The sequence below is a fragment of the Symphalangus syndactylus genome, chromosome 11 (genome assembly GCF_028878055.3).
Source record: "Symphalangus syndactylus isolate Jambi chromosome 11, NHGRI_mSymSyn1-v2.1_pri, whole genome shotgun sequence".
Classification (NCBI taxonomy): Eukaryota; Metazoa; Chordata; class Mammalia; order Primates; family Hylobatidae; genus Symphalangus; species Symphalangus syndactylus.
Window position 1 is genome coordinate 56,951,942 of NC_072433.2, and position 72,089 is coordinate 57,024,030.

Sequence of the window (72,089 nt, forward strand, 5' to 3'; positions counted from 1 at the left end):
TTCCCATTGCTCCAAATTCATCGCCTGAATTTGGTGTTGTCAGTGTTCAGAATTCTGACCATTCTAATGGGTGTGTAGTGGTATTTCATTGTTTTAATTTGCAATTCCCTAATGGCATATGATATGTGGCATCTTTTAATCTAGTTACTTGCCACCTATATATCTTCTTTGGTGAGGTGGCTAATATGATTTAAACAATTCATGAGGCCTAGCATGGTGTCTCATAACTGTAGTTCCAGCCCTTTGGGAGTCTATGGTGGGTGGAGCCATTGAGTTCATGAGTTCCAGACCAGATGGCAACCCCATCTCTACAAAAAATACAAAAATTAGCTAGGTGTGGTGGTGCACACCTGTGGGACGATCACCTGAGCCTAGGGTCAATGCTGCAGTGAGCCATGATTGTGCCACTGCACTCCAGCCTGGGTGACAGAGCGAGGCCTTCTCTCAAAAAAAGAAACTTTACTTTACTTTCTGTGATGTAATAATGAGATTGGCGATTTTTATTATAACACCCTTCCTCTGCTTTTTTTCCCTCTTGCAGTTACAAAGTTCTTTTTGTTTTCTTTCAGATGAAAAAGCTGAGTTGTCACAAATGTGAGGACCCTTGCCCTGGGTCGGCCAGGTAGGAAGTGGCAGAGTCAGAATTTGAACCGTGCTGTCTGAGACAAAGCCCCTGCCTCTGAGCCCTTCTGGGCCACTGCCCTACCTGGTGGGGGAGGACTTGGGATAGCCCAGGCTTGTTTCTGGAGGCCACATGGACTCCTGGAAGTCTCATATAATTCCAAGTCAACACAGATCAAGCCCACTGGCTCTTCATTCCTGGGCTGGGCATCTCTGAGCAAATCAAAATATCTCTGAACCTCAGTTTCTTGAATCTGTAAAATGAGAGGGCAATGGTTCCTACCTGGAAGAGGACAAAATACAATAATGTACCTAAAGAGCCTGAGATATGTAAGTTTTTTGGGAAGACCCATCTGATCCTTCCTCCTCCACCCTCACTGTGGAAAGGACAGGAGGAAGAGGAGGAGGAAGAGTACAGGGCAAGACCTAGTCCTCCCACCCACCAAGTCAAGGCTGCAGAGGTTTGGATCCCCTCCCTCAAAGCTCTGTAGAGTGAGGGCGGGCAGAAAGCCCTTGGCTGATTTGTCCTGGGATTGCTAGGAAAGCAACGTTTCAATCCTACTAGCAAAGCATGGTGAACATGATGGACAGGATTTAGGAAGGGAAGAAGGAAACCTCTATTTCTCAGATAAGACTGAAACTCAGACCTGAGGTGAGGTTTCTTCCCCAGTTCTCAGCATGAGTCAGGCCTTAAATCTTCAGTCTCCCATCTCAAACTTTGATTTCAGGGCCTGTGAGTGCAGGAGGAGGCTTCCAACAAGGCTTTTGTTCTCTGTTTTGAGAGCATGCACAGAGCTAGGAACTCATCATTTCCTCTGCCCCAGGTGTGTATGTGCCTGTAAAAATCACCCATGGAGCCTTTACAGTATACCTGATGATGCTCCCTGCCTGGGCCTTGCCATGACAGTTGAATCAGTGTCTGGGGGCGAAGCTTGGGAACCAATATCTCTAAAAAGCTCTCCATGTGTTCCCTGCATGCAGCCATCAAAGGGGCCAAATCTTGACTACAAAACTGGGGTGTGAGTGATGAAGACAAGAGGTCTCTGTGGGCCAAGGCTTCCATGATTTCCATGTTTTCCTGTTTTCCTTCCTTCCTTCCTTCCTTCCTTCCTTCCTCTCTCCTTTCATTCTCCCTCCCATCCTTCCTTCCTCCCTCCCTCCCTTCCTTCTCCCTCCCTTCCTTCTTTCTTCCTTTCTCCCTCCCTCCTTCTTTCCTCCTTCCTTTCTTCCTTTCTCCTTCTTTCCTTCCTTCCTTCCTTTCTTCCCTCCTCCTTTCTTCCTTTCCCCTCCCTCTTTCCTTCTTCCTTCCTTCCTTCTTCCTTTCTCCCTCCCTCCCTTCCTCTTTTCTTCCTTCCTGCCTCCTTCCTTTCTTTTTCCTTTCTCCCTTCCTTCCTCCTTCCTTCTTCCTTCTTTTCTTCCTTCCTTCTTTCCTTCTTCCTTTCTTCCTCTCTCCCTTCTTCCTTCCTCTTTCCTTCCTCCTTTTCTTCCTTTCTTCCTTCCTTCTTCCTTTTATCCCTTTGTATTAGTTCAAAAAATTTATTGATCATATACTATAATGTTTGACATTGTGAAAGGTGCTAAGAACACAGCTATGAATAAGAAAGGCAAAGCTCCCACCTCATTGAGCTTACAGTTTGGAAGGGGAGGGAAACTAGAAGAAATCACATTATCACACCATAAGTACGTTATTAAGAACTGTTATAAGCCACGAAGTCCTGGGAGCTTCGGGGAGCCTGGCAGGAAGTCCTGACCAACGGAGGGGGTGGGGTAGGGCTTCCCCAAGGAAATAATGCTGATCTGGGGTCCAGGGCAGGAGAGAGCATCATGCAGGTGCTTTATGGCTCTGCTACAATGGGGCTTCCACCCTGTGGCTAGCGCCTCTAGGCAAGCTCATTTCCTATGGTAAGTTTCTAAAAAACCAGAAACCATTGGATGTCAAGACTGAAAAAAAAAATCCACTTTGTCATTTATCTTCCTTTACTTCTTGTAGCTATAATGCTAGCTACTATCTGTGTGTGTGTGTGTGTGTGTGTGTGTGTGAGAGAGAGAATGTGTGTGTGTGCAGGTGTGTGTGTGCGTGTGTTAGAAAACGGTCAGTAGTCATGAGGGTTGTTTTGGGAAAAATAATGGAGATGGCTGTCCTTGAGCTTTGGCTAGAAGAGCTAGTTTAGGAGTGAGGGTTTGGGGAGGGGACGCCTCATCTTGCTTTGTTAGGGAAGAGACCTGGAGATTTACGGTGACTTCCAGTCTCATGCTTTCTTTCCTCAGTTGGATGTTGATGGACAGGTTTTTCTTTATTTACAGAGACATTTCTATATCCACACATCAGAAAAGCAAGCAAACATAATTCTGAAACAGAAATGAGCTGTCACTAAAAAGACCTTTAGCCACTGAATAATTCTCTTTTTCCACTGCAGATATTCAAGCCTTTTCTTAAAAATAAGTGGAGGTTTTAGTTTACCTGATTTAGCATACCGTCAGAACTTACTAACCTCATATAACACGTGAACACCATTACACGGTGGTCTTAAAAGAGTGTCAGGCAATATTTGGAGGATTTTTCCAAGACCCTCTTAGGAGATTAAGTGAAGGGAGAACAGTGGGAGAGTATGCCCAGTGGAAAAAACAGCATGTGCAAAGGCCCTGGGGCAGGAGGAAGCAAGGCAAGTTTAAGAGCAGAAAGGAAGCCAGAGCGGCTGGAGCTCATGAAGCAACAGTGAGATTATGCAGCCTGAGTTTGCAGAGGGAAGCAGAAGCTGGGCCATCCATGACCATGGTAATTGAGTTGGTTTTATCCTTGAAGTTGTTGAGCAGAGAGTGGCGCAATCAGCTCCGGTCACTTACAAAGCTCACCCAGGCTATCGGAGGGAGAGTGCACTGATGGGCAGTCAGAATGCAGGAGCACAGCTCATTCACAGCTGCTGTACACTACGCTTTGTGTGCAGGCACGATCCCACCTGGCCATGGGCAGTCCCTCTCCCTGTTCCTTCCCACCTTCTCAGGGGTGCCTCACTCCCTCCTCCTTTCTCTCTTCTGCATCATTAATATCTCTTTTCTTCCATCCTTTCTCTCCTAGGTCCCAGTTCATGGCCTATATGCATTAGCAAATCACTTGGACAAACAAAAAGAATGGCTGGATATATTATGGGGTGTCCACATTATGGACTATTATGTAGCCATTAGGAAGACGAAGAACCACATCAGGTGACTAGGAGGGATTTCCACGAGGCATGGCTGAGTGTCAAACAGCAAAAGGCAGAGACATGTATAATATGACCCCATGTTTATGTGTCCCCCCCAGCCGCATATATATACATATACACACACATGTATTCATGTGCAGGGACACACACTGCAGTCATACTATTGAGCAACCATGACCATCTGATGCCCCAGGATGGGTTGGTGGGGAGGGAGAATCTAATAGATCCAAGAAATTAGCTACTCACCAACTGATATAGACACATTGCAATATTTTCATGACCAGCAAAAGCCTTACTGTGGTTTCTGCAGAACACTGACCCTATTCCACATCTGGATTGGATTTTATGAACACGGAGAAAAATAGGCAAAGAAACATGGTAGGTTGTTAACATGAGTTGTCTAGTGTTGGGAGTGTAATGTGAGGGAAGGAAAGAGGCTATAAATAAAATAAATAAAAGTATGCATATAATTACATTTACTCACTTATGTAATATTATGTGAAATGGATTTATGCAAAAAGGGAATGAACACAAAGACTTAAAAGACACAGAGTAAGGCTGGGTGTGGTGGCTCACGCCTATACTCCCGGCACACTGGTAGTTTGAGACCAACCTGGCCAACATGGTGAAACCTATCTCTACTAAAACCACAAAAATTAGCTGGGCATGGTGACACACACCTGTAATCCCAGCTACCTGGGAAGCTGAGGCAGGAGAATCACTTGAATCCGGGAGGTGGACATTACAGTAAGTCAAGATTGGGTCACTGTACTCCAGCCTGGAGTGCAGCTAAATGAGCAAGACTCTGTCAAGGCAGGTGGATCACAAGGTCAGGAGTTTGAAACCAGCCTGGCCGACATAGTGAAACCCCGTCTCTATTAAAAACACACACAAAAAAATAGCTGGGCGTGGTGGCATTTGCCTGTAATCCCAGCTACTTGGGAGGCTGAGGCAGGAGAATCGCTTGAACCTGGGAGGCGGAGGTTGCAGCAAGCCGAGATCGCACCACTGCACACCAGCCCAGGTGACAGTGTGAGACTCCATCTCAAATAAATAAATAAATAAATAAATAAATAAAATAAAAATAAAAAACCCACAGAGAACACATTCTTTGGCCCTGCCCATCCTCCAGCAACTCCTATTTCGCTTGGTCCTTGAAAGAAAGGCCATTCTTAATTGTCTTCACTTCTTTTTCTTTCCCTCACTCCTCAAAGACTTCTGTTCCCACATTCCATGGACACTTCAATTGCTGTCACCCATTTCCTCTCCCTGACAATGGCCAAATCCAATAGGTGCTGCTACGTCCTTACACTGGTTGACAGCAAGGCCAGCATTTGACGTTGCTAATCCTCCTTGCATCTTGTCAGCCTCCAGGTTCTCTCTGCAGTTGTTATGAAATCACCAAACTAGGACTCTCCAGGCTGGTCCCGTTTTCTCAGCACAGTGACGGTGCTGGATCACATACTCTCCCTGATTTCCAAGCCAGGATATGTTTTCTGGGTCACTCTCCGTTTTTTTCTTTTGAGACGGAAGTCTTGCTCTATCACCCAGGCTGGAGTGCAGTGGCATGATCTCAGCTCACTGCAGCCTCCACTTCCCAGGCTCAAGAGATTCTCATGTCTCAGCCTCCTCAGTAGCTGGGATTACAGGCATGGGCTACCATGCCCAGCTAAGTTTTGCATTTTCAGTAGAGACTGCATTTCGCCATATTTGCCAGGCTGGTCCTGGCAAACCTCAAGGTCTGCCAGGCAGACCTCAAGTGATCTGCCCATCTCAGCCTCCCAACATGCTGGGATTGCAGGCATGAGCCACCGTGCCTGGCCCACACTCCTTCATCTGGTTATTCCTTCCCAGTGCGTTGCTGGGTCTCCTTCTCCTACTGATCTGCAACAGTTGGCCTTTTCCATGGTTGCAATCACCAGTTTCTCTTCTTTTGGCTCTGCATGTTTTTACTTTGTAATATTCTGGCTCTAACTTCCACTGGTCCCTTCATAGGTCCCACACATCTCCCTTCAGCCATGAAAAGTCTTCATAAACACCTATTTCTTAGGGGGTTTCTTCCTATCTGAGGTTGCACGTATATTGTTACCTTCAACTCATCCACAAGTAAATTCACTGTCTCGTCAACTCCACAGTGTGGTCTTCCTCCTGCATCACTCTCTCAGCGATGGCAGCCCCCATCACTCACCCAGGGACTAGATAGGGTGCCAGGGTAGGTCCTTCCCTCTATCAATGGATTGCTGGGCTGTAAGTTCGAATCCTTCGTCTTTGCTCAGGTGCTGCCCCAGCCTCCTTCCAGGTCCCCCTGCCTCTGGTATTATTTCCTTCTAATGCACTTTCCTCATTGCTGCTAGAAAGAGCTTTTCAAAACACAAATCTGACCATGTCCCTCCTCTCTCTACAATCTCCACTGGCTCCCCATTGCCCTTCCCTCAAAGTCCTTTCATTATCTGGTCATGCCTACCTGTCCAGTGTCCCTCTTGTTGTTCTGCTGTGAACATGACACCCTGGCTGCATAAACCATCAGCAGTTTCCAGAGTGTGGGCTACTCTTTCTTCCTGTTACGTCTCTGCTGACACTGTCCTGCACCTCAGCTTCTCCTCCCTGCCCAATCATTCCCCACTCAGACACTTACTCATCTTTCAAGACTCAGCGACAGCGTTTCCTCCTCCAGGAAGCCTTCCTTGACTCCTGCTTCCCTTCCCCTGTGTGCCTCCATTGGCCTTTGCCTCGAAGCCTCCCCAGTGCATTTACTCCAACTAGCCAAGAGAGCTTGGGGAAGTGGGAGAACTCTGATTTTGCCTAATCTTCCCCTGCTTCTCAGGACATAGGGTCCCTGAGAACATGTGGGCATGGGGCCAGAATCAGATGGCTGCTTTTCCAAATCACAGGCCTGTGGACCCGAGTTCCAGGACAAACCTGGAGAAAGACAGCACAGGAATCTAGTTGGTGTCCTGTCTCTAAGAAAAGAGACCCAGCCCCACCACTGGTTTGCTGTGTGACCTTGGCCCAGTTACTTAACTTCTGTAGCTCAACTCTACAGGGAGGCAGGTGGACAGCAGGCTCTCAGAGGTTCCTTCTGCATTTCAGGCTTTACACTTTAGGGAAGTGGCAGCAGGCTCCCTTAGGGGTTAGTTGCTTGGCCTGTAGATGAATAGGATTCGAATCCTATCTCTGTATGGTGGACACCGGGAAGTACCGCTCAGATCTCCCTTCAGGAAAGGACCCTCTGTGCAGCTGTGAGGAATGTGGCTAGCTATTACCTCCTTCAGGATCTGTGTCAACTTCTGATGGGAGGTCCTGTTCTTTTTGGAACAGGCTCTAGTCCTAAGCAAGGCGGTGGTAGCAGGGTCTGGCAATTTCCACTCAACCCAGGACTCTGATGGGCATCCTTTGCTTTGCAGCTCCTGCATCCAACCTTGCGAAGCCTGCAGAGCTGTCTGAGGCTCCAGCCTCCTGCCTCTGCCTCTTTCCTTTCTTAGGCATTGTCTCCTCTCAGCTCCTTGTCTTCCTACTCTGTCTCAGCACCTGCTTCTTGGAGAGCCCAAATGGCCTCACTCTGCTATGTCTCAGCTCCTTGACTGCACCATCTCCTGCCTCAGTGTGCTCATCTCTAAACTGAGCTAATAACACCTAACTCATAAGATGTCCTGAGGATTAAATGAGTCAATGCATATAGGTTGACCATCTATCTACATGCATTGACTTGTTTGTAGATTGGGCGTAGTCTCTGGCATGTGGAAAACACAATGCGTGTGGTCTTTGTAAAACTGTATTCACCATTTTATCAAAATAGTAGTTTAAGTGCACCTCAAGGAACCAGAGAAGCATGTGTTGGAAACCCTTGCTAAGTCATCTCTCCTGCTGCGATTTCTTTCACGGAATTTCCTCTGCCTGAGGTCTTTCTTTGGGTCTAGTGTTCGGGGGTCTGAGCCTCCCTAGGCTGACTCCAGCTCAAGACAGAGCCCCCAGAGCCTGGTGGCCTGGAGTGGAGACATGAGGAAGCCGAGATGGCAAGGGACAGCTTTTGGCGGCTGGGCTGACAAGCGTGTGCAGGCTGATCTATGAGGCCGTTCCCAGGAAGGATAGCTTCAGTTCCGCCCTGGAAGTGTGGCCCAAGCCGTATTGCCAATCCATCTCCTGAGCTGTCAAAACCCTGCCTGGATTGGGAGATAGTTTATAAGCTGTGTTTCTCCCTCCCAATCCTGCTGCTCCATTGCTCTGGCATTTTGAGTTGTACCTACTTGAGGACCTGCCCCGTGTCTGTGTGTTTCAGTGGGGGTCAGGATGGGAGGTGAGGAAGGAGGGCGAGCAAGAAGAAAGGGATGAAAGAGAGCCTGTAAAAATGCCACGTCGTAGAAACAGCACTCTACCCCTGAGATTTTCAGTCCTGGAGTTTGCTGCATGACATCAGTCTTCCTTGGGAGTGTGTATATATATAAAGAATAAAGGTAGGCCAGGTGCAGTGGCTCACACCTCTAATCCCAGCACTTTGGGAGGCCGAGGTGGGCAGATCACTTGAGGCCAGGAGTTCGAGACCAGACTGGACAACATGGTGAAACCCTGTCTCTACTAAAAGTACAAAAATTAGTGGGGCGTGGTGACAGGCACCTGTAATCCCAGCTACTCGGGAGGCTCAGGCAGGAGAATCACTTGAACCCAGGAGGTGGAGGTTGCAGTGAGCTGAGATCGCACCACTGCACTCCACCCTGGGCAACAGAGAGACTCCACCTCAAAAAAAAAAAAAAAAAAAAAAAAAAAGAATAAAATCAGACAAGGCTTAGGGCTCTTAAAGTCAGTGGATGTCAAGGTCAATTTGAGGGCCTCATGAAGGCGGTGACCCCAGTTTCGAGAAAAATGCATCCATACCCAGACTCCTTCCTGCTGCAGAACCTTCCTCCTGCTGCCCTGCTGGCCAGAAGGCTCCACGTCCACTCTGCCTTTCTCACTTCTTGTCACATCCTAGGTGTTGGCTCACCTATTGCCTCAGTAAGGCTGCCCTGAGTTATTCTCTTGCATAGCATCCTCCCTTCTCTTTTAAAGCATTGACCACCATTTATAACAATATATTCACTTGGTTGTTTACATATTCTCTGTTTCCCTTCTACTTGCATACTCTAGTTAAGTAGGGGCTGCATCTGTTTCCTTCAGCAATATATCCCCTGGGTCTAGCATAAAGTAGAAACCCAGTGTGTATTTGTTGAATGATGGATGGATGAATGGATGGATGGGTGGATGATCAAATAGCTGTCTCTGAATATGTCTCAGGGCAAGAATATGAGAATGAACTCATCACCTTAAACAAAGCATAGATCGCTCCTCCAACCTCACAGTACAGTCCTGGCCTTTGACACAGCTCATGCTGGCCCCACGGTCTGTGGTGCTGGTCCTCCAAACTTTTGTGGGAATGTTCCCCTTCTTTTGTCTCCTCTTCCCCACATGCACAGACCTGGGCATCAGCATCCATCTAAAGGACTTACTCCTTTTATTTCCTAAGACCCTCCAGGAAACTGTTCAAACTGTGGGAGGAGAGCTTCAATAATACTGAGATTGAATTTCCCTCCAGCCTGGGGAAACGGGGGGATTAGAGTCAGATTTAATTTGATTTTAGACAAATAAAGTACTGCGACATTTATTGCACACCTGAATTGCTGGAAAAAAATTCTGGCCATGATGGGAGGTTCACAGGGCTGCCAAGCAACAGTTGTGCAGGGCTGTGTCTTGTTTAAGGGACACAGCATGGGGCATCTTGCTTGCAGTCAGAGTGGGGTCAATTTTGCAGGTTCATCCAATATCAGCATATGTCAGTCTACCAAGTCCTGTGCCTGTGGGGCTACAAACCCCTAGGGGGTATCCTTTTCTAATTCAGAAAATGCTGTCTGTTCTGGCACCAGCCTTGGGTGGGGAGAAGCGTGGAGGAAGCAGGCAAGGACAGGTGATGATGCATCCATGAAGTTGTGGTATAGTCCAGCCTTGAGCTGCAGGTAGCCTGGGCCAGTGGAGGGAGGGTCTGGGACTGCAGGTAGATGGGGTAGCCTCAGAAGGATTCAGAGCATGGAGAACAAAGTGAGATTATATCTTGCTTCTCATGGTACTTTAGTCCTTTGGCTTCAAAAGCACTCATGTACTTTCATATTTTACCTTTCTAGACAAAGCAGATGTACAACATTGTGAGCAAGTCTGCTCGAGTGTCCTCCCTCCCAGGAGAGGACACACCATCCATTTGTTCATTTGTTCATTCATTTCTTTAAAAATACTTCTTAAAGTCCTGGCTCTATGCCAGTTTCTGTCTTAGGAGCTAGAGACGCAGCAATGAACACATCAGACAAAAATGCCAGCTCTTGTGGAACTTAATGTCCAGAGGGGGAAATAAACAGTAGATACAAGACATCAGAAAAGTATTTAAGGTGATTAAAAAGTGATAAATGCCATGGAGGAAAAAAAAAGAATTGGGTAAAGAGATGTAGGAGAGTTGCAGAGAAGGGACAGTGGCAATTTAGATGAGGTGATGACAATGAGCTGCATTGACGTGATGCTTGCACAAAAACGTGGAGATGAGAGAGTGAGCCATGGAGGCATCTGGGGGTAAGATCCTTCCAGGCAGACGAAGAGCCAGTGCAAATGTCCCAACACAGGACAGTGTCTGGTACAGGACTTACTACATTCATTATCATTTTCTATTTTATGTCTACTTCTCAAAGTGGGGTACCTATAACTCCTGGGGTTCACCTCCATTTGTCAGGAGAACACAGGAGGTTTCAGGATAAACAAGGCTCCCTTTGCTGAAATCTCAATTGTATAAAACTTCTTTTTATTTATTCATTTATTTTCTTATTTATTTATTTGAGACAGTCTTGCTCTGTTGCCCAAGCTGGAGTGCAATGGTGTGGTCTCGGCTCACTGCGACCTCCACCTCCCAGGTTCAAACGATTCTCCTGCGTCAGCCTCCTGAGTAGCTAGGGTTACAGATGCCTGCCACCATGCCCAGCTAATTTTTTCTTTTTTTGTGTTTTTAGCAGAGATGGGGTTTCACCATCCTGCTCAGGCTAGTCTTAAATGCCTGGGCTCAGGCAATCCACCTGCCTCAGCCTCCAAAATTGTTGGGATTACAGGTGTGAGCCACCACACCCAGTCTTTTTAAAATTGTTTATTTTTTGAGTAAAACTTTTTTTTAATGTGAAGAGGTTGAATATAAAAGTTTTATGCCTATTTTCATGCGAAAACATGAGGCTTGCAAGAAATATGTTCACATTCATAGCACATTTCCAACTCCTCTCCAGAACTTTCATCTCAGTGGCATGAGATGGTTGTACTCTGCCATGTTGGGCACTTCGGTGGTGTCTTAGTCCATTTGTGTTGCTAGAAAGGGATGACTGAGGCTGGGCAATTTATAAAAAAAGAGGTTTATTTGGCTCATGGCTCTTCAGGCTGTACAAGAAACATGGTGACCACATCTGCCTGGGCTTCTGGAGAGGGCCTCAGGCCGCTTCCACTCATGGCGGAAGGTGACAAGGAGCTGCTGTGTGCAGAGATCACACGTGAGAGAAGAAGCAGAAGAGGGAGGGAGGTACTGGGCTCCCTTTAGTAACCAGCTCTTGCAGGAACTAATAGAGCAAGAATTCACTGATTACCATGAGGACACACCAAGCCATTCATGAGGGATCCACCCCAATATCCAAAACCCCTCCCATTAGGCCCCACCTTCAACACTGGGGATCACACTTCAACATGAGATTTGGAGGATCAAAGGAACCACACTATAGCCATGAGAAAGAGAGAGATGCTAGGATTTGCACATCTGTCTCCCTCACCAGGCTGTGAGCAGAGCCCGTCTTTTTCAGATCATTACTGCCTGTTCTGGATATCTTGCCTGGAACATATAGCATCCTTGACAAAGAGAAGTCCTTCCCCTGTCTTATTCCTTCCAGGTGAACTGCCCCTACTCCTTGGAGGCCTGGGCTCAGCTCTCTCACTGTAAAGGCCTCATGGACTCACCTTTGTGAAGGTGCCAGGTGGGCAAAAAAAGTGCATGACATGGGCTGGGATGGGATATGACAGGGGATGGGGAGGACTGTGGCAAACTGGAGAGCACCTGGTCAGTGTAAGGGGAGCAGCTGCTCCTTACCTCCGTGAAGACAACTGGGACCAAATTTCCCAGTTCTTTTGATTTTAAGAAAAGTTAAACATCTGATTTTTAAAATTGTTAAATATAGACAATGATATTAAAATGTCTGTAGGGGCCGGGCATGGTGGCTCACACCTGTAATCTCAGCACTTTGGGAGGCTGAGGCAGGGGCAGATTGCTTGAGCCCAGGAGCTTGAGACCAGCCTGGATAACATGGCGAAACCCTGTTTCTATAAAAAATACAAAAATTAGCCAGGCGTGGTAGTGCATGTAATCCCAGCTACTCAGGAGGTTGAGACGGGAGGATGGCTTGATCCCAGGATGTGGAGGTTGTAGTGAGCCAAGATCACGCCAATGCACTATAGCTTGGGTGACAGAATGAAACACCATCTCAAAAGAAAAAAATGTCCGTAGGTAAAATTTGAGGAAATGGGACTTGCCAATACACCCCCCAGAGACCCAGAGCAGTGGGAAGAGCCCTCCAGGGATCCCAAGTGAGAAGCTGAACTCTGGGCAAGGCCCAGAAACACATGGCCAGAGCCAGCCTGAGCAGACAAGACACCTTTGATGCTTGGCCACCTTCGAGAGTGAGTCTCCTGGGGAGTGGGGAGAGTGGCAGAGCTTCCAGCTAAAAAATTCTAGTTCTCTATTCAAGAATTGAGTCTAGGGGTACATGTTAGAAGCATGTTTATACCAATTTCTACTTGTAGGAGTTTAATATATTTAATTTTAAAAGGGGAACTCATTGTCTCACTAAAATAAAACATTTAGGAGGCTATGGGTTCAGGTATGGAGGGTCTAGGTGTTCAAAAATGTCCTCAGGAATCTTCCTCTACCCTCTGGTTCTGCTTCCCTCTGTGTTGACTTTAGTATCAGGGAGAATTTCACTGCAGAGTGCCTAGTTGGTTGTCTGCAGTGTCATGTTTATATCCTACCAACTTAGCAACCTTAGTAAAAACATTAACTTCTTATGGCTCTAACAAAAGTTCCTGGTTTGATTTTGCTGGGGCTGGCTTGAGTCACTTGCCCACATGTAGAGCCTGGTGATGGGTCAATCTCCTTAGAACTACATGGACTGAGAGTGAGGGAGGGAGCCCCCAAAGGAAAGTCAAAATGGTATTTCCAGAAGAGGTGAAGGGATGAAGTTTGAGCAGGCAAAACTACAGGGTTCTTGCTGCGCTCCTTAGACATGGGGCAAGAATTCTCAACTTTCCATCCAGCATGTGACACTCTTTCTTCCTCCTGCTTCCTATCTCCTCTTGACATCCATCCCTGTGGCCCTAACTGGGGAGGCGACACCTGCTCCCATCTCAGCTGGGGTACTAATTGCCTGTCAGAGCCCTTCAGAGCCTTGATACTGGCATTTCATTTTACATGTGATATTGCAGGCTCCTGGCACCCTGCGCTCCAATGCTTCCACCCCTGCCTCCCAGCAGCCACTCCCCTGTTCCCTTTTCTGCAAGAGAGATCATCTATCTCATGTGTGCTGACTCTTGCCTGCTGAGTTTTCATTCTTTCTACCTCTTCTTTAGACTCATAGTTCCTTAATTCCCCAGTGAAGCTCTGAGAAAGGCTGCCATTCTAACACCTTTCAGGCCACTTAGTGGAGATGTTACTTGCTGTATCCTTGGGATGGCAGACCTGACATGGTCTTTATAGGATGAAACCTAAGACTCTCAGGGTGCGCACATACACAGGAGGATCCCTTGAAACCAAATGGGCTGACTGGATCACACAAGGCTGAGCAGGAGGCCAGAGGTTACTGCCGGGAGGGCATTTATGGTCCACGGCACAGAGAAGGGAAACCTGGGCAGAGCCCAGTGGACTCTCTAAGTTGAAGAAATGAGGTTGGGAGTCTGGGGAGGGTGAAGCAGCTAAAGTTCTCAGGGCAAAGTACTAGAGTTCACAGGTCAGAGAGTAGGGAGGAGGAGGAGAAGGAGGAAGAGGAGGAGGAGGAGGAGGAAGAGGAATATGAGAAGGAGGAGGAGAAGGAAGAGGAGGAGGAGGAGGAGGAGGAAAGAATTCTGGAGTTTAGTAAAGGACCCTTCTCGTCTTCAGTTAAGTCATGATCAGCCCATGCTTGTCAGGAAAAGGAAAGCACCAGAGATCAAGGAAAAACCACTTGAGAGGATTAGGAGAACAACTGGGGGAGCTTCCACAGGGCTGAGAATAGTTCCTGTTCCCATCAACCAGAGTGGAAAACCTTACAATAATCCTTGGGCACTGGGTAGAGTTCTAGAAGTACTCAGCAGTCTTGCCAAAGAAAGTTTAAAAGCAAGACTCAAAAGGACCAAACTGTTTTCCATAACTTTACTGGATCCCAGAAGAGAGCTCAGAAATATTCATAGGAATATAAAAATACCCAGCATCCAATAAGGTAAAATTCATATCATCTGCCATTCAACAAATAATTACCAGGAATGAAAAACAGTAGAAAAATACGACCCATAATGAGGAGAAATATCAATCAATTAAAACCTACTGAGAAACAACACAGGTGGTAGAACTGAGAGACAAGGACATTAAAAAAGTTATAACTGTGTTCTATATATTCAAGAAACCAGCAGTAAGGAGTATTGTAAATAGAAATACGTAAAATATTAAACTCAGGTTTCCAGATAAAATGAAAGATCTTCAGTCAAATTTGAATTTCAGACAAATAGATTTTCTAGTGTGTGTCCCAACTATTGCATATATTCTAAAAATTGTTCACCATTTATCTAAAATTCAAATTTAACTGGGAGTCTTGTATTTTATTTGTTAAATCAGGCAATCCTAAAAAAGACTCAAATTGTGTTTCTGAAGATAAGATCTATAGTGACTATGATTCAAAAAATATACACATGCTCTGGATGGAATCAAGAGCAACTTAGACATAGCAGAAAAAAAGATGAATGAACGTGAAGACATAGCAGTAGAAACTACCCAAAATGAAACACAGAGTGAAAGAAGATTAGAAAAAAAATGAATGGAGAACAGCAGCCGAACACATGTTTAGTCAGAGTGCCCTAAGGACAAAATGAGTGGGATGAAAAAATATTTGCAGAAATAATGGCCAGCAGTTTCCCAAATCTGGTGAAAACTATAAACCCACAGAGAGTGAGAGAAGGTACACATTGCCGATATCAAGAATGAAAGGCACAGAGGTATATAATCACTACAGATTCTATAGCTATTAAAAGGATCATACGGGGATATTAAGAACAGCTTTTTGCTAATACATTGGACAACTTAGATGAAATGGAAAATTTCCTTGAATGGCACAAACTACAAAAGCTCATTTAAGAAAAACAAACAAACAGATAAGCAGAATAATCTTATGTCTCTATGGGATTGTGTATTAGTCTACTCTCATACTTCTACAAAGAAAATACCCAAGACTGGGTAATTTATAAACAAAGGAGATTTAATTGAATCACAATTTGGCATGGCTGGGGCGGCCTCAGGAAACTTACAATTGTGGCAGAAGGTGAAGCAGGTGCCTTCAGAAGACTTCAGGAGTAAGCATGGGTGTGTGAAGGAGGGACTGTCAACCACTTATAAAACCATAAGATCTTGTGAGAACTCACTCAGTATCACGAGGACAGCATGGGGGAAACTTCTCCCATTATCCAATCGCCTCTCTTTCTCCACATGTAGGGATTACAGGTCCCTCCTTTGACATGTGGGGATTACAATTGGAGATGAGATTTGGGTGGGGACACAGACATTTCTAGGCCAAAGCTTCTGCATATTGGTTTTTTTTTTCTGCTTGTTGTTTAATATTTTTATTGGTATGTAATTGGCATACTCCATCTAATATGGTTTGGCTCTGTGTCCCCACCCAAATATCATCTCCAATTGTAATCCCCACATGTCCTTACAAATTTCTGGACCAAAGCTTCTTTATGTTTTTTTTCCTGCTTGTTGTTTAATATTTTTATTGGTATGTAATTAGCATACTCCCTGTGATATGGTTTGGTTCTAAGGACTTGTATGCAAAGCTATGTGCACAAGGATACCCACTTCAACATTGTTCGCAGTCAAACTATTGGAAATTACCTAAAGTCTCAACATAAATATCCATTAATAGGAGCCCTGTTAAAACAACCAAAAGTATATCTATATAATTGCCTATGGCACATTCATTTAAAAGTTTTTTATGTGCTGAAGAAAGACGCTCTTCAAGATACATGGTTAAGGGAAAACACTAATGGTGAAAAAGAGTATATGCAATCATATATTATAATCATATATATATACACACACAATCTATTTATATATATATTTATATATTTCTGGTGCATAGAATAATACACACACACACACTATATATATATACACATATATATATAAAACAAAGTACATGGGGGATCTATACTGTGTATTTGTACAGATGCAGAACATTTCTAAAAGAATATCCAAGAATTTAGTTATTGTGGTTCTTTCCTGAAGGGGGAATTGGGGAACTTGAGGTTCAAGGTAGAAAGGAAACTCAGTTTTTACTGCATATGCTTTTGTAATGCAGTTACATTTACTTTGTGCAAATATTACTGATTTATTTTAAAGTTCTCCTCCAAAAATCAAAATCATAAACATTAAAAAAATGAGGCTCCAAATTTGAATTCTCCTGGGCATATTCATGCTTTCATCTTATTTTCAGTCATGCTTTGGCATGCATGCTACTTGGAGTAGATTAGGCCATATTGTAATCATATGTAGCCTCAAATGTGGAATGGATTAACACATTTGATGTATATTATTTACTTATGTAACAGTCCTGATTGAGTGTTCAAATTAACAGGGAGGCTTATCTGCACAGGATCATTCAGAGACTGACTCCTTCCAGTTTGTGGCTCTTCCATCTTTTAATGTCCTATAGCATTTCTAAGCAACCAGCAGAAGACAAAAAAAAGATGGAGGATCAAGCACGGTAGGCTTTAGGGAAGGGACCTGGAAGTGGCCTACGTCATCACTTCTGCTGTCATTTCATTGGCTATAACTTATCACATGACCAAACCAACTGCAAGGGAGTCTGGGAATTGTAGTATACCTGGTGCATAGGTGGAAGGAAGAGTAGATCTTGTGGATAGCCAACAGTCTCTAATAGTCATGGTGCACTATCAGTACTCCGAAATATGCATTTAGTCAAGGGATTACAGCACCCTAGAGGAATGGAGCCCAGTGAATGGTTTCAGGTCCTGTCAGCACTCCTCATATTATTTCCCAGCATCTGTTTCCTGTGTGCAGTTTTCTGATCTCTCAGTAGAGATATTACAAATGCAAGCAGTTTCATGGGTCAGAAAGCATGAGGCTGAATGGCAGGAGACCTCAGTTTCAGGCCCTACTCTGATTACCTGAGTCCTGCTTCTTTGTCTGTAAAATGGGATGGTAGCATTTCCATTCCTAAAAAGGTTGAGCTGTGCCTTAGTAGTTCAGTCTTTGGAAAAGGCAATGCCTCCCTGTGGTAGGTGAAGAGGGGCAGAACCTGGGAAGACAGAAAGAAGCTAGTGGGAGAAGGGATGGAGGAAAGAGTCTTACATTTTTGGGTGCACTTATACATGCCAGATTCAGCCAGTTACTTTATATGCATTAGTTCATTCAATTCTCATGACAACACTCTATGAAATAACATATTACAAACTCCATTTTACAGATGAGTAAACTGAGTGTAGAGTGGTAAAGTGACATGACCCAGGAACACACAACTAGTACATGATGGAGCAGGGATTAGAACCCAGCTATTTATGATTCTGAAGCCTGTGCTCTTAGCTAGTAAAATGCAACCCTGGAGTTTCCTAGTAAATCTACTTTTTTTTTTTTTTTTTTTTTTTTGCCAGAGCTTTGGGTCATAATCCCCTCTGCTCATAAACACATCGGCCCAGAGAGGTGGAGGGTTCTTCTACTGTTGATTTAATATTTTGGAGGAAATAGGTTTATGACCCAAATATATTTCCCCCTATTAAACATTACAGCTTCTTTGAGCTTCACATTTGGCTTAACTTGCTTTATGGTGGGGTTGGAGTTTCTGCGGTGGGTTTGACTGGAGTCCTCCAGAGGTGCTGATGCCCACTTCTGAACTACCATGTCTAAATCCACTCTAAATCTTATTGGGTCTATATCTGGATCAATTAGGGATGGCATGTAACAGGAAATTCAATCACTCTGACCAATAAAAAGAGTTTTATTTTTCTCAAGCAACAAGAAATCTGGAGTGAGTCAGCCTAGGGTTTATTTAACAGCTCTATGATACCATCAGTGTGTTTGGTATTACGCTTATTCCCTCATGGCCCCAAGATGGTTGCTGTACCTCCTGGTATGGCACCCACATTCCAGGCAGGACAAAGGGCAAAGCATGAAGGGAAATGCAATAATAGAAGCCATCCAGTCTGTTTCCTTTTTAAAAGACCAGAAACCTTACCTGGTATCTTCTTTTATTTTATTGGCCATAACTGAATTATATAGTCACCCTTATTTGCAAGGAAGATTGGGAAGTATTTTTAAACACACATTTTGCCAACCAGGACATAATTGGGATCTATTAGTCATAAGGAGAGTGGGTACCAGAGCCGGCAGCTATTGATGTCTGCCACAATATTCCAAATATCTTTTCGATGTGTCTGTTTTTTTTTTTTTTTTCTGCACCGACATTCCAGGCTATTATTATTTCTCTCTCGGACTCTGACATAGCCTTCTATTTGGTATTTCCACATTCCCTGTTGACCCCCCTCCCCCACTCATGTAATCTATTTTCTACACTGTGGCCAGAGATATCTTTACAGAACATAAATCTGACCATGTCACTCCCCTGCAGGATAATGTATTGAGTTAGTGCTATGTGTTTTATTTTTTGCTGCTGTTAAAGAAAAAATAAGAACCATCTGCCTCCCTTTTCCTCAAATTGATGTGCAAGGTGCATTTCAGTCACCTGTGGCTTCTTTTGTCCAAAAGCAAAGTTCAGAGATGCAGAGATATTTGATAAGTGGAGACTGAAGTGATCTGAGTTGGCAGAGTGTTCTTAAAAGTGAGGACAGGTTTTGGGGTTCTGTCTTGAGCCCTGGTTCCCTGTGGTGCCCTTGGGAAGTGGCAGACTTAGGAAAATGGCGACATGGAACATGTAGGGGGACTGGCTGAGATGCTAAGACACAAGCCTTGCTAAAGACCCTAAGTCCAAAGCTGAGGGAAGTAGCACTGATGTATAGCTTCAAGGGACCTCAAATAATTGCAAAAGTAACATGTTAACAGGCAAGCCCATCCTTGGGGGCATGCAAACTGGTAGTCACATGGGGCCTCAAACGAAGAAGATCCCTGTGCTTGGTTTAATGCTCTGTTGGGCCGGGCGTGGTGGCTCATGCCTGTAATCCCAGCACTTTAGGAGGCCGAAGTGGTTGGATCACTTGGGGTCAAGAGTTCAAAACCAGCCTGGCCAACATGTTGAAACCGTGTCTCTACTAAAAATACAAAAATTAGCCGGGAGTGGTGGTGCACGCCTGTAATCCTAGCTACTCAGGGGGCTGAGGCAGGAGAATCACTTGAACCCTGGAGGCAGAGCTCGCAGTGAGCCGAGACAGTGCCATTGCCCTCCAGCCTGGGTGACAGAGCGAGACTCTGTCTCAAAAAGAAAAAGGAAAAAGAGCTCCGCTGTCACCATCTTAGAATTATTAATAATCTTTTAACAAGGGGCCCTGATATTTTCATTTTGCACGAACTAAGTAGCTTATCTGGATGTCAGGTGACAGGTGTAACCCAAAGTCTGGACTGTGTAAGCCTCCTGAGACTTTTGTAATGTCCTGAGGGGATTTGGACAAAGAAACTCCAACAATAACTCCAGTTGGGTTTCCTGCCAGGCTAGGTGCTCAGAGTCAGATTTAATTTGTTAGTAGGGACAAAGCGGGAAAAGCTACGATATTTCATGTACTTAATTACCGTGGTGGAGAAACACTCATATCCGCTAGACCTTCAGGGCTTTCTCATTATGCTCAGAACACACCCTTGTGTCATTAGCTCAACCTGTAAGTTGTTCGGTTCTGCCGCCTTTTCTGGCACCATTGTCTCCCTCCGCTTTTGTTCTTTGTCCTCCAGCTATACTGATGTCCTTTGATTCCTCGGACCAGCGCTCCCACCCCTCTCTTTTCAAGTCCTCTCCTCTTCAATTCTTTCCTACCTGAAATAATCATCCTTCCCACTCAACACACACACCTCATTCATTTGTGGAACTTTTTCTTATTCTTAGGGACTCCATGTACCTGACACATCTTTGAATGAGATTTCTGGCTGGACATGGCTTACACCTGTAATCCCAGCACTTTAGGAGGCTGAGGTGGGGGATCACTTTAGGTCAGGAGTTCGAGACCAGCCTGGCCAACATGGTGAAACCCCCATCTTTACTAAACATACAAAAATTAGTCAGGTGTAGTGGTGCACGCCTGTAATCCCAGCTACTTGGGAGCCTGAGGCAGGAGAATTGCTTGAACTGGGGAGGCAGAGGTTGCAGTGACTGAGATTGTGCCACAACATTCCAGCCTGAGCGGCAGAGGGAGACTCCATCTCAAAAAAAAAAAAAAAGAAAGAAAAAAAGAAAAAGAAAAAGAGATTTCTATGACCACTCTCTCCTCTTCAACTCTGGATTAAACTCTGGCTGAGTGAGTTTTGAATCTCAGCTCCTCCTGTGTGACCTCAGGCAGGTTACTGCATCTCTCTGTGACTCGGTATTCCCATCTGGACAATGGGGATAGCAGTCATTGATCTCTGTCTTGTTGTGAAGATTAAGTGAGTTAATCTATGTCAAGTGCTTAGCACTATGTTTGGCACAGAGGTAGCACCTGGAAAGCATTGCCTATTTTTATTTTTGTTAGTTCTTGTTCTTTTCTTTGCTGCCAGCATTCAGCACAGTGCTTGGGGCTTAGTGAATGATCAACAGATATTTGTTGGATTGAGTTGTGTGGCCTGTATGTGCAAGCAGTATAGTGACCCAGATTCCCCCGTTTGTTACTCAGAGGAGAGCTAGTTGTCTCCCACCGCATAGTTGCAGCTGAGCTCAGAGACCAAGATCTTGGCTTTTCAAGGAAACTCTTGTTTCCCTAAACCCTGTAAGATTTGCTTGAGCCTGTTTGACTCTTAACCCTAATCTGACTTCTTGACTTAGTTTCAATCACTGGGTTCCTGCCTTGCTTCTTGTAAACAAAATTCACCATATAGTCCCATTGACAGTTTCCTGTTCCAACTTTCTTCTTTATCTGATTAATATTCCTCACTATGCAAGAAGTGGAGGGCTCCCTTCTTTACCTGTATTGACTGTGAATGCATATTTCTGGTTCTAAAAATCCACCTATGTCGGTTATTTTAAGCCATGCCCGATACCCATATGCTGTGGTTTAGATGTGTCCCCCAAGACTCATGTGTCGGAAACTTAATCCCCAGTGCAACAAGTGGACCCTTAAAAGGTGATCAGGTCCTGAAGGCTCTGCTCTCATGAATGGATTAATGTCATCTTGGGAGCAGTTTGTTATAAAAGCAAGATCAGCCCCCTTTTGCTCTCTTGCCCTTCTGCCTTGCATCCTGGGGTGACACAGAACAAAGGCCGTCCCCAGATATGAGCCTTTTGATTTTGTACTTCCGGACACCAGAACTGTAAGAAATGAATCTCTGGTTTTTATAAATTATGCAGTCTCAATGTAAGTCAGTTCAGCTGCTATGGAAAGCAGTTGAAGATTTCTCAAAGAATTTAAAACAGAACCATCATTTGACCCAGTAATCCCATTACTGGGTATATACCCAAAAGAAAACAAATTATTCTGCCAAAAAGACACATACACATACATGTTCATTGCAGCACTATTCACAGTAGCAAAGACATGGAGTCAACCTAAGTGGCATCAAGACAGGACTGGATAAAGAAAATGTGGTACATATACACCAAGGAATACCGTGCAGCCATAAAAAAGAATGAAATCATGTTTTTCTGCAGCAACATGGGTGCAGCTGGAGGCTGTTATCTTAAGCAAATTAACACAGGAACAGAAAACCAAATACTGCATGCTCTCACTTATGAGTTGGAGCTAAACATTGGGTATGCATTGACATAAAGAAGGGAACAATAGACGCTGGGGACCACTAGAAAGGGGAAAGAGGGAGCGGGGCAAGAATAGAAAAACTGACTATTGGGTATTATGTTCAGTACCTGGGTGACAGGATCATTTGTGTCCCAAACGCCAGCACTATGCAATATACCCAGGAAACAAACCTGCACATATACCCCCTGAATCTAAAATAAAGGGTGAAAACATTAATTACCCAGTCTCAAGCACTTTGCTATAGCAGCACATAATGGACTTAGACACTACATGTGTGTAAAAAGCTCTTGGTGCCCTTGCCCTTGGTTTGATCCCCTTTGAGCTGATCCCTCAGGCCTTGCTGCCATTCTAGTCACCTCTGTGCTGCTTTTCAAGAAAGGCATCTGAACACCAGGAAAAATGGGGCTGAAATAGTCCAGCCAATGCACACACTTGATCCCCATAATGGCTGTCTTCTGCTTTTTGCCTTCATCTCCACCTTGGTTATGCTGAGATGGGCAAAATACAAATTTTTTACCTAAATCCACCCAGAATAAAATAGGTAAAGATGGAGGTCCTCCAGTAGAAATGGAAGCAATTCCTGTAGGGGGTGACTTAAGTATTCATGCAAAAATATTTTCCAAATGTAGTAAAATTTCCTTTGAATTAACACCTTCCACCAGATTCAGCTAATGAACGTCAGGTCCTGTGTGGTCTGGTGTAGTGGTATTTCTTCCCTGCTCAGGGTTTTTTACTTCTTTCAGGTTACTGGGAATAGCAGCAACCTGGGGCTCGTTTCTATGTTAACTGATCAGCTTGGGAGCACTGGGTAAACTCAAAATCCAGACCTATGTGAGGGACAACACATGAATGTTTCCTTACCATCTCCCTGCGCCAATGGGCAGCAGCATTCTGGTTTGTATTTTCTCTGGGATGTAGTCCTTCGAATTATCCTATTTTAGGCATATATCTGTAGTTTAATTCCTGTGCCAGAGCCTTATGGATAGGGCATGTGTACTGGGCCTAAGCCGATTTCAGCATCTTGTTTCCCTGGCCACTGTGGCCATTTTGGAGGTGTGCATGTGACCCAGCCAGAGCAAATGAGAGGGAACAAGCCTTTTCCTGGGAATATTTTTAAGAAGGATCTTTCCTCTCTCCTACTCAGCTCTAGGGCACCAAAGCTGGGAGTGGAGTTGATTCCATGACTCCTCTCTCATTTTCTGTTCTTCTGCCAGGGCCCACTGTTGGGCAAACCCAACTGGAAGCCACTGGGCAGGGTAGCCTGGGTGGAGTGCTTTCCCAGAGTCCACACAAAGTCAATCAAATACAAAGCTATACAAAGTCAGCATCTGATAACTGGGAGGGGAAACTGTGTGTGAGTATGGTTCTCCCAGAGGAAGAAGAACTGAGAGATGAAGCAAGGAAAATTACATTCTAAGGACAACATTTGTACCACCTTTCCCTATAAGAAGCCCATTAAGACATTTGTCCTTAGCCAGATTTTGAAGGAAAGGCTCGTAATACCTCATTGTCTCTGATTGGATCATGTAGACATTTCTGAACCAATTACCAAGGCCAAGGGAATAAGATATGCTGACTGGCTTCTCAAAGCCAGCCTTATCCATGGATATATTAGGTATATAAACAAATAGATCATCTTTTTGCTTAAGCTGTTTGTGTTGGGTTTTCTATTATTTGCAATCAATTAGGGTTGCTTCACTTGGAATTCAAGTCTTGGGAGTCCTAAGTCTTTGTACTGAACCCCATAAAAATGGTCATCTCTTCCCTGCTACACACTAGTTCTGCACAAGACATATCTCACGGAGGTTGAAGCTAGAATTAGCGTCTATCTCCCCATCGCCCCCCATCAATGGATCCTGGAAGAAGAGGGCTATGGATTTCTCTCCTTTCTACTCTTAGCCTATTCTTTAAACATTATTTCCCCTTCATTTTACCACTTAATAGGAAATACGTTAAAAAGATTTAAAACATTAAAGTAGGTTAATTATTTTTGAAAAGAACAGTGAGGTTTTCAAAACTGCTTCTGTCAGTAAATTTAAAATACAATAAATAATTTAGTGCCCAATTTTCCCTTCACAATGAAGAATTAAGAAGCTTCAATCTCTCAAATATTCTCTTTAAGAAAGTTAAAATTTCTTCCTCTCCTCTCTCTGGTTACAGAACTTGGCAGGATAGTGACCCACAAGATTCAGGGTTGGACTGATGAGAAATTCCTTTCCAGGAAGAAGGGTTTCTCTTTAATTGGTGGTGTTTTCAGGGACATTCAAGTTTCTCTAATTTTTTATTTTGTAAGCACAAGAGATGAGAACATTTATGGCCATTTTGCAGATACAAAAAGTAAGACTCATTGAGGTTTAAAAAGTAAGAATAAATTGACTGTTCCCAACGAATGAGTTTCTTTTCCCTAAAGGAGTGAGATTTGGACTTATTCTACAGAGTTGAATCAGTCAGGGTTGAACAGAAAACATAGTTCATTCTGGGGGGAAATGCAGAAACTCAAAAGGATGTTACAAAGGTGCAGGTAGGGTTAACGGGGCCAGGAAGGGAGGCTGAAGCAACTAAGTCTTGTTAGAGGGAGAAGTCTTTGGTACTCTTAGCAGTGAAGGTAAAAGTGGAAGAGATGGTTTTATAGGACTCCAGGAAGAACTGTATTGAGGAGCTGCAGCAGTTGAATAAGGGAGGAAAAGGGAAAGGAATACTTTGATGTCAAACTCTCTCCTCTTTCCTCCTGCCTTCCAGACATGGGTCAGTGGGCTCCATTGCCCAAGTACAGCTAGAAGGCTGAGGGCAAAGGAGCCCAGGGGAGACAATCCACAGGGAACAGCTTCTTGGGACATGAAGTGGAGCACAGAAGTGCAGACAATGAATCAGGGAGAATGAGTGAGTGGGGAGCAAGTTACTAGATCTGTGATAATTATTCTTTCATCTTCAAGAAATGTCGGGCCAGGCATGGTGGCTCACGCCTTAATCCCATCACTTTGGGAGGTCACGGTGGGTGGATTACCTGAGGTCAGGAATTTGAGAGCAGCCTGATCAACATGATGAAACCCTGCCTGTACTGAAAATACAAAAAAATTAGCTGGATGTGGTGGTGGGGACCTGTAATCCCAGCAACTCAGGAGGCTGAGGAAGGAGAATCATCTGAACCTGGAAGATGGAGGTTGCTGTGAGCTAAGATCGTGCCACTGCACTCCAGCCTGGGTGACAGAGTGAGACTGTGTCTCAACTGCAATTTATTGAGTTTGTCATTTGTACAAACATAAATTTAACTTGTCTCCATATATTCTCATCATATGGCTCTTTCTCAACCAAATCTTACACAACCCATAAAAAGTGGAGCTATTCTGGTTGTGATGTGCATTTGTTCTATTTTGGAGCCCTTGGGTGCTGCAGGACACGAACACATGGCCTTTTGTGATCTGCAGAATAACTCAGGGTAATGCATCCCCATTTTGCATATGAGGAAAACAAAGAAAGTTTAAGGGACTTCCTTCAAGTTTTACAGTGATTAAATGGCAGCAGGAGGAATTGAAACGGGTCCCCTTATAAGTGGCAATAATCAATATCTCCTTATGAGGCAGAAGGAGAGGAAAGAAGGGAAGGAGAAAGAACCAAAAGGAGGAATGTTCATGGCCTACACTGCCTGTGGAAGCTGGTGGACTTCTCATGTCTCTTCTCATCCACAGTGTTCCACCTGCGTTCTGTCTGAGGAGCACTCAGGTGCCTTGGGGCTTCCCCAGGCCTTCCCTCCACCCCCACCTTTTTTTTTTAACCAAAATAGCTCTACTCTTATTGGCTTCACATATGTTGGGATGCTGTGTCAGATCTCTGGGAATTTCTATTGCATAGGCTGTTTCTCTAAAGTTCTTGGGCATGCAATCTTGATGGTTTTGGTGTCTGCTGACTTTGCTCATAGTGCACTGTTTTCTTTCCTTTCTGTGATTGTTGGGTTGAGAGCTCATCTTCAGTGGGATCTTATCTGTGGGAATCCTGTGTAGTCTGGTGTGGTGGTGTTTCTCCCCTGCTCAGGAGTTTTTACTTCTTTCAGGTTATTGGGAGTAGCATCAAACTGGGGCTGGTTTCTATGTTAATTGATCAGCTTGGGAGCCCAGGGGAAACTCAAATTTCAGACCCATGTCAGGGACAAGACATGAATATTTCCTTACCATTGCCCTGTGCCAATGGGCAGCACCATTCTGGTTCATATTTTCTCTGGGATGTAGCCCTGTGAATTATCCTATTTCAGTCATATATGTATGGTCCAGTTCGTTTTCTTCCTGTGCCCACAGCCTCATCTCTCATCCCCCTGCAGGCATCAAAACATCTTGCTTACTTACCATACAGTCCATACATCCCAGGGCCAGTTGCTATGTCTGCTCATGTCTGGTCTTCTCTCCTAACTCTTGTCATCCCAGGAGATTTCATTTACTTTCTTGTGATCTTGGCCATACATTTAAAAGGATCTTTATTATAGTCATTCATCATTTCATCATTTTTAGGTGTTTTGTTCTGTATAAGCATTTTCAAATTATCTTCTCATTTTCCTGGAAATGATAGGCCTTTTATTTTGCTTGCAAAAAATGTTGCATACCTAAAAACAGTATTTAAAATCCAGGGGTCTTGCATGGTGCTCCAGGCCAGAATATTATATTATGTTGAACCACATAATGTTGCCTGTGTTTGACCATTTTGCATACAAAAAGTAATTTCACATGGTTTATGTGAAGGCAAGACCACACTGTGACTCAACTTGTAGGATATCCAAGTTAGAAGGAAACATAGGAATCATTCCCAAACTGCTCAGTAGACCAGCTATTAATACACTGGAGTTATCAAGGAGTATAAAGTGTTACAGACTCTCAGGTCCCAAGCCCAGAGATTTTGATGTGATGCCTGGAAATGAATATGTTTTTCTTATCTTCATAGGTGATTCTGATGCACCACCCTATTTGTGAACCTCTGATCTGGAACCATGATCCACCCACGGAAGATAGACTCTCTACAGCTTTGGCAGGGAGTTGTCCCACCTCTGCTCCCACAGTTCTATGACAAGGAACTCCCTGCTGTGAATAAGCCCACTCTCATCTGCCTGTCTCAAGCTACTTTCTGAGGATGTGCTAGACTCTCCACTTGCAGTGCTCCCTCCATGTCCTTTGATTCTCACCTTCCCCTTGTGTAATTCGTCCTGGGCCAACAGAATCATCTCAGCGTCTGCTACTCCTGGGCCAGGCAGATGCCACAGACTCCAGCCCTTCCCTCCTACATTGATAATGTCCCTAACACTGGCTTTGCATTGTGATGTGCTGAAGGGAGAGAAAAGGAGGAAAAGAGTGAGAAAGTCAGAAGGGTGAGATACATGCAGCATTATCCCCAGTCATGGAGAGACAAGCATTCTGGAAACAGGGAGGCAGGGGGAAGAGGAGGAACTTACACATGGCTTGGATCCTACTGTTGGAAACTAACTTTCCTACTCAGGTAATAGCAGATATGACAGATGAGGCGATGTGGCATATTCTTGGGACACTTGACTTGTCCTTAGAAGTGGGGGAGCTGAACGGAGAAACAGATGGGGAAGGCTCTTTAGCATTTCACCAATAGTTTTGATTCTGCTCCCAGAAAAATGATCATCAGTACATTTCCCGGGCTTTGCCTCGAGAATTCCTTCCATCATGTGCTGCCTGTACCACCTGTTTTCATCCTTGCAAAACATTTCATCCTTGGGCTCTGCATCTATTTGGTGTTGAAGAGGAGAGCATGGAAATGGGCCCCCTCTAGTAACTGAGCACTGGGTAGACAGTAGAACTGAGTGCCAGGATCTGTGCTGGGTTTTGGGTCCTATGGTACATGAGGTCTGATAGTACCACTCCCTTTCCCATCCATAGAATGGAGCTGGAACATGAATGGCATAGACAAAGGTAAGAGACTCCTACTCTTGCTGCTTGACATGTCCTGGGTCTAACTGGATCTTCCAGGCATTTTAGGATTTGGACCCTGAATATGGTTCCCAACCTGGAAGTGATGCAACTATGTCTTTTTTTTTTTTTTTTTTTTTGAGGTGGAGTCTCTCTCTGTTGCCCAGGCTGGAGCACAGTGGCACCATCTCGGCTCACTGCAACCTCTGCCTCCCGGGTTCAAACGATTCTCCTGCCTCAGCCTCCTGAGTAGCTGGGACTACAGGCGTGTGCCACCACACCCAGCTAATTTTTGTATTTTTAGTAGATACGGGGTTTCACCGTGTTAGCCAGGCTGGTCTCAATCTCTTGACCTCGTGATCCACCTGCCTTGGCCTCCCAGAGTGCTGGGATTACAGGTGTGAGCCACCGCACCTGGCCCACTCCCCCCCCCCTTTTTTTTGAGGCAACTATGTCTTTTGCTTCCCACTCACTTTCCTGTAAACTACTTGCTAGTGCCCTTGTTCCCGTCACAGCTTGTGCCAGGGCTGACAAACACACTTCTTTGACTTTGCTTTCTTTTACTTTACTCTCAGTGTGTGCTATCAAACCAGTGAGCATGTGCGGGAAACTGGGATGTGCATGCCTGCATGTGTGTGCATGTGTGTGTGCATGCGTGTGTGTGCACAGTCATCTCACAGACGCTATCATTTGCCACACTTGTGTTGGGAGGGTGCACAGAAGTGTTTGAAGCTAAGCTAAATCACTTGAAATGCTATGCTTTTTGAGATCTTCTGTTTGTTCTAATGCATTTTCTGCTTTTCTTCTTTGTTACTGGCTATCCACTCTCATTTTTGTCCAGTACCCTGATGCCTGTTTCCAGAAGTCCCTCCTCCAAGATCACTTATATTCGTTACAGCTCTGCGTAACACATGAGTAAACAGTCTTTAAGGGAGGGCATTGACTTGTGACAGAAATTTTGGATTCTTGGAGGACTTTTCTTAAGTCTCTGTGGATCGGCTGAATGCAGTCAAGTGATGTGTGGCCATGACCAGGTTATAATAAATGAATCCTATCAAACAACAGATTATGAAAATTCAACAGCCTGAAGAGGAGTTATTTGTGCAACTAATGTCTTTGACCCTTTATAAAAGGGATTGCTTCGGGTTCTTTTGAGCAGGATCTTCCTTGATGTACTTAGGAATTCATTTACATATTGTTAATTCCTTGACACAGAAACCAGAGGCAGAAATCCCGAAAGACAGTGTGTATTGCACATTATATGCCACTGGCTGAGACAAGTGAGAGAGAAAGAGAGAGAAATGACCCAAACTGGATTTTTAACTCAAGAAGACTCCTCAGGGTTGATATGTAAACAATTAAAGCCCAGGGTTTGCTCTCAGGATCCCCAGGAATATGCATTGTATCCAGTCCTTTTTCCCAGAACTCCCTCTATAATCCATAGAATCAAAGACAGTCATCACCCTGTCCATCCATTGCCTCTAAAGTTGGGGCCTCACGCTTCAAAAACTATTGCCAGCAAAGACATGGAACCAACCCAAATGCCCATCAATGATAGACTGGATAAAGAAACTGTGGTACATATACACCATGGAATACTATGCAGCCATAAAAGGAATGAGATCATGTCCTTTGCGGGGACATGGATGAAGTTGGAAGCCATCATCCTCAACAAGCTGACACAGGAACAGAAAACCAAAACACTATATGTTCTTACTCATAAGTGGGAGGTGAACAGTGAGAATACATGAACACAGGGAAGGGAACATCACACACCAGAGCCTATCGGTGGGGGAAGGGGAGGGAGAGCATCATGACAAATAGCTAATGCATGCAGGGCTTAAAACCTAGATGATGAGTTGATAGGTGCAGCAAACCACCATGGCACATATATACCTATGTAACAAACCCGCATGTTCTGCACACTTATCCCAGAACTTAAAGTAAAATAAAACGAAATGAAAAGAAAAGCTATTGCCTTAATTTGAGTCCCCCAGGAGCCAACCCTAGGGCAGGGATGTGGGTGCATGTAGTTTATTTGGGAGGTGATCCTAGGAAGTAGTGCCACGTAACTGGGGGGTGAGATGAAGGAAACGAAGTCAATAACAGGTGCATCACTGAGCAGGCTGTGGAAAACGAGGGTTCAATCCCACTGGGAGACACTGGGGTGAGATGTGGAATACCTTAGAGTGATCTCAACAGAAGAGCAGTGGACAAGTGTAATTACCCACATCACCCTGCAGCCATTGGTTAAAGGCTGTTCCCATGAGGATTAATGCCTCTTGTGTGCATAGAAATGGTGAGTAGTGTGCATGGTGAGGGGATCTGAGAGGAGCCCTTCAGAATCAGCTGGTTATAGCCTGGCCAACATGGTGAAATCCCATCTCTACTAAAAAATAATACAACAAATAGCGAGGCATGGTGGCACACGCCTGTAATCCCAGCTACTCGGGAGGCTGAGGCAGGAGAAGCTCTTGAATCCATGAGGTGGAGGTTGCAGTGAGCCAAGATTGCACTGTTGCACTCCAGCCTTGGCAACAGAGTAAGACTCTGCTTAAAAACAAACAAACAAACAAGAACAATAATTAGTCCCATGTGGTTGCACACACCTGTAATCCTAGCTGCTTGGGAGGCTGAGGCAGGAGAATTGCTTGAACCCAGGAGGCAGAGGTTGTGGTGAGCTGTGATCATGACAATGCACTTCAGCCTGGGCAACAGAGTGAGACTCTGTCCCAGAAAAAAATAAAATAAAAAGGATCAGCTGGTTATTTATTTATTTATTTATTTATTTATTTATTTATTTATTTGAGTGTCAATCATCAGCAAATTCTCCTGCTCTGATTCTGCACACAGTGCATGAATTTCTCCCAACATTTCTTTAACTCTGACTGTGGTTTTGGGATTGATGTGAGCCTTAGCCTCCTTAGTCTTATATTTCTGAAGTCATGAAGACTTCCATCTGAGGTCCCTCCTCCTCTCCCCTCCCAATTCTCCAAGTACGACCTGAATATCAGGATCCATAGCTACGAGCAGGAGTTGTCTCTGGAATGAGTGCTGTCACTATGGAGCCAATATCCCTGGTGCTAGAGGGAGCTCTGAGCTTCCACAGTCCCTTGCTGTAGATTGTCTCAAATGGAGAGGCTGCAGAATCATATTTAGCCTTCAGAAAATTTTGTATGGGCTGCAATTTATCTTAAAATATGAGAAACTCATTTCCAACAGATAAAATGTGTGGGATTCCATACAAACTCTGGATTTCTGGCTTGTCTTGAAAACTTGGAAGACTCAGCAATGTTGGGACCACCCAATGGACTGGAGTTGACTAGCAGCTGCCCCTTAGATGGGACCTGTGCCCTCCAGATCACCAGTTTTTTTCTGAACCACTTGGCTTACTTAGGTTACTTCTCTGACTTCCACAGGCTTTGGAGTTTTCAACCCTTGCCTCTTCTGTCTTGGTATCTGCCATGTTGCATCTGCCTCAGTTACCTTGCCTAGATCTTTACTTATCCATTGGAATTGCATTGCTAATCTGTCCTCCTACTCTTTTGACTTTAGTTTCTATATTCTCTCTGGATTTTGTCAGCTTCTTCTACCAAGGGTATAGAACTTTGTTTCCTGTTCTCTCAGCCATTTTCTGAAGTTTTGCTGTAAATGGACAGAAATTATAATCTTCCCACACATTGGACTTAAGTGTCATCTCCTACCTGGATTATTTCTGTATTTATCTACTAATCACTGTGGACAATTTGGGGTCTTGATGCAGACCAGCATAGAACCCAAGACTTTGGGATACTTTGGATTATGTATATCATACTATCAGTCTATGTCTTTGGGAAAATCATTCCCAATGCTTTTGGGTTGCATCTATCTCTGGAGTTCCCCATCCTATCCACCTCAGCTTCTGCACTTCTCATCAGCCCATGCTGCTGAAATTCCAGCATGCTTTGCACCTGAATCTGGTAAGGTTATTAACATTAAATATACTGTAATTGTCACTCTCATTCCAGATGGTTTTGTTGCCATGGAATTCTGAGAAGGTGCAAACCATGCAAAAATTCTCTTTCCTGGTCTCAGCCCAGCTAATTAGATCTGCTCTGAATCCAGTTAGAAGAGAAGTTGGTGCCAAACTAGCAAGCAAACATCATTTTCTCCTGGTTTCATTATAGAGCATAGAGCTTTCCGCCTTTCCCCTCCCCCAATCTGCTTTTTTTTTTTTAGAGAGGGTATCAGGAGGAGGAGGGCCAGGTGATTTGAGACTTTGAGTATCATTTATTTCATCGATTGAGACTTTTGAAGTGGAAAGGAATGAAGGCAGAGAAAGCGATTTCTAAAAGGATGGTTCACTTGGCATCTCTCCTTGGACAATGCAAACTCCACATGATCAAGTTCTTCTTAGATAGAAAATGACTGATATAAGGACAGAAACCGATGAGTCACTTATGTTTGCATGTTTATTAGTTGGATAGAGTTTGTTAGAATTATAGCATCATAGAATCTGAAAGTTGACTGTGACTCAACCCTGCCTGTTGCAGAAGAAACAAAACAAAACAAACACCTATGTCCAGAAAGAGGAATGGGATTTTATTCATTTATTACTTCATTAATTAAACCAGGCAAACATTCATTGACAATGTGTGGCACTTCTGGTTAGTAGGGACACACAGATGAAAGCTGTGCCATCCCTCAAAAGCTGACTTTTCAGCTTGAGAGGATGAACAGGCAGTGTGGCATTGTGGTCAATACATAGGATTTGTGACCAGCCTGCCTGGATCAGAACCCAGTTCTGCTTTTTTCCTGGCTGTCCAACTTTGAGCAACTGACAGATGCTCTCTGTACTCTTATTTCCTTCATCTGTAGAATGGAGATAACAGTGTCTTCCTTTAAGGATATGCGAGAAGCATTAAGGATAATTTGGGTAAAAATCTTGAGCATAAAAAGCTCATTGGCCGGGTGTGGTGTGGCTCATGCCTGTAATCCCAGCACTTTGGGAGGCTGAGGCAGGTGGATTGCCTGAGGTCAGGAGCTCAAGACCAGCCTGGCCAACATGGTGAAATCCCATTTCTACTAACAATACAAAATTAGCCAGGTGTGGTGGCACACACCTGTAGTTCCAGCTACTTGGGAGGCTGAGACAGGAGAATCTCTTGAAGCAGGCAGAGGCTGCAGTGAGCTGAGACTACAACACTGCACTCCAGCTTGGGTGAGAAAGAGCAAGACTCTGTCAAAAAAAAAAAAAAAAAGCTCATTAACTGTAGCTATTATCAAAGTAAACAATTTTAATGAAAAGTGATGTAGGTTGTGAGTACAAAGCAGGAGCGTCTCACCCATTTTGAGGAGCCTGGGAAGGCCTTCCAAGCAGAGCCAGGAGCAGGGTGGAGGGGAATGCGTGTTTGGTACGCAGAATAGAATACGCGGAGGAGTGAAGTAGGGAGGGGTAGAGGTGGGAGAGATAAGGGCCAAGTGGTGGCAGAGCCAAGATATCAAGGATGAGAGAAAGGGAGGACTTCAGGATACTGTCCATTTTCTGACCTGGGTCCCTAAGAAGTGAGGTCCCTCCCATGAGATCAGAATTGTAGGGGAAGAAAGGCTGGAGGGAAGGCAAGTAGTGCAGCCATAAGAAGGTGAGTTTTCGGTGGTGTTGCTGAGGCTTCTAGTTGGAGATTTCCAGCAGGCAGTGGTGATATCTGGACAGAGATGAAGACTGGGAATATTAAATCAAGAGTCCTCAACACATGAACGGTAAATGAGAAAGGAAGTGAGGACCGCCGGGCGCGATGGCTCACACCTGTAATCCCAGCACTTTGGGAGGCCGAGGCGGGTGGACCACGAGATCTGGAGATCAAGACCATCCTGCCTAACACGGTGAAACCCGATCTCTACTAAAAATACAAAAAATTAGCTGGTCATGGTGGCAGGCACCTGTAGTCCCAGCTACTGGGGAGGCTGAGACAGGAGAATGGCATGAACCCGGGAGGCGGAGCTTGCAGTGAGCCAAGATGGCGCCACTGCACTCCAGCCTGGGCGACAGAACGAGACTCTGTCTCAAAAGAAAAAAAAGGAAAAGAAAAGAAAAAAAAAAGAAGCGAGGACAAGACTTCAGTGAAAATAGGGAAGAGTGTCCCTGGAGAGAGTCCTCTGAGCACTGGCATTTAGGGGTGTGGCAGAGGAGGATAAGCCAGAAGAGAAGAATGAGGAGGTGACTCTTAAACCAGAAGATAATTTATTGCCCATGATACTGAAAAGTTGGGAAATTATCAGGCTATAGAAACAGCTAGAACCAAGATTATCTATCTATCTATCTATCTATCTATCTATCTATCTATCTATCTTCTATCTATCTATACTTTTGTCCTTTGTTATCCTTTTCCCTATCCTATCCCTCTCCCTCTTCCTCTTTCTCCCTTCCCTTCTCCTCCTCCACCTCCCCTTCCCCCTTCTCCTCCTTTTCCTCCTCCTTCTTCTCCTTTTTCACCTCCTCCACCTTTTCCTTCTCCTGGTCCTCCTTCTTCACCTCCACTTCCTCCTCCTCCTTTTACATCTCCACCTCCACCTCCTCCCCCCCTTCTTCTTCTTTCTCCTTCTCCTCCTTTTCCACCTCCACCTCCTCTTCTTCTTCCTCCTCTCCCTTCTCTTTCTCTGCTTCCTCCTCTCCTTTCTCTTTCTCTGCTTCCTCCTCTCCTTTCTCCTCCTTTCTCCTCCTCCTTCTTTACTTCCTCCTCCTCCTCTTCCATCTACTCTTTCTCTTCTACCTGCTCTCTCACCTCCTCTATTCTTTGTCTTTCTCCTCCCCCTCTTTAATCTCCTCCTTCTCTTTCTCTTCTTCCTGTTCCTCCTTCTTTTCTACCTCCTCCTCCTCCTTCAACTCTTCTTCCTCCTCCTTCTCCTCCTCTTTCACCCCCTTCATTCCTCATTTTCCTCCTCCTCCTCTGCTCCTCCTTCCCTTCCTCCACCTCCCTCACCTTCTTGGACTTTCATATCTTAGGAATGTTTTCTTCTGAGTGTGACAAAGATGTCTCAATCAGCTCCAGATATTCACCATTTCAGAGTCCAGTCTAGCTGACAAGAATAAAATCCATCTGCTTTATCAAAAGCCACAGGCTAACTCCTGGGTCACTCACACTTACTTGACAAATTGATGAGGCAGCTGGAGAATAGTCTGCAAGGATTGGCCTGGCCTGGATCTCATGCCACCTTGAGTGCTAGTGGTGTGTCTCATGTCATCCAAACCAACAGACTGAAAATGAGTGAGAGAGAATTCTTTTAAAAAGTGAGGAAAAGAAAGAAAGCTGGGTAGGCAAAACACAAGATGTCTTCTTAGAGAGCAGGAAGAAAATGAAATCTGAAAATGAAAAATTGGCTGAGTTTTGCTTTATGAAAACCTGATCACATTCTCCTTTGTTTTTGCGTTTTGCTCCAGATAATTAACAACTATCACAGGCAAGTTTGCATTCATTGGTGTTAGGTGACCAAAGAGAAAGGCAAGAACCCTGGCTTTTTCTGGGAAAGAATGCTCATCATTTTTCTATTTTCATAAACAGAAAAAGAATCCTGTGAGATTTTACGCTGTTTCAGAACAAACATAACTGTGACTCATGTTTCACAATTTATGCAGCTGACTTCACATACTTTTGACAGTTCTATCATAGTTTAGATGCTGCGAAATATTTGTTTTCCTCTGCAGAACTGGAGTGGCAAAAATCCACTTGCTTCGTGATTATTGATACTCTGTCCTGAGATTTCTCAAATTCAGCCCTATCGACATTTTGGGCAAGATAATTCTTTGTTTGTTTATGGAGCTGTCCTGTGCACTGCAGGGTGCTCAGCAGTTTCCCTGACCTCTCCTTACTTGAGCCCTTGTGGTGACAACCCGAAAGGCCTCCGACATTGACAAGTATCCCCTGGCCCCTGGTTGAGAATCACTGCTCTACACTTTGGTTTCTCATCATGTAATGTGCTAGGAAAGGGATCCAGGGAGAACAGGGGAGGCTGGGGAATAAGTATAAAGCATAAAAGGATATCTCTGCCTTTTTGCATGGGGTGACCTTGACGGGGTACAGTTTGGGGACCATCTGCCACACCCCTTAATTTTCTGTCCCCCAGATCTCAGGAGAAGGAAGACAGGGAAACTCACCCAACTAGCAGGATAATTAAAATCTATTCTAGGTCTAAAATGAGATGCTTGTAATATAATAGGAGCTTTTGGAGCTCTTCAGTCAGTGAATGGAATAAGCTTGCTGCCTATAAATAGCACAATTGGCAGCCAAACCCTCTGAAAAACACTCAACATGCCAGTGTCAGAGGAAGATGTGTCCAATGCTTTCGACACTGAAAATAAATACAGCTAGTCAAAAATAAATGGCATTATTAGCATAAAGGGAGTCCCTAATTAACCAGCAATAGTCCATTACTGTAGCCTTCAATTCATTAAATTGCATAATTACATAAAAACTCGGTTGACGCTTGATTCAGTCAGTGTATCTGTTATTGTCTCCTCAATAATTAGTTCTATAATTGTCAGTTTGACAGGGCAATTAAAAATGTTTGAAGACATTGTGTCAGCTTCCCCATGTGCGGCTGCACTCTGGAGGATGCATCTGGGAGAAAGCTTCCATCTGGGTGGCTCGAGGGTGCCAGCTCCTGGGATGAGGGCAAGGAAGGGTAGGGGATCGAGGGGTTTGGGGGAATTATTCCATCTGGGGGGAGTGGGTGTCTTTGCTTGAGTGGTCTCAGCTGTAGCTGCAGGGCTGTGGAAGAGGTGGAGGAAGTCAGCAGTGGGGATGTATGAAGTTCCTATTCTGAGGTTGAGTGGGCAAGCATTACTATTCAGTGTGTTTGGTCCTGGTAGTGAGGACCACAATGTGAGCTACTCAGTGGCAGCCTGGGTGAAATCATCCCGTCCTGGAGTTTCAGTTCAATTTGTGTTAGGACCTCCACTGATGCCTCGGTGCAAGGGGGTGCTGTTCCCCCATAGGAAGGAGACTGCTAGTGAAGGCTCTAACCAGTCAATAAGGGTTTGGGATTTCCGGATTTGTATATTTGTGTGGCTAAGAAAGGATATGACTTGCTCAGGACCCACTCCAGGGACAAAGATATCAGACTTTTGACAAAGCTGGTCTAGTTGTCACTTCTAGCCAGGGCTGGGCTGAGTCTCCATGGCTCTTTTCTGGTCATAGTTGACACAAGAATAGGGCAGGACAGCTCCTATAGGAGTAGATACCCAAGTTCGGTTGTTGAGTGTGGCTGGGGAGCAGGCAGGTTACTTGGATGAGTGAGACTCTATGATATGGTTTTGCTGTGTCCCTACCCAAATCTCACCTTGAATTGTAATAATCCCCACATGTCAACGGTGGAGCCAAGTGGAGATAATTGAATCATGGGGGTGGTTTCCTCCATACTGTTCTGATGGTAGTGAATAAATCTCATACTATCTGATGGTTTTATAAAGGAGAGTTCCCCTGCACAAGCTCTCTTGCCTGCTGCCATGTAAGACACATCTTTGCTCCTTATTTACCTTCCACCATGATTGTGAGGCCTCCCCAGCCAGGTGGAACTGTGAGTCCATTAAATCTCTTTCCTTTGTAAATGACCGAGTCTCGGGTATGTCTTTATTAGCAGTGTGAGAATGGACTAATACACGCTACATGGTTAACACCTAATTATTCTGGTCTGCATAGAACCGTGAGAGCCCAGCATAGGAATGAAATCTCAAGTTGTGGGAGCAGGAAAATGTCTTGAGAATCTAGGTGGCTGGTCCCAGATTTCCATTACTCTGAAGTTTATCTGCTTGTTGTTGGCATTCTAAAGTGGAGGAGGAAGGTGAGCTTTTTTCTCCTAGAAGCGGCAGCTGATGGACGTGTTGGCATGACAGAGAAGCAAACTGCAGGGGGAATGTCAGACTCAATAGGGCATTCTGCACAAGACACAAGGTGTTTAATTGAAGACTTTACATTCTTGGGCCATGATCCAGTTGGATCTTTAACCCACAAAAGAGAGGAGGACAGGGCTGCAAATCTGCTTCTATGAACAGTATGTTCTTATCATCCAGGGCTGTGAAGAGTCAGGTGTGTTGCTGCTTCCTCAAAGGAGGAGGGTGATGAAGTCCTAGAAAAGCCATGCCTGCTTTTTGTAGGGCTCTCTTCCAATCTTTACAACTGATTCAAAAACATGGCAATCAGATGAGTGTTCAGTCACTTTTGTAACTTTGTCTGAAGAAGTCTTTAAAAAGACACCAGTCCATTGGTTCAACCAAGGCCACTCCACAGTTACTATAGAGTAGAATAAGAGGACACACCCTCTCCAGGGCTTCCTAACAAGAGGTGCACTTAAGACTCACCTGTAAAGTTTGAAAAAAAAAAAAAAAAACTGGTGGACCTCATCTACTAAATCAGATCTACTAAATCGGAACTGGAATAGGGTATACCTGCAAAAGAACACACTTTTTTTTTTGAAACAGAGTCTCGCTCTGTTGCCAGGCTGGAGTGTAGTGGCGCAATCTCAGCTCACTGCAACCTCTGCCTCCCAGTTCAAGCAATTCTCCTGCCTCAGCCTCCTGAGTAGCTGGGACTACAGGTGCTCACCACCACCCCCAGCTAATTTTTGTATTTTTAGTAGAGACGGGGTTTTGCCGTGTTGGCCAGGATAGTCTCGATCTCTTGACCTCGTGATTCACCTGCCTTGGCCTCCCAAAGTGCTGGGATTACAGGCATGAGCCACCACGCCCAGCCCACACTTTTAAATGTATTGATGTTAATAGCTTAATCCTTGCCCCAGTCAGTATTCTAACATTGATAACTCCTCATTTATTCTCAGCCTCCAGCTCCCTCTCACTGGAGAGTCTGGGCTACTTTTTGTAAATGAGAGTAATTAGGAAGGAGCCAAGGATTTCCCTTGTGGGTTTATCCCTATCAATGTCATCTATCTGTCTGTCTGTCTATCTATCTATCTATCTATCTATCTATCTATCTATCTATCTATCATCTATCATCTGTCTATCTATCATATCTCTCTCCCTCTCTCACTCTCTCTCTCTCTATTTCTGTAAGACATAGATCTCCATCTATGTGAGGGAGAGAAAAGACAGGAGTCTGTGGTGGAAAAGTTATGGAGTGAAGGGAATTTCTGATAGAAGTCACGTTTAACTCCCATTTTGGCTAATGAATTGCATTTTTTGGAGGACATAAATGCATTGGCTTTATTGGCCAAGCTACCTGGGCTTTGACCTTGGGTGAGTTCTTTAATTTTTCCATGCCACAGTTTCACAGTTTCCTCATTTTAAAACTGGAATTATTACTTTTTTCTGCAAATGATTATTGGTGTCCATATGTGGTAGGCACTGTTTTTTAGGTGCTTGGTTTACACCAGTGAATAAAGCAAACTCAAATCTGTTTTCTCTTGGGAATTGCATTTTTATGTGAGGAGACAGACAATGAGAAACAAATACAATAAATAAATAAATAAATAAATAAATAAAAAGTGTTGTGTCGAAATGGAACAGGGGAGAGGAGATGGGGAAACTTGGTGGGTGGAATGCAATTTGAAATAGAGTAATTAGAGTAGGCTTCATTAAGGTGACATTTGAGCAAATGAAAGCCAAATTGGCTTCAGGAGAGTGCATATCCAAGGAACAATGATGCCAGCATGGCTGGGGGGAAGTGAGCAAGGAGGATGGCCACCAGGTTTGTACAGCCTGCAGTACCATGAGCCACTGCACCCGGCCCTTTTTTGCAGTGGTGAGGTCAGACGGTTAACAGAGTATTTGGTTAGACAGGAATTTGTACGCCAAAATAAGAAATTTGGCTTTTATGCTGAGTGCAATTGGGATCTATGGGAGGGATTTAAGCAGAGGAGAAACTTTATGTAATTTGTGTTTTAGATGGATCCCTCTGAATGTGGCATGTCAGAAACAATTGCAGGGATTCATGAGTAAAATGAAGGAGACCAGTTAGGAGATCATTATATTAACTCAGCCAAGGGGTAGCAGGTGACTTGGACCAGGTCTAATAACAGGGCCCATCTCACAAGAGCTTTTGTAAAGATTAAATGAGCTGATGGATGAATGAACATAGAATGCTGTCTTGCATAATGTAAGCATGCAACAAATGGCAATTGTTATTCTCTAAATGTGATCTCATGTCAAAACTGGGCCATATAGAGCCTGTGATGGTGAATATTGAGTGTAAACTTGATTGGATTGAAAGATGTCAAGTAATGTTCCTGGGTGTGTTTGACAGGATGTTCCCAAAAGAGATTAACATTTGAGACAGTGGAATGGGAGACATAGACCCAGCCTGCATAGAGTGTGAGGCAGCATTCTACATCCATTCATACATCATCTCATTAAATCCTTACAAAAATCAGCTGCCAGCATGGCTAGGATAAAAGCAGGCAGAGGAACGTGGAAGGACTAGACTGGATGAAGCTTCTGGCCTCCCTCTTTCTCCCGTGCTGGATTCTTCCTGCCCTTGAACATCATCAGACTCCAAGATCTTCAGCTTTTGGACTCTTGGGCCTACACCAGTGGTTTGCCAGGGGCTCTCGGGCTATCAGCCACAGACTGAAGGCTGCACTATCAGCTTCCCTACTTTTGAGGTTTTGGGACTCAGACTGGGTTCCTTGCCCCTCAGCTTGCAGATGTTCTATTGTGGGACTTCACCTCGTGATCGTGTGAGTCAATATTCCTTAATAAACTCCTCTTCATATATGCATCTATCCTATCAGTCATGGCCCTCTAGAGAACCCTGACTAATACAGAGCCCTAGAACATATTTGGATTTTAACTTCTTTTTAATTTTGGGAAAAATTTCCAGGGGATTCTACCCTGCATCTCAAGGTAAAACTAATGGTCCAGTTTGTTTGTAAAAATTATGCTTAGCTATATATTTACACAAGTTCTCCAGAGAGTATTACATAGCATTCTTGAAATAATAAAATTGTCCAATTATAACTGGATATTGGCAATATAAAATGCTTTCAAAATTTTCTTATTTTATTAAAGCTAACACGATCCATTTCTTCCTTTTCCAAATCAGCCTTATGTTTCCAGAGAAGCATGAGAAATAAAAAATACAAAATTATTTTCTCTTACTCCATAACCTTCTTATTTTGCTTTGTTACAGTCAAAGATGCCTCGCTCTGGTATTTCATAAGATTCTGATTGCCTTATGATGCAACTGGAATCTACACTGTCTCCCTTTGAACTGCTATTGTTTCTTTAGTCTCTCAAAGTTAGACACTTCAAAACCAATGTCTCTCATGTATCCCATCTTTCCAAATATTTGGAGCTATCAGAACCATAGGGTGAACACAAGTTTGTTTTTTTTTTTTTGTAAAATAGTATTCATCTCAAAAAAAGGGGAGATATTTTCAGGCAGAGTCCAAATGGTTCCTACAATCTCCATCTAGTTGCTGCAACCAGCCTTAGACTATAAAAAAAAGTCTCATTTTTATTTGAGAGCAGCAAGCATAGAGGGAAATCAGAGTAAATAAAAAGGGAATGGCATTTCAGTTTTAGTACATTCAGGTCAATTGTCCAGCGTCATCTGCAGTCCTGTAATCCTAAAGCCCAATTAAACAGCTCCAACCCAAGGGTTGATTGTGACATCATACTTGTCAAATCTCAGAGAATTTTCACCACCCCATTGCCTTTTCTATTGAAATGTGTAATTTGTATACTCTTAGAGATGAAATGAGATGAACCATGTAAGAGTTTACAGGAGTGCCTGCTACTCAGTAAGTGCTCAGTAAATATTAGCTTTAGGTAGTTATTTTTCTAGCTGAGTTTGAAAATGTGCAGTGGGGATGCCTCCAATTTTGCATCTTTTTTTTGGCCCCTATTTCACATATTGTACTTTTTTTTTTTTTTTTGGAGTCTCATACTGTCGCCCAGGCTGGAGTGCAATGGTGTGATCTCGGCTCACTGCAACCTCCACCTCCCAGGTTCAAGCGATTCTCCTCAGCCTCCCAGTAGCTGGGATTACAGGCACCCAACACCACGCCCAGCTAATTTTTTGTATTTTTAATAGAGATGGGGGTTTCACTATGTGGGCCAGGCTGGTCTCGTACTCCTGACCTCGTGATCCGCCCACCTTGGGCTCCCAAAGTGCTGGGATTACAGGCTTGAGCCACCGCGCCCAGCCCTTTTTCATATTTAAGATGCCTTTATTTCCCTCTGTCCTCTGAGCTCATGTGAGCTCTGTCCAAGGTCCTGGTCTCAAGTTTCTCAGATTTCAGCAATGGGGCTCCTGCTAGGTGATACTTCCCGCATGTGTACCTCCTTCGATGTCATGAAAGCCAATTTTCTCTGTCACATGCTTCTACCTGAAACACCATGTCTCTTCGCTGTTGAATTTCTCAGGCTTCAGGCAGCTCTTCTTACTTAGGTGTGAGCATAAACACCTTTTGCGGCCATCACTTTTCCTACTGCAGTGAAGACTTTCTCAACTTCTTTGATGTGGTTCGGCTATTTGTCCCTTCCAAATCCCATGTTGAAATGTGATCCCCAATGCAGGAGGTGGGGCTTAGAGGGAGGTGTTTGGGTCATGGCGATGGATCCCTCCTGAAAGGCTTGGTGCCCTCCCTGTGGTAAAGAGTGGGTTCTCGCTCTATGGGTTCACAGGAGAGCTGGTTGTTAAAGAGCCTGGCACCTCTTCCTCTCTCTCTTGCACCCTCTCTAGCCATGTGACATCCCGGATCCCCTTCCCTCTCACCATGAGTGGAAGCTTCCTAAGGCCTCACCAGAAGCAGATACTGGCACCTTGCTTCTTGTACAGCCTGCAGAAACATGAGACAAATATACCTCTTTAAAAATTATCCACTCTCAGGTATTTCTTTCTATCAATGCAAAAAGGAATAGCACATTACTCCAACTTTCCATTTCCATATCCCTCTGGCATTCCCCTGCTTCTTTCATGTGGACCCTGTCAGGATTTCAAAATGAAAAGATGCCTCTCACATCAGCTTCAGACTTTCTCTCCCCCATGCAGGGCTAAGGCTGTTTACAGGAGCCTGTGAGGTTCTGCCTCATCTACTTTTCCTTTTATATTTCTTTCCTACTGTTTCTGCCCTAACTACAAGTTAAAGTCCTTTTTTTTTTTTTTTTAGAAGTCTATCCCATTCATTAGCAGTTCTCATTTCAAAGCCCAAACCATAGTTTTCTGTTTTACTACTAACCCTGAAGCCTTCCTTCCTGTTAACTCTTTTTCTCCAGGTCCTTGGTAAAGAAAGCCTGTTTTATAGAGGCAGAGTGGTACAAGAACTTGCCTTTTTTTTTTTTTAATAGAGTTTCATTCTTGTCACCCCTGGCTCAGCTCACTGCAACCTCTGCCTCCCGGGTTCAAGTGATTCTCCTGTCTCAGCCTCCCGGGTAGCTGGGATTACAAGCACCCACTACAACCCCCAGCTAATTTTCCTATTTTTAGTAGAGACAGGGTTTCTTCATGTTGGCCAGGCTGGTCTCGAACTCCTGACCTCAGGTGATCTGCCCGCCTCTGCCTCAGAAAGCGCTGGGATCACAGGCGTGAGCCACCATGCCCGGCCAAGAACTTGCCTTTTAATTGGTTTTCAGTCCTCGGGTTTGAGAGAACTCTGCTGCAACTTTAACAACAACCAGACACACAATATCAAGGTGCCACCTGTGGCCTGTCGGAAGCACTTTGTACTAGGCCGTATTGGTTCTACTTTACAGATGTGGACACTGAGGTTCAATCCAGTAGACCAAGATATTCTCTCTACAATAATACCCTCTTATTTCTGTTTCTTAGCTGATTAGTAAAGTATTCCACCCTATGTGCCTGAATGTACCCTCTGGTAGTAGGGTCACCCAACCCCACCATCTTGAATAGGGCTTATTAGTGTGTTAATTTCTCAGGTGTGAATAAAAGTAAGAAAAAGGATAAGGAAGAGGAGAACCAGAGATGGGAAATTCCATGTTGTACCCCAAACTTCTGCCTCCAACCCATCAGCCAAGCAGTCCTGGCCAGATTGAAGTGAACCTCAGCTGGCCTTAGAAAGGAATACAGATTATCATACCACATTCAGTGAACGAGATCTCTCAATCTGGATGTAGGCTCTCTTCCCAAGCAGCTTTGTCTAGGACACAGCTGTGTGCCCAAATCCAGCCCTCCCATCTGCTGAGCTACACCAAATGTTAGCACACTAGAGATGGAGAAAGATCCTGGCACAGGTTTAGAATTACCACTTCTAGTCTGCTGCTCCCTGCAAATGACACCCTTGCTAATTCCAGGAGGGGCATGGTCTGTATTTCACAGAGCCCATGTGCTGGTTACCTGATGAACTGGGCCAGATAGTGCTGTCAGAAGTAATAGGAGCTGTGATAGAATTCAGCTAGAGTTCAGAGCTGTCTCGCTCTTGCACTCACAATCACATTGCTTCCTTACTTGGAATGCTGAGAGGTTATTATACGTGGAATGCTGAGAGGTTATTGAGTGATCTCAACAGCCAACAAGGCATCACCTTGCTATTAGAGGGCCCAATGGACCACACCTGATGGGAGGGTCTCAGGAACAGCTGGGATAATAGAGAAAATAGCACCTTCTAAAGAACTGTGAGAGTTTCTACTTCCTCCTAAACCCAAATCCCAATGCAGTCACCAGCTGACCCCCATACTTGAAATGAGCGCACCATCACATGTGCACAGGGGAAGGTGAAGTGAGAAAGACCTTGGCATGGAGGCATGAAGCAGGAAAGAACAGAGACACACACTACTAGTTCTGAAACTTTGGAGTGCGTAAGAACTGCCTTGGGAGAATGTTAAAAATATAGATGTCAGAGAGACAGTTTAGAATTATTGAGTTATAATCCGTGTTTTTAAATCCACCTCCACCAGGAGATTCTGATACATAGTGGGTTTTGAGAGCAGTTGATGTTTGACAAGTCTGTTTGTGATTTTTGCTCCCTTGTGCACAGTTCCAGAATTGGATTCGATCTCATTGGCATGAGGTGGAAGGTGGGGAGAAATTGTGTTCTCCTTCTTCAGGTATAAGTTGTCAGGACTCCTTTTTCCTAGGTTAGAGGGAGACTGAACAGTCTTCCCTGGCCTCTTTTCATTTTTTGGTCTGATTTTTTTTATTCTTCTTATTTTTTGAGTTTTGCTCTTGTCACCCAGGCTGGAGTGCAATGGCACAATCTCAGCTCACTGCAACCTCTACCTCCTGGGTTCAAGTGATTCGTTTTTGTTTTTTTTTTTTTGATGGAGTCTCGCTCTGTCTCCCAGGCTGGAGTGCAGTTGCACAATTTTGGCTCACTGCAAGCTCCGCCTCACAGGTTCATGCCATTCTCCTGCCTCAGCCTCCAGAGTTGCTGGGACTACAAGCACCTGACACCACGCCTGGCTAATTTTTTTTGTATTTTTTTAGTAGAGATGGGGTTTCACCGCGTTAGCCAGGATGGCCTCAATCTCCTGACCTCATGATCTGCCTGTCTTGGCCTCCCAAAGTGCTGGGATTACAGGCATGAGCCACTGCACCCGGCCTCAAGTGATTCTTCTGCCTCAGTTTCTCAAGTAGCTGAGATTACAGATGCCTGCCACCATGCCTGTCTAATTTTTGCATTTCTAGTAGAGATAGGGTTTCACCATTTTGGCCAGGCTGGTCTTGAACTCCTGACCTCAGATGATCCCCCTACCTCAGCCCCTGAAAGTGCTGAGATTACAGGTGTGAGCCATCGCGCCCGGCCTGACCTTTTTTTTTTCATTTGACTTAGTGAAGGCCGTTCTTGCACAAATTCCAAATTTATGGTGATATGGTTTGGCTATGTCCCCACCCAAATCTCACCTTGAATTGTAGCTCCTATAATTCCCATATGTCATGGGAGGGACTCAGTGGGAGGTAATTGAATCATGGGGGCAGGTGTTTCCCATCCTGTTCTCATGGTGGTGAATAAGTCTCACGAGATCTGATGATTTTATAAAGGGGAGTTCTCCCGCATGTACTCTTGCCTGCTGCCATGGAAGATGTGCCTTTGCTCCTCCCTTGCCTTCTGCCATGACTGTGAGGCCGACCCAACCAAGAGAAACTGTGAGTCTATTAAACCTCTTTTTCTTTATAGATTACCCAGTCTTGGATATGTCTTTATTAGCAGTGTGAGTTTCAATAAGGAGAAAAAAAAAAGGAGATCCTCTAAAGGAAAAAAAAAGAGGTATTTTTCAAGTGAGACTTTGAAAGGAAAAATCTTTACCTTACTTGATCCTCCCAGTAGAAGGTCCACCTCATATGACCATGTCCCGGTAGCATCTTTGGTCCCTATTGGACCTATGAGCCAAAGTGATTGCTTTGTGTCTTTCCTGGTTTACTGTAATACAGGAAGGCAGACACTCTGTCTTGTTTGCTGTGCCATCTCCAATGCCTGGCATAGCACCAGGCACATGGGTGGTGCTCAGTAAATACTAGTTGAATATGTGAGGGAATGAGTGAACTAACTGGAACAGGCTCACCAAGTCGCACAAGTAATGCAGAGTCTGAAATCTACATTTATATGACCTCAGGCAACTCATTAAACATCTCTGGTCTCATTTTGCTCATGTGAAAGTAGAAATAACAAAAGCACCCACTTCATAGGGTGGTTCTGAACATCAAATTCGTTATTACACATTAAGCATTTGGGACAGTGTCTGGTTAATGACCGGCATCTATTGACTATTACTGTACCACTGTCATTAAAATTAAACACAAAACCAGAATTCACATAAAGTTACTGATTTCTAATATTGTTGAATAGGTCATTAGAAAGATACAAGAACTACCATTTATTATCATCAATTCATACAGGAGGGACATCCTCACATAAAAAAGGAGGGAAGGCATAATCTCAGAATAAAGGTCATTCCTTTACATTTTTAATAAATTTAACTTTATGAAAAGTTATTTTTATATTAATTTTTAAAAATATTATGAAGAGCTATTGGAAGCATTTTCATAGTGGTATATGCATTTCTCTCTCTCTCTGGACCACTGAACTGCAGTGCCTCTTTCTAAAGGGGTTGCCTTACATAAGACTGATGCTCATGGCCTTGGCATCTCTTTGTTCACAGTGGGCACCGGATTGTTAAGAAAAAACCTGGGCTGTTTGCCCCTGGTCATAGCTGGGCAGGACATGTGTTGGTCATTGCTGCCTTGGGGCACCTGTGGACAGGATTCTGTCCTGACTCCACCAAGAGAGTTCTATGTCCCTGTTGTGACATCTTGGTCATGAAGATGTACTCTTGAGGTATTGTTCAGCAAGAATTCTCTAGAACTCCCTTGACTGCTAGTGCTGTGCTGGGTATTAAGGAGAATCCTAGAGGGATCACAATAGGGAGGACCCCTGAAAATTCAGTCGATCTGTCCTTCTAGGTACAAGTCATGGCACTATGTTCAAGATGGCAATCTATGTGAATGTGGATGGGGGGGTACAAGAAAACATTGTCCTTATTCTAGTTTCCTTTTTTAGTAAATGACTCCACCAACCCCCATCACCTAAGCCAGAAATTTAGGAGTCATTTCCTTGATTCTCTGTTCCTCCATATTCAATTGGCTACCAAGTGCAGTTGTAAATGCCTCTCAATATCTCTTAATATCTGATTCTCACCACCACATCTACTGCAATAGCCTTAGCATTGGTTACTTTGCCTGAGCTTTATTCTCTTCCATCTTTTCTCTATAATTACTTCAGTGATTGGTTGACCAATTGATAGGTTAATTGATCAACTTATCCATGTATCCATCCACCCATGCACACATCCAGCCAGCCAGCCACATATCCACCCACACATCCATCAATCGATCCATCCATCCACCCACATATCTAGCAACCCATCCATTCATCCACTTCCACATCCATCCATCCATGATCAATTCTGTCCTCCTATACATCCATCCATCCATCCACTCAGCCATCCATACACACATCCATCCATCTGCCCATCATTCATTCATCCACCTACCCACTCACCCGCACACCCATCCATTCATCCATCCATCCATCTACCCACACATTCATCATCCAGCCACTTCCTTCACACTTTCATCCATCCATCATCCATTCACTCCCCCTTACACATCTATCTATCCTTCCACTCACACATCCATATATCTGTCCATCTACCCACACATCCATTCACCTATGCACTCACCTCCACACATCCATCCACACATTCATCCATCCATCTATCCATCCATTCATTCATCCCCCCCAACACATTCATTCATCCAATCATCCATCCACTCTCCTCCACATATCCACCCACACATCCATCCATCTATCCATCCATCTACTCATACATTCATCCATCTATCCATCCATCCATCCATCCATTCATTTATCCATCCACCCCACACACACATCCATCCATCCACCCACATATCCATCCACCCACCCACACATCTATCCATCTACCCACATATCAACTCACACATCTATCCACATATCCATCCATCCATCCAATTATTCACCCACCCACTCACCTACACATCCATCCATCATTCATCCACCCACACATTCATCCATCCACACATCCATTGACACATCCATTCATCCATCCATCTATAAAAAACCACCCCAAAACTTAGTGACTTTAAATAACAAACATTTATTTTTTGTTACTATTTTGTAGGTTGTCTTAAGGGTTCTTCTGATCTTGAAAGACTGGTGGCTCTACTAGGACTGAATGAACTAGCATGATCTCATTCACATTTCTGGAGGTTGTTTCTACCTGAGCTGGGGTGATTACTATGTGTGTCTTATTGTGTAGTGGCTCTTAGCTCACCTAGAGCCATTCACATCATGGTCACAGGGTTCCCAAGAGCAGCAACAGAGGACAATTCTCGTTGCACAAGTGTTTTTAAGTTTATGACAGAATCACCTTTGTTATTGTCCTACAGGCCAAAACAAGTCACATGACCAAGCTCAGTGCCAAGGTGGGAGGGGCCAACCCAGGGGCATGGATGCAAGGAGGTGTGAACAAAGCTATAGATTCATTTAACAGTCTATTACAATAAGAAAAAGAGGATGCTATGTTTAAGAAAAACAGACAAATTTTCCCCAGACTAAAAAACTTATTTTATTAATGAAAGAATTTTGGCTAGAATTTGAACATCTTAACTCTAAATCTAGAGTTTTCCAAAACAGCATAGTGCCTAAGACCATAGGCTCTGAATTTAGACTTCCTGAGTTCAAATCCCTGCTCCACTGCTTACTAGATTCGTTTCCTTGGGCAAGCTATTTTGCCTGTCTATTCTTCAGTCTCTTCTTTAATGTAAAGATAATGAGACCATTGGGATGTTACGAGCATTAAATGAGTTAATGTATGTATGGTGCTAAAAACAGTGCTTAGCACATAAGAAGTGCACAGAATGATAGCTAATATTATTGCAACCAAGGTATGGCAGCAATTTCAGATGCCTTATTCTCTCCCTTGCAGAAGCCATTGGAGCTAACAGATGTGTGAGCACTTTTGTAAGCAAAGAGCTTTGCCTGCATGTGAGGTGCTGTTAGTTTTACTGTTAGAATTTACACCTCTCAGATTTCAGATTCTAGTTAAATTAGAAGATAACTGTCACTCCAGGACATATCTGGCCAGAAGAGTATGCCCAGGGGTCTCCCCAGTGAAGTTTTCTTGTCATCTCCATTGCCTGGTGGGCTCGGGTGCAGAAATAGAAGGCTCGAAGCTAGTGGCCGACTGCAATAAAGCTCTTGTCTTTGCAGCATTGCTTTGGGAAAAAAAGGATGAAACGGATCTAACTGTAGGTAATTAATTCTCCTGGTGTTTGTGGGTATGCGCATCTGCTTCGGTGGCTACATTTGTTAATATCAAGTGATAGAGATTTCTTCCAGAGCAATTGTAATAAAAATTAAAAACAAGAAAAAGAACATTTTTGAATCACTAAGCTGGCCGCCCTAAATCTCTGGCCTGTTTGGTATGTAAAACCTTTCATCCATCATGCATTTTTTATGAAAGGATTGAAAACCCAAGAAATAAAACATGGGCTATGGAACATCATTATGCACGAGGTAGAGCTGCCCAGGCAACTGGAATCAAACAGACAGTCCCTGGGGAGCAGGGAAGTTCTGGGGGGCATAAAAGCCAGAAGCACTGGGGTAAGCAGGTATCCAAGAGGACTAGCAGAGCCCAGAAAGGGCCAGCTAAGTGCTGAATGGTGTTTACTTCCTGGGAAAGGTTGCAAAAGGTAAGAGAGATGTTGACCTTTACCCAGGACCCTAAGCCAGCTTGGCACACCCATAGCTGCTGGGTAATCAAGTTTCTACAACCACACCCCTAATCTGAGCTATCAGTGACCACAGTCAAAATAATGCTGTAACAAACAAACCCAAAAATGTATAATTACTCAAATATCATAAATGTTTTTTTTTTTTTTTTTTTTTTTTTTGAGACAGAGTCTCGCTCCGTCACCCAGACTGGAGTGCAGTGGCGCAGTCTCGGCTCACTGCAAACTCCGCCTCCCGGGTTCACGCCATTCTCCTGCCTCAGCCTCTCCGAGTAGCTGGGACTACAGGCGCCCGCCAACACGCCCGGCTAATTTTTTTTGTATTTTTAGTAGAGACGGGGTTTCACCGTGGTCTCGATCTCCTGACCTCGTGATCCGCCCGCCTCGGCCTCCCAAAGTGCTGGGATTACAAGCGTGAGCCACCACGCCCGGCCTATCATAAATGTTTATATCACTCTTATGTGAAGTTCAAAACGGGTGCTCCCAATGAGTGGGAAACTCTCTTTCAAATGGCAATCCAGAGTCCTGGTCTTCTGTAGCTGTGACCCCACCATCTTTGGAATATGGCTTTAAAGATTGCTCATCTGCCTGGAGGAGGAAAATGCAGTGAAGTTTTATGGATCAGGCCTGGCAGGGGTATACGATTTATGCTCATTTTTCATGGGTTAAAACTTAGCCTAGTGGCCACACCTAACTGTGAGAGAATCTAGAAATACTACCTTACTATATCCTCTACCTTCCCACTTTCCCTACCCCTGCAAAAATGGTAAAAGTTTCGGCACATGCATAGCCCATCTTCACCACACCTGGACTGAGTGCAGTCACTTGATTGCATTACTTGCATTTTTGCACCAGACAATCCATTCTGTGCACTGGAGCTACAGTGGTCAGTTCAGTTCTTGACTTCAAGGATTTCTTGTTGCAATAAAATTAAAACCCAACCCTTTTCCTGTGCCCTGCAAAGCCCTGCATAGATGGAATCTTGCCTGTATGGCAGATGGTGTCCTCTCCCCATGAATCTAGCTGGCTACTCTGGCTTCATTTGGGTCCTGACTCTTTTCTACGTTAGGGCATTTGTCTTATACTACCTGTTGCAGTGAAAATACCACTTTCTAAGACAGACTCACCTGATCATCTTAAGGTCACCAGCCTTACCCTTCATTACTCTGCATTACATTGTCTTACAGAAATATCACACAGGAATACATGGATAAGCTGAGTCATTAGTGTATTTAATTATTTATTTTATTTCATTTTAATTTTTTGAGATGGCGTTTCACTCTTGTTGCCCAGGCTGGAGTGCAATGGCATGATCTCGAGTCACGGCAACCTCCGTCTCCTGGGTTCAAGTGATTCTCCTGCCTCAGCATTCCAAGTAGCTGTGAGTACAGGCACCCACCACCATACCCAGCTAATTTTTGCAGTTTTAGTAGAGATGGGGTTTCACCATGTTGGCCAGGCTGGTCTCGAACTCCTGACCTCAGGTGATCCACCTGCCTCGGCCTCCCAAAGTGCTGGGATTACAGGCATAAGCCACTGTGCCTGGCCGTGTTTAATTATTTATTGTGTGCGTTTTCCACAAGACATGAAAGCAAGGTACTTTTTCTGTAAAGAGCCAGATTGGCAAATATTTTCGGCTTTGTGGACCACACAATGTCATCACAATGACTCAACTCTGCTGCTGTAGAGAAAAAACAGCCATAGATGATGTGTAAATGAATTTGTACGGTTGTTAACCAATAAAATTTTATTTACAAAAACAGATGTGGGGCAACTTTAGCACGTGTTCTAGTTTGCTGATCTGATCCCTGCACTTGGATCTTAAGATCCATGAAGACAGGAACTTGGTCTGTTATATTCGTTGCTGCATCTCCATGTCTTAGCATGGTGACTGGTACATGGCAGGAACTCAAAAGCATTAGCTAAGTGAACAACAAAGATAATCCTGTGTGGTTCACGCCTTTCCTCCCATCTACTGTTTCGCCCAAGTGGAAACTCATAGCCAAATTTGTTCAACATTTGTAGCATTGGTTGTGCAACGTGCGGTCAGGTGTTGTCGCAAAGAATTGGGCCCTATCTGTTGAGCAATGCCGCTGCAGGCCTTGCAGTTTTCAGTGCATCTCATTGATTTGCTGAGCATACTTCTCAGACGTAATCGTTTCCCCGGGATTCAGAAAGCAGTAGTGGATCAGACCGGCAGCAGACCAGCAAACAGCAAGGTGCAAAGTGCTTTGGAGCTTCTTCTCAGTTCAACCATTGAGCTGGTCATCTTCAGTTGTCATATGACATCCACTTTTCATTGCATGTCACAATCTGATTGAGAAATGGTTCATTGTTGTTGCATAGAATAAGAGAAGACGACATTTCAAAATGACGATTTGTTTTTATTTTTGCTCAGCTAATGAAGCACCCACTTATTGAACTTTTTCACATTTCCAAGTTGCGTCAAATGCCGAATGACTTAGAATGGTCAATGTTGAGTTCTTCAGCAACTTCTTGTGTAGTTGTAAGAGGATCAGTTTCAATGACTGTTCTCCACTGGTCATTGTCAACTTCTGATGGCCGGCCAATATGCTCCTCATCTTCAAGTCTTTTGTGTCCTTTGCAAAACTTCTTGAACCATCACTGCACTGTGCGTTTGTTAGCAGCTCCTGGCCCTAATGTATTGTTGATGTTGCAAATTGTCTCTGTTGCTTTATGACCTGTTTTGAACTCGAATAAGAAAATTGCTCAAATTTTCTTCTAATATCACTTCCATAGTCTAAAAAAAAAATAAATAAACAGCAAGTAATAAGTCATTAGCAAAAAACATAGAGCAAGACATGTGCATTTAATGATGCATAACATAACCACATTTATTAAGAATGTATTCCAATATCAAATGTCAAATTTAAACAATGCAAAAACCACAATTACTTTTGCACCAACCCAACTTTTCTGGAAGGTCCAGGCCAGCTTTTAAAAGAGAGGTGGGGGCATGTGATTTTTACAAGAGGTACTTTAAAGCGGCCCATCATTAGACTCTTTCATCAATAAAATAGGAAGCCAATATGAGATTCTAAGATTTTTACTAATTCATTTATTAACACAATTCAACATATATTTTTCAAACATTTATGTGTGTGCTTCTTTTACTTCGTATTAGGTGCTGGGGATGCAGAAATGCAGAAGCTATTCTTACCTGAGAGATGCTTATAGCTGACTGCAGGTGACAGGCACATAAACAGATTATTCCAATAGGACAGGATAAGTACTATGAGGCAGATACCCAAAAGCCACCAGAAAGAAAGAGGAAGGGTGGTGGACTCTGCTGAGAAGTCGGGGGATGAGGTTATGGGTTATTATTTGACCTTTACTCAAGTATAAATTCTTTTTCCAGCCAGGCACAGTGGTTCACGCCTGTAATCCCAGAACTTTGGGAGGCCGAGGCAGGCTGATCATTTGAGGTCGGGAGTTCGAGACCAGCCTGGCCAACATGGTGAAACCCCATCTCTACCAAAAGTACAAAAATTAGCTGGATGTGGTGGCAGCTGCCTGTAATCCCAGCTACTCGGGAGGCTGAGGCAGGAGAAACACTTGAATCGAGGAGGCAGAGGTTGCAATGAGCCAAGATCGCACCAATGCACTCCAGCCTGGGTGACAGAGTGAGACTCCATTTCAAAAAAAAAAAAATCATTTTCCACATGCATGGTTAAGGGATTGTTCCAGGCAGAGGAAACAGCATGTGCTCATGTTGGGAGATGTGAGTGTGTACGAAGTATGTGGGGATCTGTGAGGAGGTTGGTGTGGCCATTGTGTAGGCTACAGGGTGGTGCTGGAAGAAGCACTGCCTTTGGATGCGGCTAGAGAAGACAGCAGGGGCCAGACTCTGCTGGAGAGCTTGGACTTCACCCATAGGCACGGATACATCCCGAGCAAATAGGCTTGAAAGCATAAATATCACGCAGGGAGGGCTCCCTCTCTCCACTCAAAGTATCAGTTTAAGTACAAAGAACACCAAGTAAATGAGCGTCTAGAAATAATCAAGTCTGTACTTATTGTACTATGGGCATCGCCAGTGTAATCACTGACTTTCAATGCACAAATCTGATTTGTTTTTCCATTTTCTCTAAGACAACAATATATATTGTTTCGTGCTTACTCTTAGTAGCATAAACAAATCACTTTCTCACATATTGGCCTTTCACAGATGGGAGCACTATTGGATGTAAGGGTGTTTATGTAGCAGGAGAAGGATCGACTGTGCATGAGAAATCACACTGTGCTCCAGGAGTGTCACGCACACACACACACACGCACACACACCCTATGGGGGTTGCCAATACATGAAATTTCTTACCTGCTGACACTTCTGGTGCAACTCTGGCAGAGGGTACATAGAATGGGACAACATCTGAGACCACAGGAGAGACCCTCGCTCGCTCCTTATTTAGTCCAAAGAGTTCGTTTGCTTTGCACTACTTTTCCCTCTCTTACTTTCTAGGGTTGACTAACCTTGTCCAAAAAGCTCATTCATTATTTGACATTTTCTACATTTCCACATTTGTGCTTCTAGAATGCTGTGTCACTAAACTAAGATGCTGGGCTTTGAAGATTTGACAAGTGCAACATATCACAAAAGGAACTGAGCCATTGAATGTGGTCTCTGGCCTCCTGATTCTCTGCCATCACAGAGGCAGAAGGATCCCATGGTTGGGCACGTCCCAGAAACATCTTGAGGCTTCTAGAGGAAAACGTAAATACTGGCTAACAATTTCTGATTCTGTAACAGCAGGAAGGTCTCTAATGCTGGAACACCACGCCAGGTATCCTACTAGCTTTCTGAATGACAATGAATGATTTGGGAGTGGGGATGGGGCACAAACTGATTTTGGGGGTCTCCTGTCTCAGCTCCTAACTCCTGTGATTGTCAGGATTCTTTTTCCTTTTACCTTGCACCCTTAAGAAGAGACACTGACTATTCCTCTTGGAAATGGACTCTGTAGCAGTCATTTTAATTTGTGGGCATTTCCAGGCATGGCATATTGAATCCAGAAGCCTTCCTGGACATGTTCATGATGCATTTGTGTAAAGATCACTGGAGAAGGAGAATTAAAATTCCAGATCCTATCACTAAGCCTGTGGCCTCAGGCAAGCCACTTCTCTTCTCTGGGCTTCAGTAGTCCCGCCTTTTGATTGAAAATGTTGAACTGGCTCGGGAATGTTAGATGCCAAAAGAGGGGAAAGAGATAACAGAGCAATGAAGCAGGCTGGTTGTATGTACACCAGCAAGCACTGTGTGAGGGGCTGGAGAAGGGGGCTATGGCACTGCAGAAGGGGGCCAGCCAGCTCCAGCTCTTGCTTTCATGCAGGAACAGAGGCCTTGAGTTTGGAGAGCTTCTGGATTTTCCAAAAAAGCCAGTAGTCCAGATTTTATGAGAAATTTCTAAAATTTTATATGTAGACCTGACACTTTTTGAAACATTGAGCAAACCAAATAATCTCATCCATTGACCAAATTTCACCCTATGGGTGGGTCACCAGTCTCCATCCTCCAGACGGATTGGCCTGTCTCCCAGTTCTATTTTCCGTTGGTTCAACGATAGTATTAACACTTTACCAGGGCTGGAGTTCCCAGTAATAACTTTGGGAGCCCTTCTGTGGTTGTTTAAAAAATAGGCTCTGTTATTTAGCTCTGCCATTTGGACAGGTCATTTCCCCTCTCTTTTGTAAAATGAAAAACAATGAGCTCTATTTCCATGAGGCTATTGTGAGAATTATAGGAAAGGATGTGTCTAAACGAACATGCTCAGGGTATAACCACAAGTTATGCCTCCTTTCCTTCTTCACCTTTTCCATTTTGATTTTCATGCGCTCATTAAGTCACTCAATAAATAATAATCGAGCTTTTACTGTGGAACAGGCATCATGCCAGGCGCTGAGAATACAACAGTGAACAAGCTGGGCAGACTCTCTGAACCCTGGGAAACGTGCATAACCATGCAGGTAATCCTTACTGAAGGCTAACTGTGTGCCAGGCATTGTGCTCATTACCTTTATAAGATTAACCCTTTAATACTTGTAATCATCCTATAAAGTATTTACATTATTATCCTTACTTACAGATTTTTAAAAAATGAGGCCAGATAAATGCAAATTAAAACCACAATGAATGGCTACTATTAAAAAGTCAAAAAAAAAACATATATTGGTGAGGATGCATAGAAAAGAAAATGTTTACACACTGTGGGAATGTAAATTAGTACAGCCTCTATGGAAAACAGTATGGAGATTTCTCATAGAACTCAAAGAACTAAAAATAGAACTACCATTTTATCCAGCAATTCCACTACTGGATATCTACCCAAAGGAAAAGAAATCATTATATCAAAGACACGCCTGTACTCGTATGTTTATCACAGCACTGTTTACAATTGAAAAGTCATGGAATCAACCTAAGTGCCCCTCAATGGATGATAGGGTAAAGAAACTGCGGTACATATAACATGGAATACTACTCAGCCATCAAAAGAATGAAATCGTGTCTTTTGCAGCAAAATGGAAGGAGCTATAGACCATTATTTAAGGAAAATAGCTCAGAAACAGAAAGGCAAATGCTGCATTTTCTCTCTTGTACGCAGGAACTAAAAAATATGTACACATGGACACACAGAAAGGAATTATAGACACTGGAGACTGCAAAAGATGGGAGGGTGGGAGGGGTTGAGGGATGATAAATTACTTAATGGGTACGACATACACTATTCAGATGATAGTTACACTGAAAGCTTAGGTTTCACCACTAGGCAATATATCCATGTAACAAAACTGCAACTGTTCCCCTAAGTCTATAAAAAAAAAATAGAAGACCAGGAAAGGGATAAGTTACTTGCTTCAGGTTACAGAACTAATAATGATAGAGCTGGGTCTTTAATCCAGCTCTGCCTGACTCTAATCACTTAATACACATTAATGATTTTAGGCGAGTTCGGCTAAGGCCAGCAAGCTAACAATAGGGAGGATGCTGTGCTGAGGCTAAGAGAGAAGAAATATGGGGATGTGGGAGCAGAGAGGAGGGGGGCTTATTTTAGTTGTGTGCATGTGTGTCTCTGTGAGAAAGAGAGACAGACAGAGTGAGAGAGAGAGAAAGAGCATGTGGGGGACAGAAAGAGGGAGAGAGGGAAGAAGAGAGAGTGGGAGAGAGAAGGGGGAAAGGGGGAGAGAGAGAAAGGGAGACAGAGGGGAGAGAGAGAGAAAGGGGGGAAGGGAAAGAGAAAGAGTGGGAGAGAGAGAGGGGAGTTAGGGAGAAGAAGAGAGGGGGAAGGGAAGGAGAGGGAGAGAGAGAAAGAGTGGGGGGGAGAGGGAGGGGAAGTAGAGAGAGGGAGAGAGAGAAAGAGTAGTAGAAAGAGAAGGGGGAGGGAGGGAGACAGAGGAAGAGAGGGGGAGGGGGGCAGAGAGCATGCAAGAGAAAGGCAGGAGAGACAGAGTGGGGGAGAGAGGGGAGAAAGAGAGCAGGAGGTGGGGAGAGAGAGGTAAAGAGAGAGGGCGAGAAAGAGAAAAAGAGAGAAGGGGGAGAGAGAGAGAGGGAGAGAACAGGGAAAGAGAGAGAGGGGGAGAGAAAGAGAGGGACAGAGAGAGAGAGAGGGAGAGCGAGTGTGTGGGGGCAGAGAGGGAGGGAGCGGGCGTGGCGGAGAGATGGAAGTGGGACTGGTTAAGGAGAGTGTTCCAGAGCACATGGCATTGAAGTTGGGGTCTGGAAGCTCCGAGGGTCTGATGAGAGTTCTGGGAGCACCTACAGGAATCACTGAGATGGCAGAATCCCTCTCTCTCCTGGGCTTCCTCACTTTGCTTCTCTTGTGCAAAGGGTCTCTCTGTCTCAAAAATGATAATCTAATATCGATTGAGAAATAAATCATATGGAGGCAGCAGAGAGAAAGGGCAACCCCTTAATGTGGCATCAGAAGAAAAGTCTCCTCTGGGAAACAGGTGCCACCTGATCTTCATCACTCTGCTTATTCCTCTTGCAGAATCCGTTCTCTGGGACCCGTAACTCCATGACAATGGCTCTGGGCCAAGTAACTCAAGGAGACAGGGTGGCACGTGGTTACCCCCAGGGGCTCGGGCATCAGATTCTTGAGGTCAAAGCCTGGCTTCTCCTCTCTGCTTCTGGGACCTTGGACTGGTAACCTAACATTCTTCTGCCTCAGTTTCCCCATATGCCATATGAACTTCACAATAATAGAACTTAGCTCTTATAGTAATTAGGATAGTCAAAAGAGATAATGACGTGGACGGCTGATCAAGAAGCCTCCACATCATAGATGCTCAGCAGCTACTTGTGAATTAGGGAATCTGGAAAACCCAGAATCAAACTTATCTCTCCTTATTCAGCAATTGTTCTTCGAGCACCTTTTGTACATTACACATGCCTAAGCAGTGATTATCTCATGTAATCCTCATGAAAACCTTGCAGAGTAAGCGTTCTTAAACTTTTTTCGCAGTTGATCTGTCAGCGTCATTCAAGTTATTGAGCCCAGTTCTTTTCACGGGCAGATGGATGTCACGGAGCACCCCTAACTCATGGCCTTTGCAGATTCTTCTGCCTGGGATGTTTTTCCTTCTACTATTCATAGGATATACTGCGGATTGTTCCAGAACTCTGTTCAAAAGTCACTTCCTCTGAGAAGCCTCCCCGAGTTTTTTTTTTTTTTGAAATGAAGCCTCACTCTGTTGTCCAAGCTGGAGTGCAGTGGCGCAATCTTGGCTCACTGCAACCTCCACCTCCCACGTTCAAGTGATTCTCCTGCCTCAGCCTCCCAAGTAGCTGAGACTACAGGCACACACCACTAAGCCTGGCTAATTTTTGTATTTTTAGTAGAGAAGGGGTTTCACTATGTTGGCCAGGCTGGTCTTGAACTCCTGGCCTCGTGATCTGCCCGCTTCAACCTCCCAAAGTGCTGGGATTACAGCCACCGCGCCCAGCCCCCCTGACCTCTTTATGTAAAATAGCACCCCCGCACCCCCGTTAGTCTTTCATCCTGATTTATTTTTCTTCCTATTAGCTGACATTTTATCCCTCTTCCTCGTCTTCCAACTTTCTTACTTAACTTCATCACTAGAACTGAAGCTTGTTGAAGACAGAAATGTGGTCTTGCTTGTCCAGTGCTATATTCCTAGTTCCTGAAAATCAATAAAATAGTTGCTCAATAAGTGAATTGACACATGGATGGATCAGTGGAATAATGAATGGCTCGATAAGAAGATGGGTGGATAATTAGATGAAAAGGTAAATGGGAGAATGAATGAATAGGTGGATAGATGGTGAATGGATGGGTGGGTGGATGGATGGAAATACATGGGATTTTGAGTCAGGTAGGCCTGGGAAAAAAACCCTGGTTGTGTCTGTCACTTAACACCTGAGCTGTACATCCCTTCTCTATCCCTGAGTAATTCATTTGGCATCACTTTGAGCATCACTGAATCATTAAGAAACATGCTCACATCTTGTCCGGTGGTTTACTGTGTTCTGGGACACCACAGAGATCAGAGGTGGTTAAGAGCCAAGGTGGGGGAAGTCTGTTTTCTGTTCACTCCCAGACTTCAAGTAAAGCAGCTTCTGTTTATCTGTCATAAACATGCAAATTCTGCATGAGATTGCAGTTGATTAGGAGAGTTAAGCTGCTATAAAATGAAACACACGCTGATCCTGAAATATGATCAAACTCTTTGATCTTATGGGTAATGAAATTGTTCCAGATATATGTGTTTACTTCACTGAAGTCCCATGGGGATTGAATGTCATGGTTGAGACCTGGCTTAAATTTAACTCCAAGCCCAATTGTCTTTCCATCATATAATTCACTCATTTGTTTATTCAATCACTCAATGCACACTTATTGCGTCTCCTGCAACGTCATGGACCTGAGTCTCATACCTCATTCTAGGTGTTTGGGATATGGAGAAAAAACAGACAGGTAAGATTCCTGCACTCTTAGAACAGCCAATAAAAAAATAATTAAACCAGACAATTTTGAATATTAAACTAAGGAAAATCAGAACATGTTCTGTGGAAGGATGGCACTGATGGTGGTGGTAGGCGTTCCTGGAACCCACTCAGCAGATATTAGGTACAAATAAGCATGGATGTAACTCAGTGGATCCTCCTTGGTGAAAAAAGATTTGCTTCCTTTCAGGAAAAAAATAGTCTGGATAAGACTCCAAACTCCTCCCCATCCCATTTCCTCTCCCTGTCTAGGTCTGAAAAACCTTGCTGGCAAAGTGGCTCTCAGCAGCCCAGACCGATCAATGTGGCACATGCAATTTATTGCTTGGTAAGCCCAGGATCTCGTTTTGATGAACCCCAGTGACATGTATGTTTTATTGCTTAGTAATCCAGGATTGGTTTTTATCAGCTTCGCTGCCCAATTTCCATTTATTGTGCTCCAACTTCTGCTCGACTCTTCCATGTGAGTTCTTGGGAAGTTTATGCTTAGATGGATCAACAGTATATTAAACTGGAAAACGTATATACGTGTAGACACAAAGAACAAAAAACTTTCCTATTCAGGGTGACTCCGGGGTGCAGATGGAATGAGGGAGCCTTTGAACATGACTTCCAGTAGTAGTGATATTAATAAAGGTATAAGAGAGGTTATGGAAAAAAGACCGCTCATAGGAAATGCAATCTCAGAGGCCTGTTGGCACCATCATTTTGGGGACCTTGAAGCAAGAATTTTTAGAATAAAAAACAACTAATTCTGCATTTTCGTAGATCAAATTTGAGATAAGCATGACATTTTCTTTGATTCTGTCCTCATTTAAATTAAGTTTGTTGACCGTTGGATGCCTGTCTTCTGAGATTGAGTTTAGCCTATTACTCGAGAATGTGATATTGCAATTCAGAAAGCACTCCTTAAGCACCTACTGTACACATAACTGTGTGATAAAAATAGAGGAAAAGGAAAATATATTATTCCCATTGAAAAAAAAAAAAATTCTGGCCTGGCACCGTGGCTCACGGGTGTAATCCCAGCTCTTTGGGAGGCCGAGGCAGGCGTATCACGAGGTCAGGAGATCGATATCATCCTGGCTAACATGGGGAAACCCCGTCTCTACTAAAAATACAAAAAATTAGCCCAGCGTGGTGGCGGGTGCCTGTAGTTCCAGCTTCTCAGGAGGCTGAGGCAGGAGAATGGGGTGAACCCGGGAGGCAGAGTTTGCAGTGAGGAGAGATTGCACCACTGCGCTCCAGCCTGGGCGACAGAGTGAGACTCCATCTCAAAAAAAAAAAATTTTTTTGGAAGACACGCCATGACTGAATTAAAATGATTCTGGAGTGCAGCTGCTGGAGGGGTTCTGTTGGTGGGAAAACTTCCAGTGAAAGGTGTGCAGAGTGGTGAACCAATTCCAACCCCATCCTTCCCCCGCTGGACAGCCACTGCCTCAGGAAACCCTCTCTGACACCTCCACCTGGGTGTAGACTTTGAGCCCTGATCTTCACACACAGAATTATTATTCTTCAGGTAAACTTGGGTCCAGGAGGACAAACACTGCCATGTGGGCCCTGTCTTTTGTTGCCTTCACTTTCAGGAAAGCTCTTCTCTGTGGGTGGACCTGACCTGGCAGCTTCACAATGCTGTCTCCCCAGCTCAATAACTTCAGGAGAAAGAGTTTCTATTCTTATATGATTCTATTAAGATGCTGGGAGAGAATCCTATTGGACTGTGTTGAGTCAGATGCTTATTTCTGAACCAATGACCGTGGCCAGAGGAATGGAGTACTCTGATTGACCAAACCTATATTGGGCTCCCACCATGAAGCTGGAGCGTGGTAGTCAGCGACTTCCATGTCACGTGGAGTCATAGTGGATAATGGATGATTCTAAAGGTAAAACTCAGGTGCTACTCCCCAAAGAAGAAACAGATTCTAGAAGGGCAAAACTAGTCAGTGCTCATCTCATCGTCTCATGACACATTCCATATTCCACCTCCTGTTACGGTTATATTTGCTTATCTCCCCTCCCAGATATAAGCGTCTTCAGACCAGAAGCCACATCTGTTTCAGCTTTTCCTGCTTAACCCTGGGGAGTGCCTTTCACACGGCAGGTGCTCAGTAAACCTAGATTCAATGGAATAATATATATCCAAGCTCTTCTTTCACTTTGTTTGGTGTGATTACTTTAAGATTCCCTGCGTGGAAAGAAATGTTCATTTCAGCACTCCTTTCCAACAAATACATCTTCATGTAAAAGGCAAAGCCTTCGGAGCTTGTATAGTTCCTGGTTTTTATGGTTAACAAATAAAGTTGAACAAAATTAATGAATGTGTCAAAATTTCTGAGGCTTTGATGACTCAGACTCATTGAGTAAATGTTTCTATTGAATGAAACAGATTTATCTTTCCATTGTTCATAACTGTGGGTCATTTAATAGATGAGGCAGGCTGAGGCTTCTGCGGAAACAGAATACTGAAGTGGGAAGTAAAGAAAGATAGGAAAGGTCTTCCAGGCATCTCGAAAGCTTGGGGCTAAAAAAGTTTAATTAAAAGTAAGGGTTGGAATTCACAAAAGTTTTTTCTTGTAGAGATTTGTACTCGGCTTAGGATAGCCAACATCAGATGAAAAGATCAGTCTAGGTAAGAGGATTTGCTTCCTAAGAGGATTCCCAGTGGGTTAAAGAGAAACCCAACCCTGTTGGGTATAGGTGTTCCTATACTTAACACCTATTTTAGAGAAATGGTTTTGTATGCCCCCAAAGAGATGTGTTCAAGGACACTCCTGTTTTGGAATCAATTTCTGTTTTGGAATTCAAGCACTAGGCTAACTACATAGGAATTACTTGAGAAGCCTGTCCAAAGTAAACAGTTCTGGGCCCACTCTCAAGGTTCTGACTTATTAAGAGTGTGTGGGGTAGGAGGCAGAAATCTGTGTTGATTTATTTTATTTTATTTTATTTTACTTTAAGTTCTGGGATACATGTGGAGAGCATGCAGGTTTGTTACATAGGCATACATGTGTCATGGTGGTTTGCTACACCTATCAACCTGTCATCTAGGTTTTAAGCCCCACATGCATTAGGTATTTGTCCTAATGCTCTCCCTCCCCTTATGGATATGAGGAGCTAGGTATGAGAAACTCTCTACGCAGTCTCCTGCTCACCTGCTCCAGCTGTGTGGGTCATGTGTAAGAGCTGAGAATCTGGAGTTGGCTAGAGCTGAGTGAGAATCTGAGCTTTGCCCGATATTGTCTGGAAAACCTTGAGGAGAAAGATATTTAATTCTCTGATGCTCAGGCCAGGTGCAGTGACTCACACCTGTAATCCCAGCACTTTCGGAGGCTGAGGTGGGAGGATCGCTTGAGGCCAGGAGTTTGAGGCTGCTGGGAGCTATGATTGTGCCACTGCACTCCAGCCCGGGTGACAGAGTGAGACCTTGACTCTAAATACTCACATGCACACACACACACACACACACACACACACACACACTCTTCTCCAATACTCAGAAAAAAATGCAGACAATCGAAGCCCTTACATCACAGGGTGATGTGAGGATGAAGAGAGGAGGTAAGGTAGGGACAACACAGAGCAGAGTGCGTGGCATAGCACACACTGCTTGTGTTTAGTGCTAAATACTGCTAGTGTTGTTATGCCACAGATACAAGGGCTGCAGGTGTGTCTGTCTCACTTTAAACAAACTGCTGTGTAAGAGAAATTATCAATTGCATCTTTAAAAAAAAGAACAAGAATTTATAGACTGCTTACTATATGCTGGATGCATATAGTAATTTTAATTTGTTAATCCATTGTATCCTTATAAGAATCTTATGAAGTGGATTCTATTATTATTCCCATTATATAAATGAGGAAACTGAGGTATATAGAGGTTAACTAACTCCTTTTACAGATGACTCCTTCAGGAGCCTTATGGGTGGCAAGAAAATACCTTTGAATGTCATTTGATTTAGCAAAATTGTTTTGGGAACACAGTTCTTGGGGGCAGACTTGCAATGTGACATAAATCCAATTTAATTGCTTGTGTAGGCAGGCATTTCTGATATGGCTTTCTGCTTCTCAAATCCTTGGGTGTGGCTGTTTTAGAAGAGACTCTGCTTTTCCGCACATTCATACCTGTGCAGCTGATGATTTTGAAGCTGCACTGTCCTGGAGTCTTTTCATCTAAAGCACCCAGGTGGAGATTTCTACCTCTTTCTCTCAGTTCTCATGCAAGGCACTGCTTGGAGAGTCTTGCCCCGAAATTCCTAAGAATGTCATCTGACCCTGGGGCAGTGGCCGCAGCTCAGCATGCAAATCTAGGTCTGGGCTTCTTGTGGGTTCAGTGGAAGCAGGGAATGAAATCTGTTGCCTGATGCCTCCTTCCTGGTGTGAGGAGGAGCCACACATCAAAGTGCTCCTTGCTATGGCAGTGCCTGGGTTGCAGAAGCAGCCCGGATGCCCATACTGTTGCCTGCAAGAAAGGCAACTGCTTCATGGAAATCAATTACCAGGGCCCATTTAATGAGCCGCTTGCCTCTCCTCTCAGTGTGGTGGTTGGCAGCTTAATTTGCATAAATTCCTATAGACGTGTGATTCGTCTTGCTGTTCTCCCTTGGCCTGTGCAGCAGGGTTTATGAAAGCCAAGATAAGTTCCCAGGACCCAGACTAAAGGGTAGCATCTCCTCTCTCTTGCTTCCCTTTCCCTTCCCTTCCCCAGGTACAGAGACGCCTGTCATACTTGAAATTCAGCCATCACTATTCATTGTTTTGGGCTTGAAGACCATCTTTGATCTGTTCTTTTCTCCCTCTCCTTTCTTACTTATTAGGTTTCTTTTAAATCTCAACCAACATGGCATCCTTCTTGTAACTAGACAAGCAATTCAAAGGCATTTAAAGAAGTAAATAATTTTTTTCCCTGAGTCCTTCTAACTTTTCCTCCAGCCTCTGAGAAAAACAGTGCTAATTATCTGTTTATCTTGCCACAACTTTTTTCATGCTCCTATACATACACAAATATGGATACACATTTGTAGATTCTTTTTTCTAAACTTGTATTATATTATGTACACTACTTTCCAGTTTCATTTTCTTCCCCTCATTTATCACACCAGAAATTCCTGCAGATATATGAATAGATCAACTTATCTTTTTTAAATAGCTGCATAATATTTCAGTTTGGATTTACATCATTAATTTAACCATTCTTCTACTGATTGACATTCAGCATATGTCAGGTTGTTTGCGAGTGTGTGCTTGACACTTCAAACAAAACATTATTGCAATAAACATGCTCATGTCTCTGTACTGATATTTTTATTTCTGTAAAACAGATTACCTTAAGTTGAAATAGATACATCAAAGGATATTTTTTTTATTACAATAGCTATTGCCATCTTAATTCCCAACAATATATTAAGGCTTCCAACAAAAATATGGAAATGCCTGTTTCACCATACGTATGCTAGCACTGGATGTTATCAGACTTTTCTGATTTTTGTTACTGTGACTGAGGAAAAGATATCTCAGTGTTTTGATATGCATTTCTCTGAGTAATAATGAATTTGTGCCTATTTTCATATATTTAATTGTATTTTGCCCTCCATAACCTCTCTTAACATGCAGTTATTCTTGAAAGGGGGTAATGCCTTCATGCCTTGGTCACTTGTGAGCTCAGAGTGAGGCCTTACAAGAGGAGAACTGCCATAGGAGTTAAGAATAAAAACATTCCTTATTTCAAAATGTGTTAGGGACTTGGATTGTATCAATGTCAATATCCTGGTTGTAATATTGCACTATAGTTTTACAAGATGTTAACCATGTAGGAAATTGAGTAAAAGGTACATAGGATCTCTCTGTATTACTTCTTACAATTGCATGTGAATCTACAATTATCTAAAAATAAAAAGTTTAATTTAAAATGTGTTATAAGTCAGTTCTTTCCATTTGAGTGATATTTACCACTGCTGTAAGGATTGTGTTTTTAACACAAATTTAGAGAGGTTATTTAAGGCCAATTTCTCCCTGGCACTTTCCAGTAATTTGGTAAGCTGTTATTTGGTGGGCAATATAGTTTCTGTGGAATAGCCACCTAGATTTTCTTTGGTTCAAGAGATGAAGGGGATATACCTTAGTATACGGTTCTGTCACTTCAAAAGTCACGTCCCAGAAGACCTCTTCAACAACTGCATAATTTGGATAGCTGTTTAATTTGAGTTGATCTTTAATATGTGCCCACTATAGCACCATTTAAAGAAAAGTTTACTCATAGAATAGGCATTTATACCATGCCTAATACATGCCAAGCACTGTTTAAGAATAGTGGGTACAGGGGGCCAGGCACGGTGGCTCATGCCTGTAATCCCAGCATTTGGGAGGCCGAGGTGGGTGGATCACTTGAGGTCAGTAGTTCGAGACCAGCCTGGCCAACATAGTGAAACCCTTTCTCTACCAAGATACAAAAATTAGCTGGGCATGGTGGCATACACCTGTAATCCCAGCTACTTGGGAGGCTGAGGCAGGAGAATCACTTGAACCTAGGGAGGTGGAGGTTTCATTGAGCAGAGATCATGCCACTGCACTCCGACCTGATGACAGAATGAGACTCTGTCTCCAAAAAAACAAACAACAAAAAAAATGGAAGGTACGGTGTTGAACAAGGCAGTGTGCATGGATGCCACATTCACATGGGGAAGGACTATATAAGCTGGCTAACATTAAATAGGCTCACTTCAGATAGTAATATGCTCTATAAAGAAAAAGGTGTGATACATCACTGTGAAGGGGGTAGGTTATCATTGGATCAAATAGAGGCATTCTGAAGAGATGACACTGAGCTAAGATCTGAATAATGAGAAGAAGCAAGACCAAGCAGAGATCTATGGGTAAAATATTCCTGGACGAAGAACAGCACATGTAGTGGTCTTAAAAAGGGATAAAACCCAGAAAATGCAAGAAACAGAAAAACCCCTCTGTGTCTGGATCATAGTTAGGGTAGGGGGCGTTGACTTGGATTTAGGTAGGAGAGGTAGGTAGGGACCTGGTCACATAGGGCCTTTTAATGCCACAATAAGAAGACTGGATGTATTCTAAGTCACTGGTAAGCCAGTGAAAGATTTTATGCATGCATGAAGTCACGAAGTAAGTGTGCATGATTTGATTTGTGCTGCCAGAGGCGCATGGTGGTGGTTGTTTGAAGGAAAGCGTGTAGGTTAGGCAGTAGAGAAGAAAACAGACAAGACAGATGTTATTGTAGTATTCCAGGTGAGAGATAGTGGCTTGGAATAGGGGGAGTGCAGTAGAGGTAGAAAAAAATTGGACAATTCTGATGTATATTTTGGAGGTAGAATAAGAGGAAATTATTGATGGATTGTATGTGAAGAGTAAGAGAAGAGAATTGAAGATGATTCTGAAGTTTTAGGTTTGAGAAACCTGGAGAGATGATGGTGTCAGTTTATGAAGTCAAGAAAGAGAAGATAGGCCAGGCGCGATGGCTCATGCCTGTAATCCCAGCACTTTGGGAGGCTGAGGCGGGTGGATACCTGAGGTCAGGAGTTCAAGACCAGCCTGGCTAACATGGCGAAACCCCGTCTCTACTAAAAATACAAAAAAAATTAGCTGGACATGGTGGCAGTTACCTGTAATCCCAGCTACTTGGAAGGCTGAGGCAGAAGAATCGCTTGAACTCAGGAGGTGGTTCAGTGAGCCGAAATCACACCATTGCACCCCAGCCTGGGCAACAAGAGCAAAACTCTATCTAAAAAAAAAAAGAAAGAGAGAAAGAAAGAAAGAAGGAAAGAAAGAGAGAAAGAAAAAGAAAAGAAAAAGAGAAAGAAAGAAAAGAAAGGAAGGAAGGAAGGAAGGAAGGAAGGAAGGAAGGAAGGAAGGACGGAAGGAAGGAAGGAAGGAAGGAAGGAAGAAAGGAAGGAAGGAAGGAAGAAAGGAAGGAAGGAAGAAAGGAAGGAAGGAAGAAAGGAAGGAAGGAAGGAAGGAAGGAAGAAAGGAAGGAAGGAAGGAAGAAAGGAAGGAAGGAATGAAGGAAGGGAGAGAAGTTAGAAGTTTGAGGGAAAAATCAAGAGTTCTCCACTGACCATGCTGAATTTCAGATGGTATCCAGATACCATCTCGTCATTGGCCAATCTATATGAATCTAGAGTCAGGCACAAGGGCTAAGCTAGAGCTACAGATTTTGGCATGACAAGCACCTAAGTATTATTTAAAGCCACAGTACAGGAAGAAAAAGAGAGGGAAGCCCTGGATTCCTGGATTCAGACCTGTCTCCCGAACTTAGATTCATATATCTAAATGCATACTCAACCTACTATTCACTTGGAATGTTGAGTAGTCATCTTAAGTTTACCACATCTAGAGCCTCTTGACTTTCCCCCCAAAACTGCCTGAACAATGATTATCCTTATTCCAGTTCATTGCAATCCATTTATCCAGATCTTAAGCCAAAAACATGAGAAATTCTTGACTTATCTTTCACCCCACATACGAACCCTCAGAGAAGCCTGCTGGTTATACCTTCAACGCCTATCCAGAATCTAGCAACTTTTCACCCACTCTGTTGACAGCACTGTTCATCATCTCTCCCCTGTATAATCTCCTAAGTGGCCTGCCTCCTGAGTTGTTGACATAAATCAGACCATGATCACCCCCCTCCTCAAAACCTGCCCATGGGTCCCCATTTCATTCAGAGTAAAAGTTAAAGTGCTTATAAGGGCCTTATAAGACCCAGAATAATTTTGTCCTCAATACTTTGTATTTACCAGGGTCCTGCAAAGAAACAGATATCAGGTTGGTGCTAAAGCAATTGCAGTTTTTACCATTGAAAGTAATGGCAAAAACCGCAATTACTTTTGCACCAACCTAATACAATAGGACCTATTGATTTCTAGGAAGAGATTTGTAGGAGGGATTGGCTTACCTGATTTTGGAGACCAAGAAGTCTTATAATCTGCCGTCTGCAAGATGGAGACCCAGGAAATCTAGTGGTGTAGTTCCAGCCCAGACCCCGTGTCTGGGGACGGGGGAGATGGAGCTCTTAGCCCAAGAAAAAAGTAGATTTGCCCTTTTTCCAACTTTTTGTTCTATTCAGAACCTCAACAGACTGCATGATGAGGCCTACCTGCACTGATGAAGGCCATCTGCTTTATTAGGTCTTCACGCATTCGAATGCTAACCTCTTCTAGAAACATCCTCCCAGACACACCCAAAAAGAGTTTTACTAGCTATCCAGGCATCTCTCAGCCCAGCCAAGTTGACACATAAAATTAGCCATCACAGACCTCCTCTTTCGTTTCTCTTCACCTTGTTTACTTCTCTCCATCTGCACTGATGTCCTTGCTGTTCTTCATCCCATCCAGCCGCGTTTCTGCCGCAGGACCTTTGCACTTGCCCTGTCCTGTAATTGAAACACTTTCCTGAAACATCTGCTTGGCTTATTCCTTAGCCTCCTTGACATATTTGCCCAAATATTGTCTCCTTCTCCCAGCACGTTGTATCCCTTTTATCATACCTTATTTTTTTCTGTAGTAGCATCACTTTTTATCACAGTACGTAATTTTCATTTATTTTTATTTTCGTTGTCTACATCCTGCTGCTGAGGGTGTCAGCTTCCTAAGGACGAGGATTTTTGTCTGTTTTATTTACAGATGAGTCCCAAATAGCTAGGGTGGCACAGAGTAGGAAAACAAGAGTTCTTTTTCGAATTAATGAGAAATGCAGATTCCTAGTAGAAACTTGAGATTTTTTAAAAATTTGGTCTTTATGAGTTTTAAAATCACTGCTTAACTTAATCGTGATTTTTATTCTAGTTCTAGGAAAACTTCTTCCAGTTTTGTTCAACAACAGATGACTTTGGGGAAGGAGTCGAAAAGTTCTTGGTCTCATTCATAGTTCTTCAGCCATTTAAGAAAAAATGGCCATGTTGCAGGGTTTTTTTTTCTTATCATTATTTCCCTCCCACCCTTCCCCATTGTTGCTGGATGAGACTGACTTAATGAAATGCGCTATTTGATGCGGTATGCCAGAGCTCAGTACCCGTCAACCTCCTACATCAGTGATTTGAATAAATAATTCTACACTGTAGGGGAGAAGCTCATCTCCTCTAAGCCCCAGGAGGAAGCAGTTTAGAGAACGGCTTCTCGGAGTCAGGTAGACTTGAGTTTCAAGCCCAGCATTCAGTTTCCTTTGGGGGAAACTTTGGACAATTCGGCTCTCTGAACAGACTAAAGAAGTTAGTACAATCGAGATAATCATCATGATGTTGTTGGCGCAGTAACTGCTACGGAATAACTACTCAGTTAACAGTAGCAATTATTATTTTCTCTGTCAGTTTTACATCACTTTCCTTTCAATGCCAGAGTAAAAATAGAATAGCAACCTTTTTTTTTTTCTTTTTTTTTTTTATTATACTTTAGGGTTTTAGGGTACATGTGCACAATGTGCAGGTTTGTTACATATGTATCCATGTGCCATGTTGATTTCCTGCACCCATTAACTCGTCATTTAGCATTAGGTGTATCTCCTAATGCTGTCCCTCCCCCCTCCCCCCACCCCACAACAGTCCCCGGAGCGTGATGTTCCCCTTCCTGTGTCCATGAGTTCTCATTGTTCAATTCCCACCTATGAGTGAGAACATGCGGTGTTTGGTTTTTTGTCCTTGAGATAGTTTACTGAGAATGATGTTTTCCAGTTTCATCCATGTCCCTACAAAGGACACGAACTCATCATTTTTTATGGCTGCATAGTATTCCATGGTGTATATGTGCCACATTTTCTTAATCCAGTCTATCGTTGTTGGACATTTGGGTTGGTTCCAACTCTTTGCTATTGTGAATAGTGCTGCAATAAACATACGTGTGCATGTGTCTTTATAGCAGCATGATTTATAGTCCTTTGGGTATATACCCAGTAATGGGATGGCTGGGTCAAATGGTATTTCTAGTTCTAGATCCCTGAGGAATCGCCACACTGACTTCCACAACGGTTGAACTAGTTTACAGTCCCACCAACAGTGTAAAAGTGTTCCTATTTCTCCACATCCTCTCCAGCACCTGTTGTTTCCTGATTTTTTAATGATGGCCATTCTAACTGGTGTGAGATGGTATCTCACTGTGGTTTTGATTTGCATTTCTCTGATGGCCAGTGATGAGGAGCATTTCTTCATGTGTTTTTTGGCTGCATAAATGTCTTCTTTTGAGAAGTGTCTGTTCATGTCCTCTGCCCACTTTTTGATGGGGTTGTTTGTTTTTTTCTTGTAAATTTGTTTGAGTTCACTGTAGATTCTGGATATTAGCCCTTTGTCAGATGAGTAGGTTGCAAAAATTTTCTCCCATTGTGTAGGTTGCCTGTTCACTCTGATGATAGTTTCTTTTGCTGTGCAGAAGCTCTTTAGTTTAATGAGATCCCATTTGTCGATTTTGGCTTTTGTTGCCATTGCTTTTGGTGTTTTAGACATGAAGTCCTTGCCCACGCCTATGTCCTGAATGGTATTGCCTAGGTTTTCTTGTAGGATTTTAATGGTTTTAGGTCTAACATATAAGTCTTTAATCCATCTTGAATTAATTTTTGTATAAGGTGTAAGGAAGGGATCCAGTTGCAGCTTTCTACATATGGCTAGCCAGTTTTCCCAGCACCATTTATTAAATAGGGAATCCTTTCCCCATTTCTTGTTTTTGTCAGGTTTGTCAAAGATCAGATAGTTGTAGCTATGTGGCATCATTTCTGAGGGCTCTGTTCTGTTCCATTGATCTATGTCTCTGTTGTGGTACCAGTACCATGCTGTTTTGGTTACTGTAGCCTTGTAGTATAGTTTAAAGTCAGGTAGTGTGATGCCTCCAGCTTTGTTCTTTTGGCTTAGGATTGACTTGGCGATGCGGGCTCTTTTTTGGTTCCATATGAACTTTAAAGTAGTTTTTTCCAATTCTGTGAAGAAAGTCATTGGTAGCTTGATGGGGATGGCATTGAATCTATAAATTACCTTGGG

The 72,089-nt window shown here is 43.7% G+C and overlaps 1 long non-coding RNA gene across 1 annotated transcript; it reads left to right on the forward strand.

The window, feature by feature from the left end:
• Positions 1-41,572: 41,572 nt before the first annotated feature.
• On the forward strand, positions 41,573-54,746 carry LOC134731790 (uncharacterized). Its single transcript, XR_010114377.1, has 3 exons — positions 41,573-41,641; positions 45,841-45,945; positions 54,686-54,746. It is a non-coding gene; the product is annotated as an uncharacterized lncRNA (long non-coding RNA).
• Positions 54,747-72,089: the final 17,343 nt, after the last annotated feature.